Genomic DNA, 72089 nt, shown 5'->3' on the forward strand with positions numbered 1-72089 from the left:
CTTCACTGTCCCATCAAACACTCCCAGGGCAGGTACAGCACAGGGTTAGATGCAGAGTAAAGCTCCCTCTTCACTGTCCCATCAAACACTCCCAGGGCAGGTACAGCACAGGGTTAGATACAGAGTAAAACTCCCTCTACACTGTCCCATCAAACACTCCCAGGGCAGGTACAGCACGGGTTAGATACAGAGTAAAGCTCCCTCTACACTGTCCCATCAAACACTCCCAGGGCAGGTACAGCACGGGTTAGGTACAGAGTAAAGCTCCCTCTACACTGTCCCTTCAAACACTCCCAGGGCAGGTACAGCACGGGTTAGGTACAGAGTAAAGCTCCCTCTACACTGTCCCTTCAAACACTCCCAGGGCAGGTACAGCACGGGTTAGATACAGAGTAAAGCTGCCTCTACACTGTCCCATCAAACACTCCCAGGGCAGGTACAGCAGAGGGTTAGATACTGAGTAAAGCTCCCTCTACCCTGTCCCATCAAACACTCCCACGGCAGGTACAGCACGGGTTAGATGCAGAGTAAAGCTCCCTCTACACTGTCCCATCAAACACTCCCAGGGCAGGTACAGCACGCGTTAGATACAGAGTAAAGCTCCCTCTACACTGTCCCATCAAACACTCCCAGGGCAGGTACAGCACAGGGTTAGATACAGAGTAAAGCTCCCTCTACACTGTCCCATCAAACACTCCCAGGGCAGGTACAGCACGGGTTAGATACAGAGTAAAGCTCACTCTACACTGTCCCATCAAACACTCCCAGGGCAGGTACAGCACAGGGTTAGATACAGAGTAAAGCTCCCTCTACACTGTCCCATCAAACACTCCCAGGGCAGGTACAGCACAGGGTGAGATACAGAGTGAAACTTCCTCGACACTGTCCCATCAAACACTCCCAGGGCAGGTACAGCACGTGTTAGATACAGAGTAAAGCTCCCTATACACTGTCCCATCAAACACTCCCAGGGCAGGTACAGCACGGGTTAGATAGAGAGTAAAGCTCCTTAGACACTGTCCCATCAAACACTCCCAGGGCAGGTAGAGCACGGGTTAGATACAGAGTAAAGCTCCCTCGACACTGCCCCATCAAACACTCCCAGGGCAGGTACAGCACAGGTTAGATACAGAGTAATGCTCCCTCTACACTGTCCCATCAAACACTCCCAGGGCAGGTACAGCACAGGGTGAGATACAGAATAAAGCTCCCTCTACACTGTTCCATCAAACACTCCCAGGGCAGGTACAGCACGGGTTACATACAGAGTTAAGCTCCATCTACACTGTCCCATCAAACACTCCCAGGGCAGGTACAGCACGGGTTAGATACAGAGTAAAGCTCCCTCTACACTGTCCCATCAAACACTCCCAGGGCAGATACAGCACGGGTTAGATACAGAGTAAAGCTCCCTCTGCACTGTCCCATCAAACACTCCCAGGGCAGGTACAGCACGGGTTAGAGACAGAGTAAAGCTCCCTCTACACTGTCCCATCAAACACTCCCAGGGCAGGTACAGCACGGGTTAGATAGAGAGTAAAGCTCCTTAGACACTGTCCCATCAAACACTCCCAGGGCAGGTAGAGCACGGGTTAGATACAGAGTAAAGCTCCCTCTACACTGCCCCATCAAACACTCCCAAGGCAGGTACAGCATGGGTTAGATACAGAGTAATGCTCCCTCTACACTGTCCCATCAAACACTCCCAGGGCAGGTACAGCACGGGTTAGATACAGAGTAAATATCCTTCGACACTGTCCCATCAAACACTCCCAGGGCAGGTACAGCACAGGGTTAGATACAGAGTAAAGCTCCCTCTACACTGTCCCGTCAAACACTCCCAGGGCAGGTACAGCACGGGTTAGATACAGAGTAAAGCTCCCTCTACACTGTCCCATCAAACACTCCCAGGGCAGGTACAGCACAGGGTTAGATACTGAGTAAAGCTCCCTCTACACTGTCCCATCAAACACTCCCAGGGCAGGTACAGCACGGGTTAGATAGAGAGTAAAGCTCCTTAGACACTGTCCCATCAAACACTCCCAGGGCAGGTAGAGCACGGGTTAGATACAGAGTAAAGCTCCCTCTACACTGCCCCATCAAACACTCCCAAGGCAGGTACAGCATGGGTTAGATACAGAGTAATGCTCCCTCTACACTGTCCCATCAAACACTCCCAGGGCAGGTACAGCACGGGTTAGATACAGAGTAAATATCCTTCGACACTGTCCCATCAAACACTCCCAGGGCAGGTACAGCACAGGGTTAGATACAGAGTAAAGCTCCCTCTACACTGTCCCGTCAAACACTCCCAGGGCAGGTACAGCACGGGTTAGATACAGAGTAAAGCTCCCTCTACACTGTCCCATCAAACACTCCCAGGGCAGGTACAGCACAGGGTTAGATACTGAGTAAAGCTCCCTCTACACTGTCCCATCAAACACTCCCAGGGCAGGTACAGCACGGGTTAGATACAGAGTAAAGCTCCCTCTACACTGTCCCATCAAACAATCCCAGGGCAGGTACAGCATGGGTTGATACAGAGCAAAGCTCCCTCTACGCTGTCCCATCAAACACTCCCAGGGCAGGTACAGCACAGGGTGAGATACAGAGTAAAGCTCCCTCTACACTGTCCCCTCAAACACTCCCAGGGCAGGTACAGCACGGGTTAGATACAGAGTTAAGCTCCTTCGACACTGTCCCATCAAACACTCCCAGGGCAGGTACAGCACGGGTTAGATACAGAGTAAAGCTCCCTCTACACTGCCCCATCAAACACTCCCAGGGCAGGTACAGCATGGGTTAGATACAGAGTAAAGCTCCCTCTACACTGTCCCATCAAACACTCCCAGGGCAGGTACAGCACGGGTTAGATACAGAGTAAAGCTCCTTCGACACTGTCCCATCAAACACTCCCAGGACAGGTACAGCACGGGTTAGATACAGAGTAAAGCTCCCTCTACACTGTCCCATCAAACACTCCCAGGGCAGGTACAGCACAGGGTTAGATACAGAGTAAAACTCCCTTTACACTGTCCCATCAAACACTCCCAGGGCAGGTACAGCACGGGTTAGATACAGAGTAAAGCTCCCTCTACACTGTCCCATCAAACACTCCCAGGGCCGGTACAGCACGGGTTAGATATAGAGTAAAGCTCCCTCTGCACTCTCCAATCAAACACTCCCAGGGCAGGTACTGCACGGTTTGATACAGAGTAAATCTCCCTCTTCACTGTCCCATCAAACACTCCCAGGGCAGGTACAGCACAGGGTTAGATGCAGAGTAAAGCTCCCTCTTCACTGTCCCATCAAACACTCCCAGGGCAGGTACAGCACAGGGTTAGATACAGAGTAAAACTCCCTCTACACTGTCCCATCAAACACTCCCAGGGCAGGTACAGCACGGGTTAGATACAGAGTAAAGCTCCCTCTTCACTGTCCCATCAAACACTCCCAGGGCAGGTACAGCACGGGTTAGGTACAGAGTAAAGCTCCCTCTACACTGTCCCTTCAAACACTCCCAGGGCAGGTACAGCACGGGTTAGGTACAGAGTAAAGCTCCCTCTACACTGTCCCTTCAAACACTCCCAGGGCAGGTACAGCACGGGTTAGATACAGAGTAAAGCTGCCTCTACACTGTCCCATCAACACTCCCAGGGCAGGTACAGCAGAGGGTTAGATACTGAGTAAAGCTCCCTCTACCCTGTCCCATCAAACACTCCCAGGGCAGGTACAGCACGCGTTAGATACAGAGTAAAGCTCCCTCTAAACTGTCCCATCAAACACTCCCAGGGCAGGTACAGCACAGGGTTAGATACAGAGTAAAGCTCCCTCTACACTGTCCCATCAAACACTCCCAGGGCAGGTACAGCACGGGTTAGATACAGAGTAAAGCTCACTCTACACTGTCCCATCAAACACTCCCAGGGCAGGTACAGCACAGGGTTAGATACAGAGTAAAGCTCCCTCTACACTGTCCCATCAAACACTCCCAGGGCAGGTACAGCACAGGGTGAGATACAGAGTGAAACTTCCTCGACACTGTCCCATCAAACACTCCCAGGGCAGGTACAGCACGGGTTAGATACAGAGTAAAGCTCCCTATACACTGTCCCATCAAACACTCCCAGGGCAGGTACAGCACGGGTTAGATACAGAGTAAAGCTCCTTAGACACTGTCCCATCAAACACTCCCAGGGCAGGTAGAGCACGGGTTAGATACAGAGTAAAGCTCCCTCGACACTGCCCCATCAAACACTCCCAGGGCAGGTACAGCACAGGTTAGATACAGAGTAATGCTCCCTCTACACTGTCCCATCAAACACTCCCAGGGCAGGTACAGCACGGGTTAGATACAGAGTAAAGCTCCCTCTACACTGTCCCATCAAACACTCCCAGGGCAGGTGCAGCACGGGTTAGGTACAGAGTAAAGGTCCCTCTACACTGTCCCTTCAAACACTCCCAGGGCAGGTACAGCACGGGTTAGATACAGAGTAAAGCTGCCTCTACACTGTCCCATCAAACACTCCTAGGGCAGGTACAGCAGAGGGTTAGATACTGAGTAAAGCTCCCTCTACCCTGTCCCATCAAACACTCCCAGGGCAGGGACAGCACGGGTTAGATACAGAGTGCAGCTCCTTCGACACTGTCCCATCAATCACTCCCAGGACATGTACAGCACGGGTTAGATACAGAGTAAAGCTCCCTCCACACTGTCCCATCAAACACTCCCAGGGCCGGTACAGCACGGGTTAGATACAGAGTAAAGCTCCCTCTACACTGTCCCATCAAACACTCCCAGGGCAGGTACAGCACAGGGTTAGATACAGAGTAAAACTCCCTTTACACTGTCCCATCAAACACTCCCAGGGCAGGTACAGCACGGGTTAGATACAGAGTAAAGCTCCCTCTACACTGTCCCATCAAACACTCCCAGGGCCGGTACAGCACGGGTTAGATATAGAGTAAAGCTCCCTCTGCACTCTCCAATGAAACACTCCCAGGGCAGGTACTGCACGGTTTGATACAGAGTAAATCTCCCTCTTCACTGTCCCATCAAACACTCCCAGGGCAGGTACAGCACAGGGTTAGATACAGAGTAAAGCTCCCTCTACACTGTCCCATCAAACACTCCCAGGGCAGGTACAGCACAGGGTTAGATACTGAGTAAAGCTCCCTCTACACTGTCCCATCAAACACTCCCAGGGCAGGTACAGCACGGGTTAGATAGAGAGTAAAGCTCCTTAGACACTGTCCCATCAAACACTCCCAGGGCAGGTAGAGCACGGGTTAGATACAGAGTAAAGCTCCCTCTACACTGCCCCATCAAACACTCCCAAGGCAGGTACAGCATGGGTTAGATACAGAGTAATGCTCCCTCTACACTGTCCCATCAAACACTCCCAGGGCAGGTACAGCACGGGTTAGATACAGAGTAAATATCCTTCGACACTGTCCCATCAAACACTCCCAGGGCAGGTACAGCACAGGGTTAGATACAGAGTAAAGCCCCCTCTACACTGTCCCGTCAAACACTCCCAGGGCAGGTACAGCACGGGTTAGATACAGAGTAAAGCTCCCTCTACACTGTCCCATCAAACACTCCCAGGGCAGGTACAGCACAGGGTGAGATACTGAGTAAAGCTCCCTCTACACTGTCCCATCAAACACTCCCAGGGCAGGTACAGCACGGGTTAGATACAGAGTAAAGCTCCCTCTACACTGTCCCATCAAACAATCCCAGGGCAGGTACAGCATGGGTTGATACAGAGCAAAGCTCCCTCTACGCTGTCCCATCAAACACTCCCAGGGCAGGTACAGCACAGGGTGAGATACAGAGTAAAGCTCCCTCTACACTGTCCCCTCAAACACTCCCAGGGCAGGTACAGCACGGGTTAGATACAGAGTTAAGCTCCTTCGACACTGTCCCATCAAACACTCCCAGGGCAGGTACAGCACGGGTTAGATACAGAGTAAAGCTCCCTCTACACTGCCCCATCAAACACTCCCAGGGCAGGTACAGCATGGGTTAGATACAGAGTAAAGCTCCCTCTACACTGTCCCATCAAACACTCCCAGGGCAGGTACAGCACGGGTTAGATACAGAGTAAAGCTCCTTCGACACTGTCCCATCAAACACTCCCAGGACAGGTACAGCACGGGTTAGATACAGAGTAAAGCTCCCTCTACACTGTCCCATCAAACACTCCCAGGGCCGGTACAGCACGGGTTAGATACAGAGTAAAGCTCCCTCTACACTGTCCCATCAAACACTCCCAGTGCAGGTACAGCACAGGGTTAGATACAGAGTAAAACTCCCTTTACACTGTCCCATCAAACACTCCCAGGGCAGGTACAGCACGGGTTAGATACAGAGTAAAGCTCCCTCTACACTGTCCCATCAAACACTCCCAGGGCCGGTACAGCACGGGTTAGATATAGAGTAAAGCTCCCTCTGCACTCTCCAATCAAACACTCCCAGGGCAGGTACTGCACGGTTTGATACAGAGTAAATCTCCCTCTTCACTGTCCCATCAAACACTCCCAGGGCAGGTACAGCACAGGGTTAGATGCAGAGTAAAGCTCCCTCTTCACTGTCCCATCAAACACTCCCAGGGCAGGTACAGCACAGGGTTAGATACAGAGTAAAACTCCCTCTACACTGTCCCATCAAACACTCCCAGGGCAGGTACAGCACGGGTTAGATACAGAGTAAAGCTCCCTCTACACTGTCCCATCAAACACTCCCAGGGCAGGTACAGCACGGGTTAGGTACAGAGTAAAGCTCCCTCTACACTGTCCCTTCAAACACTCCCAGGGCAGGTACAGCACGGGTTAGGTACAGAGTAAAGCTCCCTCTACACTGTCCCTTCAAACACTCCCAGGGCAGGTACAGCACGGGTTAGATACAGAGTAAAGCTGCCTCTACACTGTCCCATCAAACACTCCCAGGGCAGGTACAGCAGAGGGTTAGATACTGAGTAAAGCTCCCTCTACCCTGTCCCATCAAACACTCCCACGGCAGGTACAGCACGGGTTAGATGCAGAGTAAAGCTCCCTCTACACTGTCCCATCAAACACTCCCAGGGCAGGTACAGCACGCGTTAGATACAGAGTAAAGCTCCCTCTACACTGTCCCATCAAACACTCCCAGGGCAGGTACAGCACAGGGTTAGATACAGAGTAAAGCTCCCTCTACACTGTCCCATCAAACACTCCCAGGGCAGGTACAGCACGGGTTAGATACAGAGTAAAGCTCACTCTACACTGTCCCATCAAACACTCCCAGGGCAGGTACAGCACAGGGTTAGATACAGAGTAAAGCTCCCTCTACACTGTCCCATCAAACACTCCCAGGGCAGGTACAGCACAGGGTGAGATACAGAGTGAAACTTCCTCGACACTGTCCCATCAAACACTCCCAGGGCAGGTACAGCACGTGTTAGATACAGAGTAAAGCTCCCTATACACTGTCCCATCAAACACTCCCAGGGCAGGTACAGCACGGGTTAGATCGAGAGTAAAGCTCCTTAGACACTGTCCCATCAAACACTCCCAGGGCAGGTAGAGCACGGGTTAGATACAGAGTAAAGCTCCCTCGACACTGCCCCATCAAACACTCCCAGGGCAGGTACAGCACAGGTTAGATACAGAGTAATGCTCCCTCTACACTGTCCCATCAAACACTCCCAGGGCAGGTACAGCACAGGGTGAGATACAGAATAAAGCTCCCTCTACACTGTTCCATCAAACACTCCCAGGGCAGGTACAGCACGGGTTACATACAGAGTTAAGCTCCATCTACACTGTCCCATCAAACACTCCCAGGGCAGGTACAGCACGGGTTAGATACAGAGTAAAGCTCCCTCTACACTGTCCCATCAAACACTCCCAGGGCAGATACAGCACGGGTTAGATACAGAGTAAAGCTCCCTCTGCACTGTCCCATCAAACACTCCCAGGGCAGGTACAGCACGGGTTAGAGACAGAGTAAAGCTCCCTCTACACTGTCCCATCAAACACTCCCAGGGCAGGTACAGCACGGGTTAGATAGAGAGTAAAGCTCCTTAGACACTGTCCCATCAAACACTCCCAGGGCAGGTAGAGCACGGGTTAGATACAGAGTAAAGCTCCCTCTACACTGCCCCATCAAACACTCCCAAGGCAGGTACAGCATGGGTTAGATACAGAGTAATGCTCCCTCTACACTGTCCCATCAAACACTCCCAGGGCAGGTACAGCACGGGTTAGATACAGAGTAAATATCCTTCGACACTGTCCCATCAAACACTGCCAGGGCAGGTACAGCACAGGGTTAGATACAGAGTAAAGCTCCCTCTACACTGTCCCGTCAAACACTCCCAGGGCAGGTACAGCACGGGTTAGATACAGAGTAAAGCTCCCTCTACACTGTCCCATCAAACACTCCCAGGGCAGGTACAGCACAGGGTTAGATACTGAGTAAAGCTCCCTCTACACTGTCCCATCAAACACTCCCAGGGCAGGTACAGCACGGGTTAGATAGAGAGTAAAGCTCCTTAGACACTGTCCCATCAAACACTCCCAGGGCAGGTAGAGCACGGGTTAGATACAGAGTAAAGCTCCCTCTACACTGCCCCATCAAACACTCCCAAGGCAGGTACAGCATGGGTTAGATACAGAGTAATGCTCCCTCTACACTGTCCCATCAAACACTCCCAGGGCAGGTACAGCACGGGTTAGATACAGAGTAAATATCCTTCGACACTGTCCCATCAAACACTCCCAGGGCAGGTACAGCACAGGGTTAGATACAGAGTAAAGCTCCCTCTACACTGTCCCGTCAAACACTCCCAGGGCAGGTACAGCACGGGTTAGATACAGAGTAAAGCTCCCTCTACACTGTCCCATCAAACACTCCCAGGGCAGGTACAGCACAGGGTTAGATACTGAGTAAAGCTCCCTCTACACTGTCCCATCAAACACTCCCAGGGCAGGTACAGCACGGGTTAGATACAGAGTAAAGCTCCCTCTACACTGTCCCATCAAACAATCCCAGGGCAGGTACAGCATGGGTTGATACAGAGCAAAGCTCCCTCTACGCTGTCCCATCAAACACTCCCAGGGCAGGTACAGCACAGGGTGAGATACAGAGTAAAGCTCCCTCTACACTGTCCCCTCAAACACTCCCAGGGCAGGTACAGCACGGGTTAGATACAGAGTTAAGCTCCTTCGACACTGTCCCATCAAACACTCCCAGGGCAGGTACAGCACGGGTTAGATACAGAGTAAAGCTCCCTCTACACTGCCCCATCAAACACTCCCAGGGCAGGTACAGCATGGGTTAGATACAGAGTAAAGCTCCCTCTACACTGTCCCATCAAACACTCCCAGGGCAGGTACAGCACGGGTTAGATACAGAGTAAAGCTCCTTCGACACTGTCCCATCAAACACTCCCAGGACAGGTACAGCACGGGTTAGATACAGAGTAAAGCTCCCTCTACACTGTCCCATCAAACACTCCCAGGGCAGGTACAGCACAGGGTTAGATACAGAGTAAAACTCCCTTTACACTGTCCCATCAAACACTCCCAGGGCAGGTACAGCACGGGTTAGATACAGAGTAAAGCTCCCTCTACACTGTCCCATCAAACACTCCCAGGGCCGGTACAGCACGGGTTAGATATAGAGTAAAGCTCCCTCTGCACTCTCCAATCAAACACTCCCAGGGCAGGTACTGCACGGTTTGATACAGAGTAAATCTCCCTCTTCACTGTCCCATCAAACACTCCCAGGGCAGGTACAGCACAGGGTTAGATGCAGAGTAAAGCTCCCTCTTCACTGTCCCATCAAACACTCCCAGGGCAGGTACAGCACAGGGTTAGATACAGAGTAAAACTCCCTCTACACTGTCCCATCAAACACTCCCAGGGCAGGTACAGCACGGGTTAGATACAGAGTAAAGCTCCCTCTTCACTGTCCCATCAAACACTCCCAGGGCAGGTACAGCACGGGTTAGGTACAGAGTAAAGCTCCCTCTACACTGTCCCTTCAAACACTCCCAGGGCAGGTACAGCACGGGTTAGGTACAGAGTAAAGCTCCCTCTACACTGTCCCTTCAAACACTCCCAGGGCAGGTACAGCACGGGTTAGATACAGAGTAAAGCTGCCTCTACACTGTCCCATCAACACTCCCAGGGCAGGTACAGCAGAGGGTTAGATACTGAGTAAAGCTCCCTCTACCCTGTCCCATCAAACACTCCCAGGGCAGGTACAGCACGCGTTAGATACAGAGTAAAGCTCCCTCTACACTGTCCCATCAAACACTCCCAGGGCAGGTACAGCACAGGGTTAGATACAGAGTAAAGCTCCCTCTACACTGTCCCATCAAACACTCCCAGGGCAGGTACAGCACGGGTTAGATACAGAGTAAAGCTCACTCTACACTGTCCCATCAAACACTCCCAGGGCAGGTACAGCACAGGGTTAGATACAGAGTAAAGCTCCCTCTACACTGTCCCATCAAACACTCCCAGGGCAGGTACAGCACAGGGTGAGATACAGAGTGAAACTTCCTCGACACTGTCCCATCAAACACTCCCAGGGCAGGTACAGCACGGGTTAGATACAGAGTAAAGCTCCCTATACACTGTCCCATCAAACACTCCCAGGGCAGGTACAGCACGGGTTAGATACAGAGTAAAGCTCCTTAGACACTGTCCCATCAAACACTCCCAGGGCAGGTAGAGCACGGGTTAGATACAGAGTAAAGCTCCCTCGACACTGCCCCATCAAACACTCCCAGGGCAGGTACAGCACAGGTTAGATACAGAGTAATGCTCCCTCTACACTGTCCCATCAAACACTCCCAGGGCAGGTACAGCACGGGTTAGATACAGAGTAAAGCTCCCTCTACACTGTCCCATCAAACACTCCCAGGGCAGGTGCAGCACGGGTTAGGTACAGAGTAAAGGTCCCTCTACACTGTCCCTTCAAACACTCCCAGGGCAGGTACAGCACGGGTTAGATACAGAGTAAAGCTGCCTCTACACTGTCCCATCAAACACTCCTAGGGCAGGTACAGCAGAGGGTTAGATACTGAGTAAAGCTCCCTCTACCCTGTCCCATCAAACACTCCCAGGGCAGGGACAGCACGGGTTAGATACAGAGTGCAGCTCCTTCGACACTGTCCCATCAATCACTCCCAGGACATGTACAGCACGGGTTAGATACAGAGTAAAGCTCCCTCCACACTGTCCCATCAAACACTCCCAGGGCCGGTACAGCACGGGTTAGATACAGAGTAAAGCTCCCTCTACACTGTCCCATCAAACACTCCCAGGGCAGGTACAGCACAGGGTTAGATACAGAGTAAAACTCCCTTTACACTGTCCCATCAAACACTCCCAGGGCAGGTACAGCACGGGTTAGATACAGAGTAAAGCTCCCTCTACACTGTCCCATCAAACACTCCCAGGGCCGGTACAGCACGGGTTAGATATAGAGTAAAGCTCCCTCTGCACTCTCCAATGAAACACTCCCAGGGCAGGTACTGCACGGTTTGATACAGAGTAAATCTCCCTCTTCACTGTCCCATCAAACACTCCCAGGGCAGGTACAGCACAGGGTTAGATACAGAGTAAAGCTCCCTCTTCACTGTCCCATCAAACACTCCCAGGGCAGGTACAGCACAGGGTGAGATATAGAGTAAAACTCCCTCTACACTGTCCCATCAAACACTCCCAGGGCAGGTACAGCACGGGTTAGATACAGAGTAAAGCTCCCTCTACACTGTCCCATCAAACACTCCCAGGGCAGGTACAGCACGGGTTAGATACAGAGTAAATCTCCCTCTACACTGTCCCATCAAACACTCCCAGGGCAGGTACAGCACAAGTTAGATACAGAGTAATGCTCCCTCTACACTGTCCCATCAAACACTCCCAGGGCAGGTACAGCACGGGTTAGATACAGAGTAAAGCTCCCTCTACACTGTACCATCAAACACTCCCAGGGCAGGTACAGCACGGGTTAGGTACAGAGTAAAGCTCCCTCTACACTGTCCCTTCAAACACTCCCAGGGCAGGTACAGCACGGGTTAGATACAGAGTAAAGCTGCCTCTACACTGTCCCATCAAACACTCCCAGGGCAGGTACAGCAGAGGGTTAGATACTGAGTAAAGCTCCCTCTACCCTGTCCCATCAAACACTCCCACGGCAGGTACAGCACGGGTTAGATGCAGAGTAAAGCTCCCTCTACACTGTCCCATCAAACACTCCCAGGGCAGGTACAGCACGCGTTAGATACAGAGTAAAGCTCCCTCTACACTGTCCCATCAAACACTCCCAGGGCAGGTTCAGCACAAGTTAGATACAGAGTAAAGCTCACTCTACACTGTCCCATCAAACACTCCCAGGGCAGGTACAGCACAGGGTTAGATACAGAGTAAAGCTCCCTCTACACTGTCCCATCAAACACTCCCAGGGCAGGTACAGCACAGGGTGAGATACAGAGTGAAACTTCCTCTACACTGTCCCATCAAACACTCCCAGGGCAGGTACAGCACGGGTTAGATACAGAGTAAAGCTCCCTATACACTGTCCCATCAAACACTCCCAGGGCAGGTACAGCACGGGTTAGATACAGAGTAAAGCTCCTTAGACACTGTCCCATCAAACACTCCCAGGGCAGGTAGAGCACGGGTTAGATACAGAGTAAAGCTCCCTCGACACTGCCCCATCAAACACTCCCAGGGCAGGTACAGCATGGGTTAGATACAGAGTAATGCTCCCTCTACACTGTCCCATCAAACACGCCCAGGGCAGGTGCAGCACGGGTTAGATACAGAGTAAATATCCTTCGACACTGTCGCATCAAACACTCCCAGGGCAGGTACAGCACAGGGTTAGATACAGAGTAAAGCTCCCTCTGCACTGTCCCGTCAAACACTCCCAGGGCAGGTACAGCACGGGTTAGATACAGAGTAAAGCTCCCTCTACACTGTCCCATCAAACACTCCCAGGGCAGGTACAGCACAGGGTTAGATACTGAATAAAGCTCCCTCTACACTGTCCCATCAAACACTCCCAGGGCAGGTACAGCACGGGTTAGATACAGAGTAAAGCTCCCTCTACACTGTCCCATCAAACAATCCCAGGGCAGGTCCAGCACGGGTTGATACAGAGCAAAGCTCCCTCTACGCTGTCCCATCAAACACTCCCAGGGCAGGTACAGCACAGGGTGAGATACAGAGTAAAGCTCCCTCTACACTGTTCCATCAAACACTCCCAGGGCAGGTACAGCACGGGTTAGATACAGAGTAAAGCTCCCTCTACACTGTCCCATCAAACACTCCCAGGGCAGATACAGCACGGGTTAGATACAGAGTAAAGCTCCCTCTGCACTGTCCCATCAAACACTCCCAGGGCAGGTACAGCACGGGTTAGAGACAGAGTAAAGCTCCCTCTACACTGTCCCATCAAACACTCCCAGGGCAGGTACAGCACGGGTTAGATAGAGAGTAAAGCTCCTTAGACACTGTCCCATCAAACACTCCCAGGGCAGGTAGAGCACGGGTTAGATACAGAGTAAAGCTCCCTCTACACTGCCCCATCAAACACTCCCAAGGCAGGTACAGCATGGGTTAGATACAGAGTAATGCTCCCTCTACACTGTCCCATCAAACACTCCCAGGGCAGGTACAGCACGGGTTAGATACAGAGTAAATATCCTTCGACACTGTCCCATCAAACACTCCCAGGGCAGGTACAGCACAGGGTTAGATACAGAGTAAAGCTCCCTCTACACTGTCCCGTCAAACACTCCCAGGGCAGGTACAGAACGGGTTAGATACAGAGTAAAGCTCCCTCTACACTGTCCCATCAAACACTCCCAGGGCAGGTACAGCACAGGGTTAGATACTGAGTAAAGCTCCCTCTACACTGTCCCATCAAACACTCCCAGGGCAGGTACAGCACGGGTTAGATAGAGAGTAAAGCTCCTTAGACACTGTCCCATCAAACACTCCCAGGGCAGGTAGAGCACGGGTTAGATACAGAGTAAAGCTCCCTCTACACTGCCCCATCAAACACTCCCAAGGCAGGTACAGCATGGGTTAGATACAGAGTAATGCTCCCTCTACACTGTCCCATCAAACACTCCCAGGGCAGGTACAGCACGGGTTAGATACAGAGTAAATATCCTTCGACACTGTCCCATCAAACACTCCCAGGGCAGGTACAGCACAGGGTTAGATACACAGTAAAGCTCCCTCTACACTGTCCCGTCAAACACTCCCAGGGCAGGTACAGCACGGGTTAGATACAGAGTAAAGCTCCCTCTACACTGTCCCATCAAACACTCCCAGGGCAGGTACAGCACAGGGTGAGATACTGAGTAAAGCTCCCTCTACACTGTCCCATCAAACACTCCCAGGGCAGGTACAGCACGGGTTAGATACAGAGTAAAGCTCCCTCTACACTGTCCCATCAAACAATCCCAGGGCAGGTACAGCATGGGTTGATACAGAGCAAAGCTCCCTCTACGCTGTCCCATCAAACACTCCCAGGGCAGGTACAGCACAGGGTGAGATACAGAGTAAAGCTCCCTCTACACTGTCCCCTCAAACACTCCCAGGGCAGGTACAGCACGGGTTAGATACAGAGTTAAGCTCCTTCGACACTGTCCCATCAAACACTCCCAGGGCAGGTACAGCACGGGTTAGATACAGAGTAAAGCTCCCTCTACACTGCCCCATCAAACACTCCCAGGGCAGGTACAGCATGGGTTAGATACAGAGTAAAGCTCCCTCTACACTGTCCCATCAAACACTCCCAGGGCAGGTACAGCACGGGTTAGATACAGAGTAAAGCTCCTTCGACACTGTCCCATCAAACACTCCCAGGACAGGTACAGCACGGGTTAGATACAGAGTAAAGCTCCCTCTACACTGTCCCATCAAACACTCCCAGGGCCGGTACAGCACGGGTTAGATACAGAGTAAAGCTCCCTCTACACTGTCCCATCAAACACTCCCAGGGCAGGTACAGCACAGGGTTAGATACAGAGTAAAACTCCCTTTACACTGTCCCATCAAACACTCCCAGGGCAGGTACAGCACGGGTTAGATACAGAGTAAAGCTCCCTCTACACTGTCCCATCAAACACTCCCAGGGCCGGTACAGCACGGGTTAGATATAGAGTAAAGCTCCCTCTGCACTCTCCAATCAAACACTCCCAGGGCAGGTACTGCACGGTTTGATACAGAGTAAATCTCCCTCTTCACTCTCCCATCAAACACTCCCAGGGCAGGTACAGCACAGGGTTAGATGCAGAGTAAAGCTCCCTCTTCACTGTCCCATCAAACACTCCCAGGGCAGGTACAGCACAGGGTTAGATACAGAGTAAAACTCCCTCTACACTGTCCCATCAAACACTCCCAGGGCAGGTACAGCACGGGTTAGATACAGAGTAAAGCTCCCTCTACACTGTCCCATCAAACACTCCCAGGGCAGGTACAGCACGGGTTAGGTACAGAGTAAAGCTCCCTCTACACTGTCCCTTCAAACACTCCCAGGGCAGGTACAGCACGGGTTAGGTACAGAGTAAAGCTCCCTCTACACTGTCCCTTCAAACACTCCCAGGGCAGGTACAGCACGGGTTAGATACAGAGTAAAGCTGCCTCTACACTGTCCCATCAAACACTCCCAGGGCAGGTACAGCAGAGGGTTAGATACTGAGTAAAGCTCCCTCTACCCTGTCCCATCAAACACTCCCACGGCAGGTACAGCACGGGTTAGATGCAGAGTAAAGCTCCCTCTACACTGTCCCATCAAACACTCCCAGGGCAGGTACAGCACGCGTTAGATACAGAGTAAAGCTCCCTCTACACTGTCCCATCAAACACTCCCAGGGCAGGTACAGCACAGGGTTAGATACAGAGTAAAGCTCCCTCTACACTGTCCCATCAAACACTCCCAGGGCAGGTACAGCACGGGTTAGATACAGAGTAAAGCTCACTCTACACTGTCCCATCAAACACTCCCAGGGCAGGTACAGCACAGGGTTAGATACAGAGTAAAGCTCCCTCTACACTGTCCCATCAAACACTCCCAGGGCAGGTACAGCACAGGGTGAGATACAGAGTGAAACTTCCTCGACACTGTCCCATCAAACACTCCCAGGGCAGGTACAGCACGGGTTAGATACAGAGTAAAGCTCCCTATACACTGTCCCATCAAACACTCCCAGGGCAGGTACAGCACGGGTTAGATAGAGAGTAAAGCTCCTTAGACACTGTCCCATCAAACACTCCCAGGGCAGGTAGAGCACGGGTTAGATACAGAGTAAAGCTCCCTCGACACTGCCCCATCAAACACTCCCAGGGCAGGTACAGCACAGGTTAGATACAGAGTAATGCTCCCTCTACACTGTCCCATCAAACACTCCCAGGGCAGGTACAGCACAGGGTGAGATACAGAGTAAAGCTCCCTCTACACTGTTCCATCAAACACTCCCAGGGCAGGTACAGCACGGGTTACATACAGAGTTAAGCTCCATCTACACTGTCCCATCAAACACTCCCAGGGCAGGTACAGCACGGGTTAGATACAGAGTAAAGCTCCCTCTACACTGTCCCATCAAACACTCCCAGGGCAGATACAGCACGGGTTAGATACAGAGTAAAGCTCCCTCTGCACTGTCCCATCAAACACTCCCAGGGCAGGTACAGCACGGGTTAGAGACAGAGTAAAGCTCCCTCTACACTGTCCCATCAAACACTCCCAGGGCAGGTACAGCACGGGTTAGATAGAGAGTAAAGCTCCTTAGACACTGTCCCATCAAACACTCCCAGGGCAGGTAGAGCACGGGTTAGATACAGAGTAAAGCTCCCTCTACACTGCCCCATCAAACACTCCCAAGGCAGGTACAGCATGGGTTAGATACAGAGTAATGCTCCCTCTACACTGTCCCATCAAACACTCCCAGGGCAGGTACAGCACGGGTTAGATACAGAGTAAATATCCTTCGACACTGTCCCATCAAACACTCCCAGGGCAGGTACAGCACAGGGTTAGATACAGAGTAAAGCTCCCTCTACACTGTCCCGTCAAACACTCCCAGGGCAGGTACAGCACGGGTTAGATACAGAGTAAAGCTCCCTCTACACTGTCCCATCAAACACTCCCAGGGCAGGTACAGCACAGGGTTAGATACTGAGTAAAGCTCCCTCTACACTGTCCCATCAAACACTCCCAGGGCAGGTACAGCACGGGTTAGATAGAGAGTAAAGCTCCTTAGACACTGTCCCATCAAACACTCCCAGGGCAGGTAGAGCACGGGTTAGATACAGAGTAAAGCTCCCTCTACACTGCCCCATCAAACACTCCCAAGGCAGGTACAGCATGGGTTAGATACAGAGTAATGCTCCCTCTACACTGTCCCATCAAACACTCCCAGGGCAGGTACAGCACGGGTTAGATACAGAGTAAATATCCTTCGACACTGTCCCATCAAACACTCCCAGGGCAGGTACAGCACAGGGTTAGATACAGAGTAAAGCTCCCTCTACACTGTCCCGTCAAACACTCCCAGGGCAGGTACAGCACGGGTTAGATACAGAGTAAAGCTCCCTCTACACTGTCCCATCAAACACTCCCAGGGCAGGTACAGCACAGGGTTAGATACTGAGTAAAGCTCCCTCTACACTGTCCCATCAAACACTCCCAGGGCAGGTACAGCACGGGTTAGATACAGAGTAAAGCTCCCTCTACACTGTCCCATCAAACAATCCCAGGGCAGGTACAGCATGGGTTGATACAGAGCAAAGCTCCCTCTACGCTGTCCCATCAAACACTCCCAGGGCAGGTACAGCACAGGGTGAGATACAGAGTAAAGCTCCCTCTACACTGTCCCCTCAAACACTCCCAGGGCAGGTACAGCACGGGTTAGATACAGAGTTAAGCTCCTTCGACACTGTCCCATCAAACACTCCCAGGGCAGGTACAGCACGGGTTAGATACAGAGTAAAGCTCCCTCTACACTGCCCCATCAAACACTCCCAGGGCAGGTACAGCATGGGTTAGATACAGAGTAAAGCTCCCTCTACACTGTCCCATCAAACACTCCCAGGGCAGGTACAGCACGGGTTAGATACAGAGTAAAGCTCCTTCGACACTGTCCCATCAAACACTCCCAGGACAGGTACAGCACGGGTTAGATACAGAGTAAAGCTCCCTCTACACTGTCCCATCAAACACTCCCAGGGCCGGTACAGCACGGGTTAGATACAGAGTAAAGCTCCCTCTACACTGTCCCATCAAACACTCCCAGGGCAGGTACAGCACAGGGTTAGATACAGAGTAAAACTCCCTTTACACTGTCCCATCAAACACTCCCAGGGCAGGTACAGCACGGGTTAGATACAGAGTAAAGCTCCCTCTACACTGTCCCATCAAACACTCCCAGGGCCGGTACAGCACGGGTTAGATATAGAGTAAAGCTCCCTCTGCACTCTCCAATCAAACACTCCCAGGGCAGGTACTGCACGGTTTGATACAGAGTAAATCTCCCTCTTCACTGTCCCATCAAACACTCCCAGGGCAGGTACAGCACAGGGTTAGATGCAGAGTAAAGCTCCCTCTTCACTGTCCCATCAAACACTCCCAGGGCAGGTACAGCACAGGGTTAGATACAGAGTAAAACTCCCTCTACACTGTCCCATCAAACACTCCCAGGGCAGGTACAGCACGGGTTAGATACAGAGTAAAGCTCCCTCTTCACTGTCCCATCAAACACTCCCAGGGCAGGTACAGCACGGGTTAGGTACAGAGTAAAGCTCCCTCTACACTGTCCCTTCAAACACTCCCAGGGCAGGTACAGCACGGGTTAGGTACAGAGTAAAGCTCCCTCTACACTGTCCCTTCAAACACTCCCAGGGCAGGTACAGCACGGGTTAGATACAGAGTAAAGCTGCCTCTACACTGTCCCATCAACACTCCCAGGGCAGGTACAGCAGAGGGTTAGATACTGAGTAAAGCTCCCTCTACCCTGTCCCATCAAACACTCCCAGGGCAGGTACAGCACGCGTTAGATACAGAGTAAAGCTCCCTCTACACTGTCCCATCAAACACTCCCAGGGCAGGTACAGCACAGGGTTAGATACAGAGTAAAGCTCCCTCTACACTGTCCCATCAAACACTCCCAGGGCAGGTACAGCACGGGTTAGATACAGAGTAAAGCTCACTCTACACTGTCCCATCAAACACTCCCAGGGCAGGTACAGCACAGGGTTAGATACAGAGTAAAGCTCCCTCTACACTGTCCCATCAAACACTCCCAGGGCAGGTACAGCACAGGGTGAGATACAGAGTGAAACTTCCTCGACACTGTCCCATCAAACACTCCCAGGGCAGGTACAGCACGGGTTAGATACAGAGTAAAGCTCCCTATACACTGTCCCATCAAACACTCCCAGGGCAGGTACAGCACGGGTTAGATAGAGAGTAAAGCTCCTTAGACACTGTCCCATCAAACACTCCCAGGGCAGGTAGAGCACGGGTTAGATACAGAGTAAAGCTCCCTCGACACTGCCCCATCAAACACTCCCAGGGCAGGTACAGCACAGGTTAGATACAGAGTAATGCTCCCTCTACACTGTCCCATCAAACCCTCCCAGGGCAGGTACAGCACGGGTTAGATACAGAGTAAAGCTCCCTCTACACTGTCCCATCAAACACTCCCAGGGCAGGTGCAGCACGGGTTAGGTACAGAGTAAAGGTCCCTCTACACTGTCCCTTCAAACACTCCCAGGGCAGGTACAGCACGGGTTAGATACAGAGTAAAGCTGCCTCTACACTGTCCCATCAAACACTCCTAGGGCAGGTACAGCAGAGGGTTAGATACTGAGTAAAGCTCCCTCTACCCTGTCCCATCAAACACTCCCACGGCAGGTACAGCACGGGTTAGATGCAGAGTAAAGCTCCCTCTACACTGTCCCATCAAACACTCCCAGGGCAGGTACAGCACGCGTTAGATACAGAGTAAAGCTCCCTCTACACTGTCCCATCAAACACTCCCAGGGCAGGTACAGCACAGGGTTAGATACAGAGTAAAGCTCCCTCTACACTGTCCCATCAAACACTCCCAGGGCAGGTACAGCACGGGTTAGATACAGAGTAAAGCTCACTCTACACTGTCCCATCAAACACTCCCAGGGCAGGTACAGCACAGGGTTAGATACAGAGTGAAACTTCCTCTACACTGTCCCATCAAACACTCCCAGGGCAGGTACAGCACGGGTTAGATACAGAGTAAAGCTCCCTATACACTGTCCCATCAAACACTCCCAGGGCAGGTACAGCAAGGGTTAGATAGAGAGTAAAGCTCCTTAGACACTGTCCCATCAAACACTCCCAGGGCAGGTAGAGCACGGGTTAGATACAGAGTAAAGCTCCCTCTACACTGCCCCATCAAACACTCCCAGGGCAGGGACAGCATGGGTTAGATACAGAGTAATGCTCCCTCTACACTGTCCCATCAAACACTCCCAGGGCAGGTACAGCACGGGTTAGATACAGAGTAAATATCCTTCGACACTGTCGCATCAAACACTCCCAGGGCAGGTACAGCACAGGGTTGGATACAGAGTAAAGCTCCCTCTGCACTGTCCCGTCAAACACTCCCAGGGCAGGTACAGCACGGGTTAGATACAGAGTAAAGCTCCCTCTACACTGTCCCATCAAACACTCCCAGGGCAGGTGCAGCACAGGGTTAGATACTGAGTAAACTTCCCTCTACACTGTCCCATCAAACACTCCCAGGGCAGGTACAGCACGGGTTAGATACAGAGTGAAGCTCCCTCTACACTGTCCCATCAAACAATCCCAGGGCAGGTCCAGCACAGGTTGATACAGAGTAAAGCTCACTCTACGCTGTCCCATCAAACACTCCCAGGGCAGGTACAGCACAGGGTGAGATACAGAGTAAAGCTCCCTCTACACTGTCCCATCAAACACTCCCAGGGCAGCTACAGCACAGGGTTAGATACTGAGTAAAGCTCCCTCTACACTGTCCCATCAAACACTCCCAGGGCAGGTACAGCACGGGTTAGATACAGAGTAAAGCTCCCTCTACACTGTCCCATCAAACAATCCCAGGGCAGGTACAGCATGGGTTGATACAGAGCAAAGCTCCCTCTACGCTGTCCCATCAAACACTCCCAGGGCAGGTACAGCACAGGGTGAGATACAGAGTAAAGCTCCCTCTACACTGTCCCCTCAAACACTCCCAGGGCAGGTACAGCACGGGTTAGATACAGAGTTAAGCTCCTTCGACACTGTCCCATCAAACACTCCCAGGGCAGGTACAGCACGGGTTAGATACAGAGTAAAGCTCCCTCGACACTGCCCCATCAAACACTCCCTGGGCAGGTACAGCATGGGTTAGATACAGAGTAAAGCTCCCTCTACACTGTCCCATCAAACACTCCCAGGGCAGGTACAGCACGGGTTAGATACAGAGTAAAGCTCCTTCGACACTGTCCCATCAAACACTCCCAGGACAGGTACAGCACGGGTTAGATACAGAGTAAAGCTCCCTCTACACTGTCCCATCAAACACTCCCAGGGCCGGTACAGCACGGGTTAGATATAGAGTAAAGCTCCCTCTACACTCTCCAATCAAACACTCCCAGGGCAGGTACAGCACAGGGTTAGATACAGAGTAAAACTCCCTTTACACTGTCCCATCAAACACTCCCAGGGCAGGTACAGCACGGGTTAGATACAGAGTAAAGCTCCCTCTACACTGTCCCATCAAACACTCCAGGGCAGGTACAGCACAGGGTTAGATACAGAGTAAAGCTCCCTCTTCACTGTCCCATCAAACACTCCCAGGGCAGGTACAGCACAGGGTTAGATACAGAGTAAAACTCCCTCTACACTGTCCCATCAAACACTCCCAGGGCAGGTACAGCATGGGTTAGATACAGAGTAAAGCTCCCTCTACACTGTCCCATCAAACACTCCCAGGGCAGGTACAGCACGGGTTAGATACAGAGTAAAGCTCCCTCTACACTGTCCCATCAAACACTCCCAGGGCAGGTACAGCACAGGTTAGATACAGAGTAATGCTCCCTCTACACTGTCCCATCAAACACTCCCAGGGCAGGTACAGCACGGGTTAGATACAGAGTAAAGCTCCCTCTACACTGTCCCATCAAACACTCCCAGGGCAGGTGCAGCACGGGTTAGGTACAGAGTAAAGCTCCCTCTACACTGTCCCTTCAAACACTCCCAGGGCAGGTACAGCACGGGTTAGATACAGAGTAAAGCTGCCTCTACACTGTCCCATCAAACACTCCTAGGGCAGGTACAGCAGAGGGTTAGATACTGAGTAAAGCTCCCTCTACCCTGTCCCATCAAACACTCCCACGGCAGGTACAGCACGGGTTAGATGCAGAGTAAAGCTCCCTCTACACTGTCCCATCAAACACTCCCAGGGCAGGTACAGCACGCGTTAGATACAGAGTAAAGCTCCCTCTACACTGTCCCATCAAACACTCCCAGGGCAGGTACAGCACAGGGTTAGATACAGAGTAAAGCTCCCTCTACACTGTCCCATCAAACACTCCCAGGGCAGGTACAGCACGGGTTAGATACAGAGTAAAGCTCACTCTACACTGTCCCATCAAACACTCCCAGGGCAGGTACAGCACAGGGTTAGATACAGAGTAAAGCTCCCTCTACACTGTCCCATCAAACACTCCCAGGGCAGGTACAGCACAGGGTGAGATACAGAGTGAAACTTCCTCTACACTGTCCCATCAAACACTCCCAGGGCAGGTACAGCACGGGTTAGATACAGAGTAAAGCTCCCTATACACTGTCCCATCAAACACTCCCAGGGCAGGTACAGCAAGGGTTAGATAGAGAGTAAAGCTCCTTAGACACTGTCCCATCAAACACTCCCAGGGCAGGTAGAGCACGGGTTAGATACAGAGTAAAGCTCCCTCTACACTGCCCCATCAAACACTCCCAGGGCAGGGACAGCATGGGTTAGATACAGAGTAATGCTCCCTCTACACTGTCCCATCAAACACTCCCAGGGCAGGTACAGCACGGGTTAGATACAGAGTAAATATCCTTCGACACTGTCGCATCAAACACTCCCAGGGCAGGTACAGCACAGGGTTAGATACAGAGTAAAGCTCCCTCTGCACTGTCCCGTCAAACACTCCCAGGGCAGGTACAGCACGGGTTAGATACAGAGTAAAGCTCCCTCTACACTGTCCCATCAAACACTCCCAGGGCAGGTACAGCACAGGGTTAGATACTGAGTAAAGCTCCCTCTACACTGTCCCATCAAACACTCCCAGGGCAGGTACAGCACGGGTTAGATACAGAGTAAAGCTCCCTCTACACTGTCCCATCAAACAATCCCAGGGCAGGTCCAGCACGGGTTGATACAGAGTAAAGCTCCCTCTACGCTGTCCCATCAAACACTCCCAGGGCAGGTACAGCACAGGGTGAGATACAGAGTAAAGCTCCCTCTACACTGTCCCATCAAACACTCCCAGGGCAGCTACAGCACAGGGTTAGATACTGAGTAAAGCTCCCTCTACACTGTCCCATCAAACACTCCCAGGGCAGGTACAGCACGGGTTAGATACAGAGTAAAGCTCCCTCTGCACTGTCCCATCAAACAATCCCAGGGCAGGTACAGCATGGGTTGATACAGAGCAAAGCTCCCTCTACGCTGTCCCATCAAACACTCCCAGGGCAGGTACAGCACAGGGTGAGATACAGAGTAAAGCTCCCTCTACACTGTCCCCTCAAACACTCCCAGGGCAGGTACAGCACGGGTTAGATACAGAGTTAAGCTCCTTCGACACTGTCCCATCAAACACTCCCAGGGCAGGTACAGCACGGGTTAGATACAGAGTAAAGCTCCCTCTACACTGGCCCATCAAACACTCCCTGGGCAGGTACAGCATGGGTTAGATATAGAGTAAAGCTCCCTCTACACTCTCCAATCAAACACTCCCAGCGCAGGTACCGCACGGTTTGATACAGAGTAAATCTCCCTCTTCACTGTCCCATCAAACACTCCCAGGGCAGGTACAGCACGGGTTAGATACAGAGTAAAGCTCCCTCAACACTGTCCCATCAAACACTCCCAGGGCAGGTACAGCACGGGTTAGATACAGAGTAAAGCTCCCTCTACACTGTCCCATCAAACACTCCCAGGGCAGGTACAGCATAGGGTTAGATACTGAGTAAAGCACCCTCTTCCCTGTCCCATCAAACACTCCCACGGCAGGTACAGCACGGTTTATATACAGAGTAATGGTCCCTCTACACTGTCCCATCAAACAATCCCAGGGCAGGTACAGCACAGGGTTAGATACAGAGTAAAGCTCCCTCTACACTGTCCCATCAAACACTCCCAGGGCAGGGACAGCACGGGTTAGATACAGAGTACAGCTCCTTCGACACTGTCCCATCAATCACTCCCAGGACATGTACAGCACGGGTTAGATACAGAGTAAAGCTCCCTCCACACTGTCCCATCAAACACTCCCAGGGCCGGTACAGCACGGGTTAGATACAGAGTAAAGCTCCCTCTACACTGTCCCATCAAACACTCCCAGGGCAGGTACAGCACAGGGTTAGATACAGAGTAAAACTCCCTTTACACTGTCCCATGAAACACTCCCAGGTACAGCACGGGTTAGATACAGAGTAAAGCTCCCTCTACACTGTCCCATCAAACACTCCCAGGGCAGGTACAGCACGGGTTAGATACAGAGTAAAGCTCCCTCTACACTGTCCCATCAAACACTCCCAGGGCAGGTACAGCACAGGGTTAGATACTGAGTAAAGCACCCTCTTCCCTGTCCCATCAAACACTCCCACGGCAGGTACAGCACGGGTTATATACAGAGTAATGGTCCCTCTACACTGTCCCATCAAACAATCCCAGGGCAGGTACAGCACAGGGTTAGATACAGAGTAAAGCTCCCTCTACACTGTCCCATCAAACACTCCCAGGGCAGGGACAGCACGGGTTAGATACAGAGTAAAGCTTCCTCTACACTGTCCCATCAAACACTCCCAGCGCCGGTACAGCACGGGTTAGATACAGAGTAAAGCTCCCTCTACACTGTCCCATCAAACACTCCCAGGGCAGGTACAGCACGGTTTGATACAGAGTAAATCTCCCTCTACACTGTCCCATCAAACACTCCCAGGGCAGGTACAGCACGGGTTAGATACAGAGTAAAGCTCCCTCTACACTGTCCCATCAAACACTCCCAGGGCAGGTACAGCACGGGTTAGATACAGAGTAAAGCTCCCTCTACACTGTCCCATCAAACACTCCCAGGGCAGGTACAGCACAGGGTTAGATACTGAGTAAAGCTCCCTCTACCCTGTCCCATCAAACACTCCCACGGCAGGTACAGCACGGGTTAGATACAGAGTAAAGCTTCCTCTACACTGTCCCATCAAACGCTCCCAGCGCCGGTACAGCACGGGTTAGATATAGAGTAAAGCTCCCTCTACACTGTCCCATCAAACACTCCCAGGGCAGGTACAGCACGGTTTGATACAGAGTAAATCTCCCTCTACACTGTCCCATCAAACACTCCCAGGGCAGGTACAGCACGGGTTAGATACAGAGTAAAGCTCCCTCTACACTGTCCCATCAAACACTCCCAGGGCAGGTACAGCACAGGGTTACATACAGAGTAAAGCTCCCTCTACACTGTCCCATCAAACACTCCCAGGGCAGGTACAGCACGGGTTAGATACAGAGTAAAGCTCCCTCTACACTGTCCCATCAAACACTCCCAGGGCAGGTACAGCACAGGGTTAGATACAGAGTAAAGCTCCCTCTACACTGTCCCATCAAACACTCCCAGGGCAGGGACAGCACAGGGTTAGATACAGAGTAAAGCACCCTCTTCCCTGTCCCATCAAACACTCCCACGGCAGGTACAGCACGGGTTATATACAGAGTAATGGTCCCTCTACACTGTCCCATCAAACAATCCCAGGGCAGGTACAGCACGGGTTAGATACAGAGTAAAGCTCCCTCTACACTGTCCCATCAAACAATCCCAGGGCAGGTACAGCATGGGTTGATACAGAGCAAAGCTCCCACTACGCTGTCCCATCAAACACTCCCAGGGCAGGTACAGCACAGGGTGAGATACAGAGTAAAGCTCCCTCTACACTGTCCCCTCAAACACTCCCAGGGCAGGTACAGCACAGGTTAGATACAGAGTTAAGCTCCTTCGACACTGTCCCATCAAACACTCCCAGGGCAGGTACAGCACGGGTTAGATACAGAGTAAAGCTCCCTCGACACTGCCCCATCAAACACTCCCTGGGCAGGTACAGCATGGGTTAGATACAGAGTAAAGCTCCCTCTACACTGTCCCATCAAACACTCCCAGGGCAGGTACAGCACGGGTTAGATACAGAGTAAAGCTCCTTCGACACTGTCCCATCAAACACTCCCAGGACAGGTACAGCACGGGTTAGATACAGAGTAAAGCTCCCTCTACACTGTCCCATCAAACACTCCCAGGGCCGGTACAGCACGGGTTAGATATAGAGTAAAGCTCCCTCTACACTCTCCAATCAAACACTCCCAGGGCAGGTACAGCACAGGGTTAGATACAGAGTAAAACTCCCTTTACACTGTCCCATCAAACACTCCCAGGGCAGGTACAGCACGGGTTAGATACAGAGTAAAGCTCCCTCTACACTGTCCCATCAAACACTCCCAGGGCAGGTACAGCACAGGGTTAGATACAGAGTAAAGCTCCCTCTTCACTGTCCCATCAAACACTCCCAGGGCAGGTACAGCACAGGGTTAGATACAGAGTAAAACTCCCTCTACACTGTCCCATCAAACACTCCCAGGGCAGGTACAGCATGGGTTAGATACAGAGTAAAGCTCCCTCTACACTGTCCCATCAAACACTCCCAGGGCAGGTACAGCACGGGTTAGATACAGAGTAAAGCTCCCTCTACACTGTCCCATCAAACACTCCCAGGGCAGGTACAGCACAGGTTAGATACAGAGTAATGCTCCCTCTACACTGTCCCATCAAACACTCCCAGGGCAGGTACAGCACGGGTTAGATACAGAGTAAAGCTCCCTCTACACTGTCCCATCAAACACTCCCAGGGCAGGTGCAGCACGGGTTAGGTACAGAGTAAAGCTCCCTCTACACTGTCCCTTCAAACACTCCCAGGGCAGGTACAGCACGGGTTAGATACAGAGTAAAGCTGCCTCTACACTGTCCCATCAAACACTCCTAGGGCAGGTACAGCAGAGGGTTAGATACTGAGTAAAGCTCCCTCTACCCTGTCCCATCAAACACTCCCACGGCAGGTACAGCACGGGTTAGATGCAGAGTAAAGCTCCCTCTACACTGTCCCATCAAACACTCCCAGGGCAGGTACAGCACGCGTTAGATACAGAGTAAAGCTCCCTCTACACTGTCCCATCAAACACTCCCAGGGCAGGTACAGCACAGGGTTAGATACAGAGTAAAGCTCCCTCTACACTGTCCCATCAAACACTCCCAGGGCAGGTACAGCACGGGTTAGATACAGAGTAAAGCTCACTCTACACTGTCCCATCAAACACTCCCAGGGCAGGTACAGCACAGGGTTAGATACAGAGTAAAGCTCCCTCTACACTGTCCCAACAAACACTCCCAGGGCAGGTACAGCACAGGGTGAGATACAGAGTGAAACTTCCTCTACACTGTCCCATCAAACACTCCCAGGGCAGGTACAGCACGGGTTAGATACAGAGTAAAGCTCCCTATACACTGTCCCATCAAACACTCCCAGGGCAGGTACAGCAAGGGTTAGATAGAGAGTAAAGCTCCTTAGACACTGTCCCATCAAACACTCCCAGGGCAGGTAGAGCACGGGTTAGATACAGAGTAAAGCTCCCTCTACACTGCCCCATCAAACACTCCCAGGGCAGGGACAGCATGGGTTAGATACAGAGTAATGCTCCCTCTACACTGTCCCATCAAACACTCCCAGGGCAGGTACAGCACGGGTTAGATACAGAGTAAATATCCTTCGACACTGTCGCATCAAACACTCCCAGGGCAGGTACAGCACAGGGTTAGATACAGAGTAAAGCTCCCTCTGCACTGTCCCGTCAAACACTCCCAGGGCAGGTACAGCACAGGGTTAGATACAGAGTAAAACTCCCTCTACACTGTCCCATCAAACACTCCCAGGGCAGGTACAGCATGGGTTAGATACAGAGTAAAGCTCCCTCTACACTGTCCCATCAAACACTCCCAGGGCAGGTACAGCACGGGTTAGATACAGAGTAAAGCTCCCTCTACACTGTCCCATCAAACACTCCCAGGGCAGGTACAGCACAGGTTAGATACAGAGTAATGCTCCCTCTACACTGTCCCATCAAACACTCCCAGGGCAGGTACAGCACGGGTTAGATACAGAGTAAAGCTCCCTCTACACTGTCCCATCAAACACTCCCAGGGCAGGTGCAGCACGGGTTAGGTACAGAGTAAAGCTCCCTCTACACTGTCCCTTCAAACACTCCCAGGGCAGGTACAGCACGGGTTAGATACAGAGTAAAGCTGCCTCTACACTGTCCCATCAAACACTCCTAGGGCAGGTACAGCAGAGGGTTAGATACTGAGTAAAGCTCCCTCTACCCTGTCCCATCAAACACTCCCACGGCAGGTACAGCACGGGTTAGATGCAGAGTAAAGCTCCCTCTACACTGTCCCATCAAACACTCCCAGGGCAGGTACAGCACGCGTTAGATACAGAGTAAAGCTCCCTCTACACTGTCCCATCAAACACTCCCAGGGCAGGTACAGCACAGGGTTAGATACAGAGTAAAGCTCCCTCTACACTGTCCCATCAAACACTCCCAGGGCAGGTACAGCACGGGTTAGATACAGAGTAAAGCTCACTCTACACTGTCCCATCAAACACTCCCAGGGCAGGTACAGCACAGGGTTAGATACAGAGTAAAGCTCCCTCTACACTGTCCCATCAAACACTCCCAGGGCAGGTACAGCACAGGGTGAGATACAGAGTGAAACTTCCTCTACACTGTCCCATCAAACACTCCCAGGGCAGGTACAGCACGGGTTAGATACAGAGTAAAGCTCCCTATACACTGTCCCATCAAACACTCCCAGGGCAGGTACAGCAAGGGTTAGATAGAGAGTAAAGCTCCTTAGACACTGTCCCATCAAACACTCCCAGGGCAGGTAGAGCACGGGTTAGATACAGAGTAAAGCTCCCTCTACACTGCCCCATCAAACACTCCCAGGGCAGGGACAGCATGGGTTAGATACAGAGTAATGCTCCCTCTACACTGTCCCATCAAACACTCCCAGGGCAGGTACAGCACGGGTTAGATACAGAGTAAATATCCTTCGACACTGTCGCATCAAACACTCCCAGGGCAGGTACAGCACAGGGTTAGATACAGAGTAAAGCTCCCTCTGCACTGTCCCGTCAAACACTCCCAGGGCAGGTACAGCACGGGTTAGATACAGAGTAAAGCTCCCTCTACACTGTCCCATCAAACACTCCCAGGGCAGGTACAGCACAGGGTTAGATACTGAGTAAAGCTCCCTCTACACTGTCCCATCAAACACTCCCAGGGCAGGTACAGCACGGGTTAGATACAGAGTAAAGCTCCCTCTACACTGTCCCATCAAACAATCCCAGGGCAGGTCCAGCACGGGTTGATACAGAGTAAAGCTCCCTCTACGCTGTCCCATCAAACACTCCCAGGGCAGGTACAGCACAGGGTGAGATACAGAGTAAAGCTCCCTCTACACTGTCCCATCAAACACTCCCAGGGCAGCTACAGCACAGGGTTAGATACTGAGTAAAGCTCCCTCTACACTGTCCCATCAAACAATCCCAGGGCAGGTCCAGCACGGGTTGATACAGAGCAAAGCTCCCTCTACGCTGTCCCATCAAACACTCCCAGGGCAGGTACAGCACAGGGTGAGATACAGAGTAAAGCTCCCTCTACACTGTCCCCTCAAACACTCCCAGGGCAGGTACAGCACGGGTTAGATACAGAGTTAAGCTCCTTCGACACTGTCCCATCAAACACTCCCAGGGCAGGTACAGCACGGGTTAGATACAGAGTAAAGCTCCCTCTACACTGGCCCATCAAACACTCCCTGGGCAGGTACAGCATGGGTTAGATATAGAGTAAAGCTCCCTCTACACTCTCCAATCAAACACTCCCAGCGCAGGTACCGCACGGTTTGATACAGAGTAAATCTCCCTCTTCACTGTCCCATCAAACACTCCCAGGGCAGGTACAGCACGGGTTAGATACAGAGTAAAGCTCCCTCTACACTGTCCCATCAAACACTCCCAGGGCAGGTACAGCACGGGTTAGATACAGAGTAAAGCTCCCTCTACACTGTCCCATCAAACACTCCCAGGGCAGGTACAGCATAGGGTTAGATACTGAGTAAAGCACCCTCTTCCCTGTCCCATCAAACACTCCCACGGCAGGTACAGCACGGTTTATATACAGAGTAATGGTCCCTCTACACTGTCCCATCAAACAATCCCAGGGCAGGTACAGCACAGGGTTAGATACAGAGTAAAGCTCCCTCTACACTGTCCCATCAAACACTCCCAGGGCAGGGACAGCACGGGTTAGATACAGAGTACAGCTCCTTCGACACTGTCCCATCAATCACTCCCAGGACATGTACAGCACGGGTTAGATACAGAGTAAAGCTCCCTCCACACTGTCCCATCAAACACTCCCAGGGCCGGTACAGCACGGGTTAGATACAGAGTAAAGCTCCCTCTACACTGTCCCATCAAACACTCCCAGGGCAGGTACAGCACAGGGTTAGATACAGAGTAAAACTCCCTTTACACTGTCCCATCAAACACTCCCAGGTACAGCACGGGTTAGATACAGAGTAAAGCTCCCTCTACACTGTCCCATCAAACACTCCCAGGGCAGGTACAGCACGGGTTAGATACAGAGTAAAGCTCCCTCTACACTGTCCCATCAAACACTCCCAGGGCAGGTACAGCACAGGGTTAGATACTGAGTAAAGCACCCTCTTCCCTGTCCCATCAAACACTCCCACGGCAGGTACAGCACGGGTTATATACAGAGTAATGGTCCCTCTACACTGTCCCATCAAACAATCCCAGGGCAGGTACAGCACAGGGTTAGATACAGAGTAAAGCTCCCTCTACACTGTCCCATCAAACACTCCCAGGGCAGGGACAGCACGGGTTAGATACAGAGTAAAGCTTCCTCTACACTGTCCCATCAAACACTCCCAGCGCCGGTACAGCACGGGTTAGATACAGAGTAAAGCTCCCTCTACACTGTCCCATCAAACACTCCCAGGGCAGGTACAGCACGGTTTGATACAGAGTAAATCTCCCTCTACACTGTCCCATCAAACACTCCCAGGGCAGGTACAGCACGGGTTAGATACAGAGTAAAGCTCCCTCTACACTGTCCCATCAAACACTCCCAGGGCAGGTACAGCACGGGTTAGATACAGAGTAAAGCTCCCTCTACACTGTCCCATCAAACACTCCCAGGGCAGGTACAGCACAGGGTTAGATACTGAGTAAAGCTCCCTCTACCCTGTCCCATCAAACACTCCCACGGCAGGTACAGCACGGGTTAGATACAGAGTAAAGCTTCCTCTACACTGTCCCATCAAACGCTCCCAGCGCCGGTACAGCACGGGTTAGATATAGAGTAAAGCTCCCTCTACACTGTCCCATCAAACACTCCCAGGGCAGGTACAGCACGGTTTGATACAGAGTAAATCTCCCTCTACACTGTCCCATCAAACACTCCCAGGGCAGGTACAGCACGGGTTAGATACAGAGTAAAGCTCCCTCTACACTGTCCCATCAAACACTCCCAGGGCAGGTACAGCACAGGGTTACATACAGAGTAAAGCTCCCTCTACACTGTCCCATCAAACACTCCCAGGGCAGGTACAGCACGGGTTAGATACAGAGTAAAGCTCCCTCTACACTGTCCCATCAAACACTCCCAGGGCAGGTACAGCACAGGGTTAGATACAGAGTAAAGCTCCCTCTACACTGTCCCATCAAACACTCCCAGGGCAGGGACAGCACAGGGTTAGATACAGAGTAAAACTTCCTCTACACTGTCCCATCAAACACTCCCAGGGCAGGTACAGCACGGGTTAGATACAGAGTAAAGCTCCCTCTACACTGTCCCATCAAACACTCCCAGGGCAGGTACAGCACGGGTTAGATAGAGAGTAAAGCTCCTTAGACACTGTCCCATCAAACACTCCCAGGGCAGGTAGAGCACGGGTTAGATGCAGAGTAAAGCTCCCTCTACACTGTCCCATCAAACACTCCCAAGGCAGGTACAGCATGGGTTAGATACAGAGTAAATATCCTTCGACACTGTCCCGTCAAACACTCCCAGGGCAGGTACAGCACGGGTTAGATACAGAGTAAAGCTCCCTCTACACTGTCCCATCAAACACTCCCAGGGCAGGTCCAGCACAGGGTGAGATACAGAGTAAAGCTCCCTCTACACTGTCCCATCAAACACTCCCAGGGCAGGTACAGCACAGGGTGAGATACAGAGTAAAGCTCCCTCTGCACTGTCCCATCAAACACTCCCAGGGCAGGTACAGCACGGGTTAGATACAGAGTAAAGCTCCCTCTACACTGTCCCATCAAACACTCCCAGGGCAGGTACAGCACGGGTTAGATACAGAGTAAAGCTCCCTCTACACTGTCCCATCAAACACTCCCAGGGCAGGTACAGCACGGGTTAGATACAGAGTAAAGCTCCCTCTACACTGTCCCATCAAACACTCCCAGGGCGGGTACAGTACAGGGTTAGATACTGAGTAAAGCTCCCTCTACACTGTCCCATCAAACACTCCCAGGGTAGGTACAGCACGGGTTAGATACAGAGTAAAGCTCCCTCTGTACTGTCCCATCAAGCACTCCCCGGGCAGGTGCAGCACGGGTTAGATACAGCGTAAAGTTCCCTCTACACTGTCCCATCAAACACTCCCAGGGCAGGTACAGCACAGGGTTAGATACTGAGGAAAGCACCCTCTACCCTGTCCCATCAAACACTCCCACGGCAGGTACAGCACGGGTTATATACAGAGTAATGGTCCCTCTACACTGTCCCATCAAACAATCCCAGGGCAGGTACAGCACAGGGTTAGATACAGAGTAAAGCTCCCTCTACACTGTCCCATCAAACACTCCCAGGGCAGGGACAGCACGGGTTAGATAGAGAGTAAAGCTCCTTCGACACTGTCCCATCAATCACTCCCAGGACATGTACAGCACGGGTTAGATACAGAGTGAAGCTCCCTCTACACTGTCCAATCAAACACTCCCAAGGCCGGTACAGCACGGGTTAGATATAGAGTAAAGCTCCCTCTACACTGTCCCATCAAACACTCCCAGGGCAGGTACAGCACGGTTTGATACAGAGTAAATCTCCCTCTACACTGTCCCATCAAACACTCCCAGGGCAGGTACAGCACGGGTTAGATACAGAGTAAAGCTCCCTCTACGCTGTCCCATCAAACACTCCCAGGGCAGGGACAGCACGGGTTAGATACAGAGTAAAGCTCCCTCTACACTGTCCCATCAAACACTCCCAGGGCAGGTACAGCACGGGTTAGATACAGAGTAAATCTCCCTCTACACTGTCCCATCAAACACTCCCAGGGCAGGTACAGCACGGGTTAGATACAGAGTAAATCTCCCTCTACACTGTCCCATCAAACACTCCCAGGGCAGGTACAGCACAGGGTTAGATTCTGAGTAAAGCTCCCTCTACACTGTCCCATCAAACACTCCCAGGGCAGGTACAGCTCGGGTTAGATACAGAGTAAAGCTCCCTCTACACTGTCCCATCAAACACTCCCAGGGCAGGTACAGCAAGGGTTAGATACGGAGTAAAGCTCCCTCTACACTGTCCCATCAAACACTCCCAGGGCAGGTACAGCACAGGGTTAGATACAGAGTAAAGCTGCCTCTACACTGTCCCATCAAACACTCCCAGGGCAGGTACAGCACGGGTTAGATACAGAGTTAAGCTTCCTCTACACTGTCCCATCAAGCACTCCCAGGGCAGGTACAGCACGGGTTAGATACAGAGTAAAGCTCCCTCTACACTGTCCCATCAAACACTCCCAGGGCAGGTACAGCATGGGTTAGATACAGAGTAAAGCTCCCTCTAAACTGTCCCACCAAACACTCCCAGGGCAGGTACAGCACAGGGTTAGATACAGAGTAAAGCTCCCTCTACACTGTCGTGTCAAACACTCCCAGGGCAGGTAGAGCACGGGTTAGATACAGAGTAAAGCTCCCTCTACACTGTCCCATGAAACACTCCCAGGGCAGGTACAGCACAGGGTTAGATACTGAGTAAAGCTCCCTCTACACTGTCCCATCAAACACTCCCAGGGCAGGTAAAGCACGGGTTAGATACAGAGTAAAGCTTCCTCTACACTGTCCCATCAAACACTCCCAGGGCAGGTACAGCACGGGTTGATACAGAGTAAAGCTCCCTCTACACTGTCCCATCAAACACTCCCAGGGCAGGTACAGCACGGGTTAGATACAGAGTAAAGCTCCCTCTACACTGTCCCATCAAACACTCCCAGGGCAGGTACAGCACGGGTTAGATACAGAGTAAAGCTCCCTCTACACTGTCCCATCAAACACTCCCAGGGTGGGTACAGTACAGGGTTAGATACTGAGTAAAGCTCCCTCTACACTGTCCCATCAAACACTCCCAGGGTAGGTACAGCACGGGTTAGATACAGAGTAAAGCTCCCCCTACCCTGTCCCATCAAACACTCCCAGGGCAGGTACAGCACAGGGTTAGATACTGAGTAAAGCTCCCTCCACACTGTCCCATCAAACACTCCCAGGGCAGGTACAGCACGGGTTAAATACTGAGTAAAGCTCCCTCTACACTGTCCCATCAAACACTCCCAGGGTAGGTACAGCACGGGTTAGATACAGAGTAAAGCTCCCTCTATACTGTCCCATCAAGCACTCCCAGGGCACGTACAGCACGGGTTAGATACAGCGTAAAGTTCCCTCTACACTGTCCCATCAAACACTCCCAGGGCAGGTACAGCACAGGGTTAGATACTGAGTAAAGCTCCCTCTACACTGTCCCATCAAACACTCCCAGGGCAGGTACAGCACAGGGTTAGATACAGAGTAAAGCTCCCTCTACACTGTCCCATCAAACACTCCCAGGGCAGGCACAGCACGGGTTAGATACAGAGTTAAGCTCCTTCGACACTGTCCCATCAAACACTCCCAGGGCAGGTACAGCACGGGTTAGATACAGAGTAAAGCTCCCTCTACACTGTCCCATCAAACACTCCCAGGGCAGGTACAGCACGGGTTAGATATAGAGTAAAGCTCCCTCTACACTGTCCCATCAAACACTCCCAGGGCAGGTACAGCACGGTTTGATACAGAGTAAATCTCCCTCTACACTGTCCCATCAAACACTCCCAGGGCAGGTACAGCAAGGGTTAGATACGGAGTAAAGCTCCCTCTACACTGTCCCATCAAACACTCCCAGGGCAGGTACAGCACAGGGTTAGATACAGAGTAAAGCTGCCTCTACACTGTCCCATCAAACACTCCCAGGGCAGGTACAGCACGGGTTAGATACAGAGTTAAGCTTCCTCTACACTGTCCCATCAAGCACTCCCAGGGCAGGTACAGCACGGGTTAGATACAGAGTAAAGCTCCCTCTACACTGTCCCATCAAACACTCCCAGGGCAGGTACAGCATGGGTTAGATACAGAGTAAAGCTCCCTCTAAACTGTCCCACCAAACACTCCCAGGGCAGGTACAGCACAGGGTTAGATACAGAGTAAAGCTCCCTCTACACTGTCGTGTCAAACACTCCCAGGGCAGGTAGAGCACGGGTTAGATACAGAGTAAAGCTCCCTCTACACTGTCCCATGAAACACTCCCAGGGCAGGTACAGCACAGGGTTAGATACTGAGTAAAGCTCCCTCTACACTGTCCCATCAAACACTCCCAGGGCAGGTAAAGCACGGGTTAGATACAGAGTAAAGCTTCCTCTTACACTGTCCCATCAAACACTCCCAGGGCAGGTACAGCACGGGTTGATACAGAGTAAAGCTCCCTCTACACTGTCCCATCAAACACTCCCAGGGCAGGTACAGCACGGGTTAGATACAGAGTAAAGCTCCCTCTACACTGTCCCATCAAACACTCCCAGGGCAGGTACAGCACGGGTTAGATACAGAGTAAAGCTCCCTCTACACTGTCCCATCAAACACTCCCAGGGTGGGTACAGTACAGGGTTAGATACTGAGTAAAGCTCCCTCTACACTGTCCCATCAAACACTCCCAGGGTAGGTACAGCACGGGTTAGATACAGAGTAAAGCTCCCCCTACCCTGTCCCATCAAACACTCCCAGGGCAGGTACAGCACAGGGTTAGATACTGAGTAAAGCTCCCTCCACACTGTCCCATCAAACACTCCCAGGGCAGGTACAGCACGGGTTAAATACTGAGTAAAGCTCCCTCTACACTGTCCCATCAAACACTCCCAGGGTAGGTACAGCACGGGTTAGATACAGAGTAAAGCTCCCTCTATACTGTCCCATCAAGCACTCCCAGGGCACGTACAGCACGGGTTAGATACAGCGTAAAGTTCCCTCTACACTGTCCCATCAAACACTCCCAGGGCAGGTACAGCACAGGGTTAGATACTGAGTAAAGCTCCCTCTACACTGTCCCATCAAACACTCCCAGGGCAGGTACAGCACAGGGTTAGATACAGAGTAAAGCTCCCTCTACACTGTCCCATCAAACACTCCCAGGGCAGGCACAGCACGGGTTAGATACAGAGTTAAGCTCCTTCGACACTGTCCCATCAAACACTCCCAGGGCAGGTACAGCACGGGTTAGATACAGAGTAAAGCTCCCTCTACACTGTCCCATCAAACACTCCCAGGGCAGGTACAGCACGGGTTAGATATAGAGTAAAGCTCCCTCTACACTGTCCCATCAAACACTCCCAGGGCAGGTACAGCACGGTTTGATACAGAGTAAATCTCCCTCTACACTGTCCCATCAAACACTCCCAGGGCAGGTACAGCACGGGTTAGATACTGAGTAAAGCTCCCCCTACCCTGTCCCATCAAACACTCCCACGGCAGGTACAGCACGGGTTAGATACAGAGTAAAGCTCCCTCTACACTGTCCCATCAAACACTCCCAGGGCAGGTACAGCACGGTTTGCTACAGAGTCAATCTCCCTCTACACTGTCCCATCAAACACTCCCAGGGCAGGTACAGCACGGGTTAGATACTGAGTAAAGCTCCCTCTACACTGTCCCATCAAACACTCCCAGGGCAGGTACAGCACAGGGTTAGATACTGAGTAAAGCTCCCTCTACCCTGTCCCATCAAACACTCCCAGGGCAGGTACAGCACCCGTTAGATACAGAGTAAAGCTCCCTCTACACTGTCCCATCAAACACTCCCAGGGCAGGTACAACACGGGTTAGATACAGAGTAAAGCTCCCTCTACACTGTCCCATCAAACACTCCCAGGGCAGGTACAGCACAGGGTTAGATACAGAGTAAAGCTCCCTCTCCACTGTCCCATCAAACACTCCAGGGCAGGTACAGCACGGGTTAGATACAGAGTAAAGCTCCCTCTGCACTGTCCCATCAAACACTCCCAGGCCAGGTACAGCACGGGATAGATGCAGAGTAAATCTCCCTCTACACTGTCCCATCAAACACTCCCAGGACAGGTACAGCACGGGTTAGATACAGAGTAAAGCTCCCTCTACACTGTCCCATCAAACACTCCCAGGGCAGGTACAGCACAGGTTAGATACAGAGTAAAGCTCCCTCTACACTGTCCCATCAAACACTCCCAGGGCAGGTACAGCACGGGTTAGATACAGAGTTAAGCTTCCTCTACACTGTCCCATCAAGCACTCCCAGGGCAGGTACAGCACAGGTTAGATACAGAGTAAAGCTCACTAACTGAAGGCTCTCATCCTTGGAACCATTCTTGTACATCCTTTCTGCACCCTCTCTAAGGCCTTCACATCCTTCCTAAAGTGCGGTGCCCAGAATTGGACACAATACTCCAGTGGAGGCCGAGCCAGTGTACACCGATTCGCCTCTGACCACTCCCAGAGACTCTACTTTACATCCCCCCGATATGTCCCATTCTTGTGCCCCGTGACATCATCATTAGAAATCTAAATGCATCCACAGCCCCCCCACCTGCTGGTCGGGTTACCAAGAGCTCCTGTCTATCTTCCTCCCAGTTAATCAGATTGAGACTGCTGACTTCCTTCTGCGCATGCCAGGGCACCATTCCAAACCTGATGTCTTCAATGTCTGACTCAACACTGTCAATCAAGTCCTGAGCCAGCATGTCACATGCTCGCCCCTTGGACTGTAAATCACTCGCCTTTATTACGGCTTTCCCTAGGACCTCTATGCCTCTCTGTAACCCGGTTCCCTGCACTTCTACTGCCGTAAGCGCAAACATATTCCCTGAGCTGTGAACCGCAGGCCCTTGGCACTTTCCTGCGCCACCCAGGAGGCATAGCTTGAAGGGATAATTACAGTCCTAGCCCTTTTGGGCTATTCCAGATCAGGCGTATTCCCCAGATGTTCACCCGCAACTTAAGTTAGAGATAGCCGAATTCCATAAGATGCTTAAATGGGTCTAAAGGTTCAGGCTATCTCTCCCTAAAGGAAAGGACCACCTAAAGATGTTACCATCCTCCGGATAGTACTTTTAATAAGTTGAACTAGACTGTAACCTTCCAGATATTATGAGGGTCCGGAATACCCCCCAGAATTCTGCAACTCCTTACAAAAGAATGTACAGAATTTGTGGGTTCTATACAGAATTACTCTGAGACAATTCTAGAAATATAGGCCTAGAAATTCAGTATAGCCACGTTTGGGGCGTTACAGCCGGGCGTTCGCTAAATTTAGCGCCCGGCGCAACTTAGCGCCACCTTCGCCGATATTCAGTTGCATCGCCCCAAGAGGTTGCTGCTGCGCTAAAGCAGGCGATGCACGACTATCATAAGGCGCTAAGCTGGCGTGCCGAGGCGCTACCACCAAGGGCGGGCGCAGCGCAGGTGCGGCGAGTTGCTGATTGAAGGCAGACACGCTGGCGCCGGTCAGCTCTTAAAGGGGGAGGGTGGACTTGTTTGGCTGCCACGCCCTGCACACTGCAGCCCTGAATCAAGCCCTGAACATAGCTGCTTCAACATTTCAACGTCCACGACTATGGAGAAGGCTAGGGAGCGAGCGCAGCACTTCAGCGAGGGTGCCCTGAGGCTACTGGTTGGCGCAGTGGAGCACAGGCGACTTGTCCTCTTCCCTGATAGTGGCAGGAGGCCGCTGCCCAGCGAGTATAGAAAAGCCGGGAGGGAGGTGGCAAACAGGGTGACCTCCAACAGCATGGTTGCCAGGGCTCCTGTGCAATCCAGAAAAAGTTCAACGACCTCACTCTGGTTGTCAGGGTGAGTACCGTTTCCAGTATCCTCCTCATCCCTGCATGTGCACCTCACTTTATGGCCAAAGGGACCTGAAAGCCCCAATGCCCAGCCCTCATCCAACAGCTATGGGACTCTCATGAAAATCACTTGCACATTCAGCACATTACACACTGTCGGGGCTATTCCACCATGGGAGGCAGTGCAGGCAAGATCAGGGCTTGACACTGTCAGGGCTATTCCACCATGGGAGGCAGTGCAGGCGAGATCAGGGCTTGACACTGTCAGGGCTATTCCACCATGGGAGGCAGTGCAGGCAAGATGAGGGCTTGACACTGTCAGGGCTATTACACCATGGGAGGCAGTGCAGGCAAGATCAGGGCTTGACACTGTCAGGGCTATTCCACCATGGGAGTCAGTGCAGGCAAGATGAGGGCTTGACACTGTCAGGGCTATTCCACCATGGGAGGCAGTGCAGGCAAGATCAGGGCTTGACACTGTACTTAGAGGCCGTCCTTTCTCTTGCAGGGCAAGCTGGTCCACAATCGCAGGCAGCAGCGACGGACCGGAAGAGGCCATCCTGACCTCAAAGAGCTCAGCGACCTGGAGCAGCATGTGGAGCGCATTATGGCAGGCCGGCTGATTGGCCCCGTCGCCAGTGGAGATGCTGACCCTGTTCTGCACAGCAATGGTAAGGTCATCACCTTTTTGACCTCTCTCTTTCCACTTGTGCCTCACACCAGCATCCTTTGCTACTATCGAACCAATGCAGTGCATAGCAGCACTCATGCCTCCCTCGCTGCCGCCCTCTCCTCACTCTAAAGCAACTCTTGTGCCTCCCTGCTTTCAGATGCTGAATCACCAGGTGAGGAGGCGGGCCCTCAAGCTGCCACTGTCAGTGATTCTGAATTCGAGGAGGAGGAAGAGGAAGCCCATCAGTGCCACCCTCAGCCGAGGCAGCCCATGGCCATGATGGGGACACGTCTTCCCTGGAGGGGAGCAGGGGGGGAAGGGTCTGAGGAGAGTGAAGCTCCGGGGCCCAGCGGGCTGCAGCAATGCGGGAGGGGTGGGGAAGCTCGTCGGCCTTCTCCCCGGAGGATGAGTGCGGTCTCCAGTCCTGCTACGGTGAGCGCAGAGGTGGTGTGGCTCCTTGGCGAAATGGGCGCCCAGGCTGAGCACAGGCACACTGAGCTCATGGCTGCAGTGGCAAGGATGCCTGACTCCATAAAGTCACTGGCAAGGAGTGCTCAGGAATTTGGGGCAGCACAGGCCAGGAGTCTGCAAGAATTCAGTGCAGCAAAGGCAAGGAGTCTGCAGGACTTCGCGGCAGCACAGGCGGCTTCCAGCCAAGTGCTCAGTCATGCATTCACTGGCTGGTCTGATGCAGACACAGATCAGGGCCACAAGGGCACTAACTGCTGCCACCCTTGCTGGATCGGCCAGGCATCGCCAGGACCCTCGCCGCGCCGCAGCAGCCCAGCAGTCTGTGCTTCAGCAGATTGCTGCGCATGCTGCAGTGCTGGCCCGTGCGAGTGCCAGTGTATCAGCCGACCAGGGAATGCCTGTGCTGTCAGGTTGGCAGCATTCCTGCAGCCAGCACTGTCACTCCTCCACTGCAGCTGCCACCACCCGTAGGACAAACTACTGCCACCCAAGCAGAGTTGGAGCAGTCAGCAGCCGGGCCCTCCAGGCCCAGAGCTGGTCCAGGCCGTCCCCCAAGGGCATCTGCCGTCTCACTATCTGACTCTCAGCAGCCTTCCCCAGCCTTGCCGCAGCCACTGGGGTCCCATTGAGGAGGAGCTGCAGGGCGGGAAAGGGCCACTCGCGGAAGCGAGGTGGGTCACCCTCGCCGGGGAAAAAGTAGAAGGTGTGGCCAAATGTTTTTTTTATATATGAAGGCCGAGAAGGCTTTTTTTAATATATGAAGGCCGAGAAGGTTTTTTTTATATATGAAGGCCGAGAAGGTTTGTTTTTTATGAAGGCCGAGACTGTTGTGTTTGTTTTTTATGAAGGCCGAGGCTGTTGTGTTTGTTTTTTATGAAGGCTGAGACTGTAGTGTTTGTTTTTTGTATGAAGGCCGAAGATCATGGTCATTTTTGTTTAACTGTTTTTTTCATTTTCTGAAGGTTGTGAGAGCCAGCTATGTCTCTGACTGTTTGTTTTTTGGGGGGTTTATCTGAATTAGTTTGTCATGCGGGAAGGGCACAGAGTTTGCACAGTAAAAAGTTTTATTTAATCACATTGTCCATGTTTGCAGTTTGAACTATTTGTTGCCTTGACTGGCTGAGGGCTTGCGGAGCGGCTCCATTCATGTTCTTTCATTGGCACAAGCCATTCCCTGAGAGGGGGCCTAGAACTGAGTTGCAATAAGCTGCCAACGGACAGCCCTTGCACTTTGTGCCTCCCTCCCAGCTTGGTGCTCCTCATCCTCCTCCTCCTCTGGTGGTCCTCCAATGTCTGCTGGCAGTGGCTGAGTCCTGAGGATAGCCAGATTGTGCAGCATGCAGCACACTACAACGAAATGGGAGACTCGCTCAGGCGAGTACTGTAGGGCTCCTCCGGAACGATCCAGACAGTGGAACCGTTGCTTGAGCACGCCGATTGTGTGCTCAATGATGTTCCTGGTAGCTTGATGGCTGTCATTATCGCTCTTCAGCAGGGGTGCTGGGAGCACGGAGCGGGGTCATCAGCCAGGTGCACAAAGGATAGCCTTTGTCCCCGAGAAGCCATCCTCATGGGTGAGCCTGGGCTTCGAAAATGTCTGTCACAGAAGTCTGGCGCAGGATGAAGGCATCGTGGCTGCTGCCTGGAAAGCGGGCATTGACAGCTAGTATGAGCTGCCTGTGGTCATACACCAACTGGACGTTGAATGAATGGTAGCCCTTCCGGTTGCGGTAATCCTCGGCATTCTGTAGAGGTGCCCGCAAAGCCACATGCGTGCAGTCAATGGTGCCCTGGGCCATGGGGAAGCCCGCTATTCCTCCAAATCCCATTGCACGCTCTTGCTGCTTGTCCAGGGTCATGGGGAAGGAGATGTACTGACGTCTCCTTCTGAAAAGGGCATTGGTCACCTGGCAGATGCAGCAATGTACTGCGAACTGGGAGATGTTGGCAATGTCCCCAGTAGCGGATTGGAAGGAGCCGGTGGCATAGAAGTTGAGAGCCACTGTCACCTTCACTGCCACCGACAGAGACATCCTACTCCTCAGCTGTGGCTGCAGATCTCTGCGAAGCAAGTGGCAGATCTCAGTGACCACCTCCCTTCTGAATTGCAGCCTCCGAACACAGTGCTCCTCAGACATGTTCAGATATGAGAACTGCTGGCGGTATACCCTGGGTGGGTAAGGCCTCCTGTGCTGATGCCTGTTGGCCCTTCTCCATCTGGCCATGACTGGCACTCTCTCACGGCGTCTCTGAGCCCTTTGAATGCAATGCAGTAAGCCAACGTTTCCACCCATTGCAGCCCCCATTATATGTGGCGACTCAAGGCTATGGCACTGAAAGTTAAATCCAACTGCAAAGCTCTGGCCTGAAGCCAGAAGTACCTGTGCGAGCGCTGAGTCAAACCAGACTTTTCAAGGGTGCAGGGCATCATTGACTGCACACATGTGGCCCTTAGGGCACCCCATCACAATCCAGGAGTTTTTGTCAACCGCAAGGGCTTCCACTCCCTTAACGTTCAGCTGGTGTGTGACCAAAAGAAGGAGATTTTGCATGTTTGTGCCAAGTACCCCGGCAGCTGCCATGACTCCCTCATACTGCGCCAGTCTACTGTGCCTCCGCTATTCAGGCCGCCAGACGAACTTCAGGGATGGCTACTTGGAGACAAGGGCTAGCCCCTGAGGACGTGGCTAATGATGCCGTTGAGGAGACCAACCAACGAAGCTGAGGAGCGCTACAACTCCAGCCACACTTCCACCAGATGCATTATTGAGCAAACCATCGGATTGCTGAAGATGCACTTCAGATGCCTGGATAGATCAGGTGGAGCCCTACAGTACTCAGCAGCCAGGGTCTCCAGAATCATCGTGGTTTGCTGTGTACTTCACAACATGGCACAGCATCATGGCTTGCAGATTCCTCGGGACCAAGTGGCTCCTCACAGACCCGCCTCGGGTGAGGAGGAGGAGGAAGAAGAGGAATAAAAAGAAAACGAGAAAGAGGATAGAAGAGGACAGAAGTGGACAGAAGTGGACAGAAGGGGACAGAAGGGGACAGAAGAGGACAGAAGTGGACAGAAGTGGACAGAAGAGGACAGAAGTGGACAGAAGAGGACAGAAGTGGACAGAAGAGGACAGAAGAGGACAGAAGTGGACAGAAGAGGACAGAAGTGGACAGAAGTGGACAGAAGAGGACAGAAGTGGACAGAAGAGGACAGAAGTGGACAGAAGAGGGCAGAAGAGGACAGAAGTGGACAGAAGAGGACAGAAGTGGACAGAAGTGGACAGAAGAGGACAGAAGTGGACAGAAGAGGACAGAAGTGGACAGAAGTGGACAGAAGAGGACAGAAGTGGACAGAAGTGGACAGAAGAGGACAGAAGTGGACAGAAGTGGACAGAAGTGGACAGAAGTGGAGAGAAGTGGACAGAAGAGGACAGAAGTGGACAGAAGTGGACAGAAGAGGACAGAAGTGGACAGAAGAGGACAGAAGTGGACAGAAGTGGACAGAAGAGGACAGAAGTGGACAGAAGTGGACAGAAGTGGACAGAAGAGGACAGAAGTGGACAGAAGTGGACAGAAGAGGACAGAAGTGGACAGAAGTGGACAGAAGAGGACAGAAGAGGACAGAAAGAAAGAAAAAAGAGAACAGGAGGAGGAGACAAGAAGGAAAGAAAGAAAGAAAGAAAGAAAGAAAGAAGGAAGGAAGGAAAGAAAGAAAAAGAAGAAGGAAAGAAAGAAAGAAAGAAAAAGAAGAAGGAAAGAAAGAAAGAAAAAGAAGAAGGAAAGAAAGAAAGAAGAAGAAAGAAAGAAAGAAAGAAAAAGAAGAAGGAAAGAAAGAAAAAGAAGAAGGAAAGAAAGAAAGAAAGAAAAAGAAGAAGGAAGGAAAGAAAGAAAGAAAAAGAAGGAAAGAAAGAAAGAAAAAGAAGGAAAGAAAGAAAGAAAAAGAAGAAGGAAAGAAAGAAAGAAAAAGAAGAAGGAAAGAAAGAAAGAAAAAGAAGAAGGAAAGAAAGAAAGAAAAAGAAGAAGGAAAGAAAGAAAGAAAGAAAAGGAAGAAGGAAAGAAAGAAAGCAAAAGGAGGAAAGAAAGAAAGAAAGAAAAAGAAGAAGGAAGGAAAGAAAGAAAGAAAAAGAAGAAGGAAAGAAAGAAAGAAAAAGAAGGAAGGAAAGAAAGAAAGAAAGAAAGAAAAAGAAGAAGGAAAGAAAGAAAGAAAGAAAGAAAAAGAAGAAGGAAAGAAAGAAAGAAAAAGAAGAAGGAAAGAAAGAAAGAAAAAGGAAAGAAAGAAAGAAAAAGAAGAAGGAAAGAAAGAAAGAAAAAGAAGAAGGAAAGAAAGAAAGAAAAAGAAGGAAAGAAAGAAAGAAAAAGAAGAAGGAAAGAAAGAAAGAAAAAGAAGAAGGAAAGAAAGAAAAAGAAGAAGGAAAGAAAAAAAGAAAGAAAGAAAGAAGGAAAGAAAGACAAAGAGGAAGGAAAGAAAGAAAAAGAGGAAGGAAAGAAAGAAAAAGAAGAAAGAAAGAAAGAAAAAGAAGGAAAGAAAGAAAGAAAAAGAAGAAGGAAAGAAAGAAAGAAAAAGAAGAAGGAAAGAAAGAAAGAAAAAGAAGGAAAGAAAGAAAAAGAAGGAAAGAAAGAAAAAGTAGAAGGAAAGAAAGAAAGAAAAAGAAGGAAAGAAAAAAAGAAAGAAAGAAAGAAAAAGAAGAAAGAAAAAGAGGAAGGAAAGAACGAAAAAGAAGAAAGAAAGAAAGAAAGAAAGAAAAAGAAGGAAAGAAAGAAAGAAAGAAAGAAAAAGAAGAAGGAAAGAAAGAAAGAAAGAAAAGGAAGAAGGAAAGAAAAAGAAGGAAAGAAAGAAAGAAAGAAAAAGAAGAAGGAAAGAAAGAAAGAAAGAAAGAAAGAAAGAAAGAAAGAAATAAAGAAAGAAAAAGAAGGAAAGAAAAAGAAGGAAAGAAAAAGAAGAAGGAAAGAAAGAAAGAAAAAGAAGAAGGAAAGAAAGAAAGAAAAAGGAAAGAAAGAAAGAAAGAAAAAGGAAAGAAAGAAAGAAAGAAAAAGAAGGAAAGAACGAAAGAAAGAAAAGAAGAAAGAAAGAAAGAAAAAGAAGAAGGAAAGAAAGAAAGAAAGAAAAAGAAGAAGGAAAGAAAGAAAGAAAGAAAAAGAAGAAGGAAAGAAAGAAAGAAAGAAAGAAAAAGAAGAAGGAAAGAAAGAAAAAGAAGAAGGAAAGAAAGAAAGAAAGAAAAAGGAGGAAAGAAAGAAGGAAAGAAAAAGAAAAAGAAGAAGGAAAGAAAGAAAAAGAAGGAAAGAAAGAAAGAAAGAAAAAGAAGGAAAGAAAGAAAGAAAGAAAAGGAAGAAGGAAAGAAAGAAAGAAAGAAAAAGAAGGAGGAAAGAAAGAAAGAAAGAAAAAGAAGATGGAAGGAAAGAAAGAAAGAAAAAGAAGAAAGAAAGAAAGAAAAAGAAGGAAAGAAAGAAAGAAAAAGAAGAAGGAAAGAAAGAAAGAAAAAGAAGAAGGAAAGAAAGAAAGAAAAAGAAGAAGGAAAGAAAGAAGGAAAGAAAGAAAGAAAAAGAAGAAGGAAAGAAAGAAAGAAAAAGAAGAAGGAAAGAAAGAAAAAGAAGAAGGAAAGAAAGAAAAAGAAGAAGGAAAGAAAGAAAGAAAGAAAGAAAAAGAAGAAGGTAAGAAAGAAAGAAAGAAAAAGGAGGAAAGAAAGAAAGAAAAAGAAGAAGGAAAGAAAGAAAGAAAAAGAAAAAGAAGAAGGAAAGAAAGAAAGAAAGAAAAAGAAGAAGGAAAGAAAGAGAAAGAAAAGGAAGAAGGAAAGAAAGAAAGAAAGAAAAAGGAGCAAAGAAAGAAAGAAAAAGAAGAAGGAAAGAAAGAAAGAAAGAAAAAGAAGAAGGAAAGAAAGAAAGAAAGAAAAAGAAGAAGGAAAGAAAGAAAGAAAAAGAAGAAGGAAAGAAAGAAAGAAAAAGAAGAAGGAAAGAAAGAAAGAAAGAAAAAGAAGGAAAGAAAGAAAAAGAAGAAGGAAAGAAAGAAAGAAAGAAAAAGGAGGAAAGAAAGAAAGAAAGAAAAAGAAGGAAAGAAAGAAAAAGAAGAAGGAAAGAAAGAAAGAAAAAGAAGAAGGAAAGAAAGAAAGAAAAAGAAGAAGGAAAGAAAGAAAGAAAAAGAAGAAGGAAAGAAAGAAAGAAAAAGAAGAAGGAAAGAAAGAAAGAAAAAGAAGGAAAGAAAGAAAGAAAAGGAAGAAGGAAAGAAAGAAAGAAAGCAAAAGGAGGAAAGAAAGAAAGAAAGAAAAAGAAGAAGGAAGGAAAGAAAGAAAGAAAAAGAAGAAGGAAAGAAAAAAGCAAAAGAAGAAGGAAAGAAAGAAAGAAAGAAAAAGAAGAAGGAAGGAAAGAAAGAAAGAAAGAAAAAGAAGAAGGAAAGAAAGAAAGAAAGAAAAAGAAGAAGGAAAGAAAGAAAAAGAAGAAGGAAAGAAAGAAAGAAAAAGAAGAAGGAAAGAAAGAAAGAAAAAGAAGAAGGAAAGAAAGAAAGAAAAAGAAGAAGGAAAGAAAGAAAGAAAAAGAAGAAGGAAAGAAAGAAAGAAAAAGAAGAAGGAAAGAAAGAAAGAAAAAGAAGAAGGAAAGAAAGAAAGAAAAAGAAGAAGGAAAGAAAGAAAGAAAAGGAAGAAGGAAAGAAAGAAAGAAAGCAAAAGGAGGAAAGAAAGAAAGAAAGAAAAAGAAGAAGGAAGGAAAGAAAGAAAGAAAAAGAAGAAGGAAAGAAAAAAGAAAAAGAAGAAGGAAAGAAAGAAAGAAAGAAAAAGAAGAAGGAAGGAAAGAAAGAAAGAAAGAAAAAGAAGAAGGAAAGAAAGAAAGAAAGAAAAAGAAGAAGGAAAGAAAGAAAAAGAAGAAGGAAAGAAAGAAAGAAAAAGAAGAAGGAAAGAAAGAAAGAAAAAGAAGAAGGAAAGAAAGAAAGAAAAAGAAGAAGGAAAGAAAGAAAGAAAAAGAAGAAGGAAAGAAAGAAAGAAAAAGAAGAAGGAAAGAAAGAAAGAAAAAGAAGAAGGAAAGAAAGAAAAAGAAGAAGGAAAGAAAAAAAGAAAGAAAGAAAGAAGGAAAGAAAGAAAAAGAGGAAGGAAAGAAAGAAAAAGAGGAAGGAAAGAAAGAAAAAGAAGAAAGAAAGAAAGAAAAAGAAGAAGGAAAGAAAGAAAGAAAAAGAAAGAAGAAGGAAAGAAAGAAAGAGAAGAAGGAAAGAAAGAAAGAAAGAAAAAGAAGAAGGAAAGAAAGAAAGAAAGAAAAAGAAGAAGGAAAGAAAGAAAGAAAGAAAGAAAAAGAAGAAGGAAAGAAAGAAAGAAAAAGGAGGAAAGAAAGAAAGAAAGAAAGAAAAAGAAGAAGGAAAGAAAGAAAGAAAAAAAAGAAGGAAAGAAAGAAAGAAAGAAAAAGAAGAAGGAAAGAAACAAAGAAAGGAAAAGAAGGAAAGAAAGAAAGAAAGAAAAAGAAGAAGGAAAGAAAGAAAGAAAAAGAAGAAGGACAGAAGGAAAGAAAGAAAGAAAAAGAAGAAGGAAAGAAAGAAAGAAAAAGAAGGAAAGAAAGAAAGAAAAGGAAGAAGGAAAGAAAGAAAGAAAGCAAACGGAGGAAAGAAAGAAAAAGAAGAAGGAAGGAAAGAAAGAAAGAAAAAGAAGAAGGAAAGAAAAAAGAAAAAGAAGAAGGAAAGAAAGAAAGAAAGAAAAAGAAGAAGGAAGGAAAGAAAGAAAGAAAGAAAAAGAAGAAGGAAAGAAAGAAAGAAAGAAAAAGAAGAAGGAAAGAAAGAAAAAGAAGAAGGAAAGAAAGAAAGAAAAAGAAGAAGGAAAGCAAGAAAGAAAAAGAAGAAGGAAAGAAAGAAAGAAAAAGAAGAAGGAAAGAAAGAAAGAAAAAGAAGAAGGAAAGAAAGAAAGAAAAAGAAGAAGGAAAGAAAGAAAGAAAAAGAAGAAGGAAAGAAAGAAAGAAAAAGAAGAAGGAAAGAAAGAAAGAAAAGGAAGAAGGAAAGAAAGAAAGAAAGCAAAAGGAGGAAAGAAAGAAAGAAAGAAAAAGAAGAAGGAAGGAAAGAAAGAAAGAAAAAGAAGAAGGAAAGAAAAAAGAAAAAGAAGAAGGAAAGAAAGAAAGAAAGAAAAAGAAGAAGGAAGGAAAGAAAGAAAGAAAGAAAAAGAAGAAGGAAAGAAAGAAAGAAAGAAAAAGAAGAAGGAAAGAAAGAAAAAGAAGAAGGAAAGAAAGAAAGAAAAAGAAGAAGGAAAGAAAGAAAGAAAAAGAAGAAGGAAAGAAAGAAAGAAAAAGAAGAAGGAAAGAAAGAAAGAAAAAGAAGAAGGAAAGAAAGAAAGAAAAAGAAGAAGGAAAGAAAGAAAGAAAAAGAAGAAGGAAAGAAAGAAAAAGAAGAAGGAAAGAAAAAAAGAAAGAAAGAAAGAAGGAAAGAAAGAAAAAGAGGAAGGAAAGAAAGAAAAAGAGGAAGGAAAGAAAGAAAAAGAAGAAAGAAAGAAAGAAAAAGAAGAAGGAAAGAAAGAAAGAAAAAGAAAGAAGAAGGAAAGAAAGAAAGAGAAGAAGGAAAGAAAGAAAGAAAGAAAAAGAAGAAGGAAAGAAAGAAAGAAAGAAAAAGAAGAAGGAAAGAAAGAAAGAAAGAAAGAAAAAGAAGAAGGAAAGAAAGAAAGAAAAAGGAGGAAAGAAAGAAAGAAAGAAAGAAAAAGAAGAAGGAAAGAAAGAAAGAAAAAAAAGAAGGAAAGAAAGAAAGAAAGAAAAAGAAGAAGGAAAGAAACAAAGAAAGGAAAAGAAGGAAAGAAAGAAAGAAAGAAAAAGAAGAAGGAAAGAAAGAAAGAAAAAGAAGAAGGACAGAAGGAAAGAAAGAAAGAAAAAGAAGAAGGAAAGAAAGAAAGAAAAAGAAGAAGGAAAGAAAGAAAGAAAAAGAAGAAGGACAGAAGGAAAGAAAGAAAGAAAAAGAAGAAGGAAAGAAAGAAAGAAAGAAAGAAAAGGAAGAAGGAAAGAAAGAAAGAAAGAAAGAAAGAAAGAAAAAGGAGGAAAGAAAGAAAGAAAGAAAAAGAAGAAGGAAGGAAAGCAAGAAAGAAAGAAAAAGAAGAAGGAAAGAAAGAAAGAAAAAGAAGAAGGAAAGAAAGAAAGAAAGAAAAAGAAGAAGGAAAGAAAAAGAAGGAAAGAAAGAAAGAAAGAAAAAGGAGGAAAGAAAGAAAGAAAAAGAAGGAAAGAAAGAAAGAAAAAGAAGAAGGAAAGAAAGAAAGAAAAAGAAGGAAAGAAAGAAAGAAAAAGAAGAAGGAAAGAAAGAAAGAAAGAAAAAGAAGAAGGAAAGAAAGAAAGAAAGAAAAAGAAGAAGGAAAGAAAGAAAGAAAGAAAAAGAAGAAGGAAAGAAAGAAAGAAAGAAAAAGAAGAAGGACAGAAGGAAAGAAAGAAAGAAAAAGAAGAAGGAAAGAAAGAAAGAAAAAGAAGAAGGAAAGAAAGAAAGAAAAAGAAGAAGGACAGAAGGAAAGAAAGAAAGAAAAAGAAGAAGGAAATAAAGAAAGAAAGAAAGAAAAGGAAGAAGGAAAGAAAGAAAGAAAGAAAAAGAAGGAGGAAAGAAAGAAAGAAAGAAAAAGAAGAAGGAAGGAAAGCAAGAAAGAAAGAAAAAGAAGAAGGAAAGAAAGAAAGAAAGAAAGAAAGAAAGAAAAAGAAGAAGGAAAGAAAGAAAGAAAGAAAAAGGAGGAAAGAAAGAAAGAAAAAGAAGGAAAGAAAGAAAGAAAGAAAGAAAAAGAAGAAGGAAAGAAAGAAAGAAAGAAAAAGAAGGAAGGAAAGAAAGAAAGAAAAAGAAGAAGGAAAGAAAGAAAGAAAGAAAAGGAAGAAGGAAAGAAAGAAAGAAAGAAAAAGAAGAAGGAAAGAAAGAAGGAAAGAAAGAAAGAAAGAAAAAGAAGAAGGAAAGAAAGAAAGAAAAAGAAGAAGGAAAGAAAGAAAGAAAGAAAAAGAAGAAGGAAAGAAAGAAAGAAAGAAAAAGAAGGAAAGAAAGAAAGAAAAGGAAGAAGGAAAGAAAGAAAGAAAAAGGAGGAAAGAAAGAAAGAAAGAAAAGGAAGAAGGAAAGAAAGAAAGAAAAAGAAGAAGGAAAGAAAGAAAGAAAGAAAAAGAAGGAAAGAAAGAAAGAAAGAAAAAGAAGAAGGAAAGAAAGAAAGAAAGAAAAAGAAGAAGGAAAGAAAGAAAGAAAAGGAAGAAGGAAAGAAAGAAAGAAAGAAAGAAAAAGGAGGAAAGAAAGAAAGAAAGAAAAAGAAGAAAGAAAGAACAAAAAAGAAGAAGGAAAGAAAGAAAGAAAGAAAATGAAGAAGGTAAGAAAGAAAGAAAAAATGAGAACTGGAGGAGGAAGAGGAGGAGACAGAAGAAAGGAAGAGAAAAAAAGAGTACAGATTCCGAGCCACAACTTGAATCGTTTAAGACATAAAAATGTCACAGAAATTTGATTTATTTTTGTTATTTTACAATTTACAAATATACACACAATTTGTGTCACTGAAGTATAAACAAAAAGCAGGAAAAGCTATGACTTAACAGAAATAAACATTGGTTTTGCTGTCCAGGAAGAAAGACAAGTCAGACTGACTTGGAAATGTTCACTCATATGTTGATGTAAAGATTTATAATTTACCAATTTCGCTTCTGATGTTTTTCCCTCAAACATTCTCCACAATATTAATCCCTGCTCTTATCACGAGGAGTGTTGAATTATTTTAGGTACTTCGTAATTAATAGCGGGAAGCAAACTTCATTGTACTCACAATTTTTAATCTGCTATTTCAAACATTCAAACCAAATCGAATTGTATATTATCGGAGTATTTTTCTGTGTCTTTCTCAATAAACGAAGAGTGGTTTCTTCTAAAGTAGCTTCCTGCAATTTTTAACAATCATTACATAACTCTTGTTTCCATTAACACTCAATTAACCCATGGTTGGAAAGCTCCCTCTACACTGTCCCATCAGACACTCCCGGGGCAGATACAGCACGGGTTAGATACAGAGTAAAGCTCCCTCTACACTGTCCCATCAAACACTCCCAGGGCAGGTACAGCACAGGGTTAGATACTGAGTAAAGCTCCCTCTACCCTGTCCCATCAAACACTCCCACGGCAGGTACAGCACGGGTTAGATACAGAGTAAAGCTCCCTCTACACTGTCCCATCAGACACTCCCAGGGCAGATACAGCACGGGTTAGATACAGAGTAAAGCTCCCTCTACACTGTCCCGTCAAACACTCCCAGGGCAGGAGTGGGCCCTTAATGAATGCAGCCATGTGCTTGCCTGATGTGCCTCCCATAGTTGAATAGCCCTTAATGTGTGCAGCTAACAGGAAGATGTGATTGCACTAGAGAGGGTACAGAGAAGATGTACAAGGATGTTCCCGGGTGTAGAGAATCTTAGCTATGAGGAAAGATTTGATAGGCTGGGTCTGTTTTCCTTGGAACAGAGGAGTCTGAGGGGAGACCTTACTGAGGTGTATAAAATTATGAGGGGCCTAGATAAAGTGGATAGAAAGGACCTATTTCCCTTAGCAGAGGGGTCAAAAACCAGGGGGCACAGATTTAAAGTAACTGGTGGAGGGTTTAGAAGGGATTTGAGGGGAAATTTCTTCACCCAGAGGGTGGTGGGGGTCTGGAACTCACTGCCTGAAAGGGTGGGAGAGGCAGAAACTCTCACCACATTTAAAAAGTACTTGGATGTGCGCTTGAAGTGCCGTAACCTGCAGGACTATGGACCAAGAGCTGGGACGTGGGATTAGGCTGGATTGCTCTTTGTTGGCCGGCACGGACACGATGGGACGAAATGGCCTCCTTCCGTGCTGCAACTTTCTATTGGCAAACTGTAACTAGTGGGGTACCACAGGGATCAGTGCTGGGGCCTCAACTATTTACAATCTACATTAATGACTTGGATGAAGGGACCGAGTGTGCTGTAGCCAAATTTGCTGACGATACAAAGATAGGTGGGAAAGCAAGTTGTGAGGAGGACACAAAGTCTGCAAAGGGGTATAGATAGGTTAAGTGAGTGGGCAGGAATTTGGCAAATGGAGTATAATGTGGGGAAATGTGGGGTTATCCACTTTGGGAGGAAGAATAGAAAAGCAAAATATTATTTAAATGGAGAGACTACAGAAGGATCTGGGTGTCCTCGTACATGAAACACAAAAAGTTAGCAAGTAATTAGGAAGGCAAATGGAATGTTGGCCTTTATTGCTAGGGGATGGAGTATAAAAGTAGGGAATGTGGTGTATGTAACCTGTTCCACCTTATGAGAACTTAAGCCAATTCCAATCCAATTCAAATGCTTTATTGGCATGAAAGTTTACAGGTAACCATATTGCCAAAGCTTACATAACAAAAAGTACAGTTTTCCAACATTCTGTAGGTGTCAAACAATTTTGACCTTCGTTGGGTACATACAATATTACTTTAAACAGTATTAATTTAAACAGTCTTTGTACATCATTGGGTACATTCAGTATTAATTTTAAACAGTCCTCAGGTTGTGACATGTTGTTACATATTTGGCACCAAGGTATAGTCTGTCTCCTTCTCCCAGGACTAATCTTAATTTTGACAGGTCATCCAATTCCTTGAAATCTGGGGTTGTTTGGCTGAGCTTGTCAAATAATATGTTTCTTGATGTGTTGAATTTTTCGCATTTTAGGAGGAAATGCATCTCTGTCTCAATCTCGCCGGCCAGACATTGATCGCATATTCTATTCTCTCTAGGCTGCCAGGATTTCTTGTATCTTCCTTTTTCAATTGCCAGTTGGTGGTCGCTTAGTCTGTACCTGGTGAGGGTCTGTCTCTGTTTTGTGTCTCTGATGGTCGAGAGATAGTCTGCCAGTTTATATTCTCTTTTTAGGGCCCGGTAACATTCTAATCTGCTTTGGCTTTTGGTTATTTTGTTCCAATGTTCCAGGTAGGTTTCTTTGCTTTGTTTAATGATTTGGTTCACTCGGATTGGTGTTTGGACGGCAGTGTTGGTCTGGGACTGGTCAGGGTCTGGCTGAGTAGGAGTACTTAGTTTCAGTAGCAGCTGACTCAGGGGACTCTTTTCTGGGTTTAGCTCTTGGGTCTGGAAGGCTTTAAAATGAAGGGTGTCTGGGGAGCTAGATTTGAGGTGATTTAGGAAGTTTAGTGCTCGTTTTTGGATGTTTATTATCAGTGGGTATCTGCCTAGTTCGGCTCTGCATGCATTTGTTGGTGTTTTCCTTTGGATGCGAAGGATGCTTCGGCAAAATTCTGCATGTAGGGCTTCTATTGTGTGTTTTTCCCATTTAGTGTAGCTATGGTGATTGAGCAGGCCCCATACTTCTAAGCCTGTTCCACCTTAAGAGATGTACTACTTTCTCTGGCTGCTGTATACGTAATACCGGTGGTGACCACCGGTATATAAGTACTGTGTAGTGATATTGTATTTAGTATAGTCCTGACCTCCAACTAGTAAAGACCTGTTGAACTTTATTCTTGTAGTCTGTGTCAGTAATTAACCTTAATACAACTGGAACACACAGACTTAACAGTGGCGACGAGTCCGATTCTTACCCTGTGGCAGTTTATATCCACGGCGGCTTCGTCCACAGAACGGGCGTCGAAGAGAGGCATCCACCCTCATCACCCTGCTGGAAGACACGTCGCGCGGCAGGCATCGAGAACCCGGAGTGCAGAAGACATCCTGAACTCGAAGCCTCCATCAGCGGCAGTCAGCTATCTTCTTTCTACCTCGGTGGCGGGTAAGCCGGTCAGCGACGCGAGCAGAAAGTCAGCCGCGTTGGCTGTACAGACGGGGGGAGGAAGATGGAGGAATAAGGGCGGTGAGATCGATCGCGACCGGAGATAAGGGCCGGGCCGCATTCGGGCCGAAAGGCGCAGCGCGGGGACATCGATCGCGGCTGGTGATAAGGGCCGGGCCGCTTTCGGGCCAAAAAGGCGCAGCATCTGGGGCGACTGAAGGCGCGAGAGCCGTGGTGAAGGCGAACGCAGCCGGTGCTAATAACCGGGCTGCAAGAAGGGCTGCGAGGCGCGACATCGGGGAAGCGCGAATGCCCGAGGGAGCCGCGGTGAAGCGGAGACAGCGTCGGGGGAGTTACTAACCGCTGGGAAAGGGGAGCAGCAGCGGCACGCCAAATGCCATTGCAGCCAGTGGGTGAAGACCGCCAAGCGCGGGAAAACCGCCATTTTGTAGGCGGAGGAGGAAGACAAGAGCGGGAAGCCACCATCTTGGGATAAAATAAATTGCAACGATGCCTAAACATGGGAACATTGATACCTTTGATAGCGACATTGAGGATTGGGCCATGTATGTAGAACGCATACAAAATTATTGTAAAGCAAATAAAATCCCAGATGCAGAGAAAGCACTAACTTTATTGAACTTAATGGGTGCAAAGACATATGGGCAATTGAAACACCTTTTATCACCAGATGAACCGGCGGATAAGACGTTCGAGGAGATTGTTACTGTCCTGAAAAATCATCTAAACCCCACGCCGCTGATGCTAGCGGAACGATTTAAATTTTACAGCAGAAGGCAGCTGAAGGATGAAAGCAATGCTGAATATTTAATGGAATTGCGTAAGCTAGCAAAGTATTGTCAGTTTGGAACGGGACTGACAGAGGCGCTAAGAGATAAATTTGTGTGTGGATTATTAAAAGAAGATACACAAAAGCGACTGCTCGAGGAGAATGAGCTGACGCTTGAGAAAGCGGTCACTGTGGCAGCAGCACACGAAGCCGCAGCGAGAGGCACGGCAGTAATGCAGCTACGGTCACTGGAACTCAGTACAAATAAATTGGGTTTGAGTACTGTAAAATGTTATCGTTGTGGCAAGACAACACACGATCAGAACCAGTGTTGGTTTAAAAACCAAGAATGCAGAACGTGTGGCAGGCTTGGCCACATAGCTAAAGTATGCCGGTCAGGAAAGAAGACCAGCAACAAAAAGTCACCGCAAGGAAAATACATAAAGGTGCACAAAGTGACAAAGACCAGTTCGAACGAACAGAAGTCAGATTCAGACGCTAGCAGTAATGAACTGGGTAGCTTAAGAGTACACAACGTTGGTAAGGATGCAGATCTCCAGACAATTTGGGTCACTCTTCAGATAGCAGGAGTCCAAGTAAAGATGGAATTGGACACTGGATCGGCATTGACGGTCATGAATAAGAAAGATTACAAAAGGTTATTCCAACATATTCCCCTACGGGATACGGAGATTATATTGAAAACATACACGGGGCAAAGAGTGTACCCCATCGGAAAGATAGAGGTAAAAGTGGTCCACAAGGGCGAAGAAAGCCAAGTAATGGACTTATATGTGCTACCTGAAGGAGGTCCACCACTACTGGGACGGGAGTGGATTAGGAAAATGAATATGGACTGGCACTCCTTAAAAGCACTAACGGTAGATTCCGGGGAAACAGATGTCAAACCTAAACGATTGTCCAAAATATTGGATGATGCTAAAGAGGTGTTCCAGCAAGGACTGGGAACACTGAAAGGAATTACGGCAAACATCAAGATTGATGAACATGCACAACCAAAATTTTTCAAAGCCAGACCGGTACCCTATGCAATACGACCTACTGTAGAAGCGGAACTGGAAGCGCTAGAACGTTCAGGTGTACTGTCTAAGGTAGATTGGAGTGAGTGGGCTACGCCCATTGTTCCCGTTATGAAACGTCCTTCGAGCAACAAGCCAGGAGAACCAGGGAAGGTTTGCATCTGTGGAGATTTCAAGATCACCGTTAATCCGGTGCTTCACACGGTGCAGTATCCGCTTCCGCGGATTGAGGATATTTTTGCTTCGTTGTCTGGCGGGAAACACTTCACCAAGATAGACCTGGCGCAGGCGTACTTGCAGATGGAGGTTGAAGAGTCACGCCAGTACCTCACGATCAACACGCATAGAGGTTTGTACCGGTATAATAGGCTGGTTTTTGGAGTGGCATCGGCTCCGGCAATTTGGCAGAGGGCCATGGAGCAGGTATTACAGGGAATTCCAGGCACACAATGTTACCTGGACGATATTCTGATTACAGGTGATGGTGGTGAAGAACACCTCGCAAACTTGGAACTGGTGCTCAACAGACTGAAAGAGTATGGACTTAGAGTTAATCAGCAGAAATGTGAGTTCTTTCAGAAGCGGATCTCATACTGTGGTCATGTCATTGACCGGGAGGGGCTTCATAAGTCTCCTGACAAGATAAAGGCAGTTGTAAAGGCTCCCGCTCCGGATAATGTCTCTCAGTTGAGGTCGTTTCTGGGATTGATTAACTATTACCATAAGTTTCTACCGAATCTATCCACGGTACTGCACCCGCTGAACGCTCTTTTACAGAAGGGGGTACCATGGGAATGGAGCGAAAACTGTAAGAAGGCATTTCGCAAAAGCAAAGAATTGATCACCTTAGAGGAAGTGTTGGCTCACTTCAACCCGACACTGCCTATTCGGTTGGCTTGTGATGCTTCTCCATATGGTATTGGGGCAGTACTCTCACACAAGTTGCCAAATGGCACGGAAAGGCCAGTCGCGTTTGCATCCAGATCATTGACCTCCGCTGAGCGCAACTATGCGCAGATCGATAGGGAGGCTCTCAGCCTTGTATGGGGAGTGAAGAAGTTTAATCATTACCTGCAGGGCCAAAAATTCACACTTCTGACAGACCATCAGCCGTTGGTATCCATTTTTAACCCTAAGAAGGGTGTTTCGGTGATGACAACACAGCGACTCCAGAGATGGTCCCTTTTCCTAGGAGCACATCAATATCAAATAGAATTCAAAGGTACAAAGCAGCATGACAATGCTGATGGGCTGTCGCGCCTGCCACTACCTGAAGCAGAAGAGACGACGAAAGTTGACCCTGTTGAGTTATTTCATTCGACCATCATCTGTTTACCAGTCACCAATGCAAGTATTGAAAGAGAAACCAGGAACGACCCGACACTGTCCCGAGTTTACGAGGTGACAGTGAAAGGATGGCCAACACATGGTGATCCTCTGTTACCGGCATTCTCGGCAAGGCGAGACCAGCTGTCCGTCTGCCATGGTACTTTGATGTACGGGACAAGAGTGATTATTCCTCCCAAGTTACGGGAAAGAGTTCTAAAGGAACTGCATGAAGGTCATCTGGGGGGAGTTAAGATGAAAAGTCTTGCTAGGGCTTATGTATGGTGGCCGGGCATTGACCAACAGATAGAGGAGTTGACAAAAAGCTGCGCTGGGTGCCAAAAAGTGCAAAATGCACCTCCGATCACACCGCTACACCCATGGGAATGGCCTTCAGCCCCATGGCAACGCGTACATATTGACTTTGCTGGTCCATTCATGGACTCCATGTTCCTAATTGCGGTGGACGCACATTCCAAATGGCCAGAAGTGATCAAGATGAATACCACTACTTCAGAAAAGACAATTGCGGTGTTAAGAACAATATTCGCAAGGAACGGATTGCTAGAACAGATATGTTCGGACAACGGACCACAGTTCGTGTCGGAAGAATTCCAAAAATTCTTAAAGAAGAATGGGGTGAAACATTATACCTCTGCCCCATATCATCCGGCGACAAACGGGTTGGCCGAGAGATTTGTCCAAACATTCAAAAAGGCAATAAAGGCCATGAACGATGATCAGATTCCGTTACAACACAAGGTGGACAATTTCCTAATGGCATATCGAAACGCCGCTCATGCGGTGACTAACCAAAGTCCTGCCATGATGTTTTATAACAGGAGGTTGCGGTCCAGGTTGGACTTGTTAAAACCAAATGTGCGGAGGGAAGTGGAAAACAAACAGTTCCGGCATATTAATAACAAGTCCACTCGAAGTTTCGACGTAGGACAACCAGTGTTGGCAAGGGGCTATGGAAACGAAAAATGGCAGTCCGGAACAATTCGGGCCAGACAAGGACCTCTGATGTACACAGTAGATATTGGTAACAATGTGATAAGGCGTCATGCGGATCAACTGGTAGAATCAAGAGCAAGGGTCGAACCCATGGTTGCGACAGAGACAACTGTGGAAGACGTTAATGAACCTGAAGCATCTACCTCGGCAGGGACTGTACCTGATGATGACGTCCAATACATAGGGAACCAACAAGCAGAGTCACCTCAGCAACAAGAATCAGAGACCACTGAAAGGCGTTATCCAAACCAAATTAGAAGGCCTCCTGAGAGACTGAACCTTTGAACTGTTTATACCTGAAGTTATATATGTATATTTGTTATTATGTTATGTTAAATGGGGATATGGCTGTTAAGCTAAAAAGGGAGGATTGTGGTGTATGTAACCTGTTCCACCTTAAGAGAACTTAAGCCTGTTCCACCTTAAGAGATGTACTACTTTCTCTGGCTGCTGTATACGTAATACTGGTGGTGACCACCGGTATATAAGTACTGTGTAGTGATATTGTATTTAGTATAGTCCTGACCTCCAACTAGTAAAGACCTGTTGAACTTTATTCTTGTAGTCTGTGTCAGTAATTAACCTTAATACAACTGGAACACACAGACTTAACAGGGAAGTCTCGCTACAACTGTACAGGGTGTTGGCGAGACCACACCAGGAGTACTGCATACAGTTTTGGTCACCTTATTTAAGGAGGGGTATACTTGCATTGGAGGCTGTTCAGAGAAGGTTCCCTAGGCTGATTCCCAAGTTGAAAGGGTTGTCTTATGAGGAAAGGTCGAGCAGGTTGGGCCGATACTCATAGGAGTTTAGAAGAATGAGAGGTGATCTTATTGAAACATACAAGATTCTGAGGGGGCTCGACACGGTAGATGCTGAGAGTTATTTTCCCCTCATGGGTCAATCTAGAACTAGGGGGCATAGTTTCAGGATAAGGGGTCGCCCATTTAAGATGAAGATGAGGAGGAATTTCTTCTCTCAGAGGATCGTGAATCTTTGGAATTTTCTACCCCGGAGAGCTGTGGAGGCTGAGTCAGTGAATATATTCAGAGAAACATAGAAGATAGGAGCAGGAGTAGGCCATTCGGCCCCTCGAGCCCGCTCCGCCATTTAATGAGATCATGGCTGATCATCCAAATTCAGTACCCTGTCCCTGCCTTCTCCCCATATTCCTTGATCCCTTTAGCCTTAAGAAATATATCGAACTCCTTCTTGAATATATTTAATGAATTGGCCTCAACTGCCTTTTGTGGTAGAGAATTCCACAAGTTCACCACTCTCTGGGTGAAGAAATTCCTCCTCATCTCTGTCCTAATTGGCTTACCCCTTATCCTTAGACTGTGACCCCTGGTTCTGGACTCCCCCGCCATCGGGAACATCCTTCCTGCACCTAGTCTGTCCAGTCCTGTTAGAATTGTATAAGTTTCAAAGAGATCCCCTCTCATTCTTCTAAACTCCAGCGAATATAAGCCCAATCGAACCAATCTCTCCTCATGCGTCATTCCTGCCATCCCAGGTATCAGTCTGGTGAATCTTCGCTGCACTCCCTCCATGGCAAGAACATCCTTCCTCAGATAAGACGACTAAAATTGCACACAATACTCAAGGTGTGGTCTCACCAAGGCCCTGTACAACTGCAGTAAGGCATTCCTGCTCCTGCACTCGAATCCTCTCGCTATGAAGACCAACATACCATTTGCCTTCTTAACTGCCTTTCAAGGCTGAGATAGACAGAAACTTGAGCTACAGGGGAGTCAAGGGTTATGGGGAACAGTGGTGGCCATTTTAAGAGATATCCATCCACGGCAGCTATTTTAAGAATTATCCATCTGCCTGGCCATTTTTAGAGATATCTATCTGTGGCGGCCAGTTTAAATGACATCTACTCGCGGCAGCGATTTCACAGCACCGGTTAGATAGGGAGTAAAGCTCCCTCTACACTGTCCAATTCAACACTCCCAGGGCAGGTCCAGCACGGGTTAGATACAGAGTAAAGCTCCCTCTACACTGTCCCATCAAACACTCCCAGGGCAGGTACAGCACGGGTTAGATACAGAGTAAAGCTCCCTCTACACTGTCCAATTCAACACTCCCAGGGCAGGTCCAGCACGGGTTAGATACAGAGTAAAGCTCCCTCTACACTTTCCCGTCAAACACTCCCATGGCAGGTACAGCACGGGTTAGATACAGAGTAAAGCTCCCTCTACACTGTCCCATCAAACACTCCCAGGGCAGGTACAGCACGGGTTAGATACAGAGTAAAGCTCCCTCTACACTGTCCAATTCAACACTCCCAGGGCAGGTCCAGCACGGGTTAGATACAGAGTAAAGCTCCCTCTACACTTTCCCGTCAAACACTCCCATGGCAGGTACAGCACGGGTTAGATACAGAGTAAAGCTCCCTCTACACTGTCCCATCAAACACTCCCATGGCAGGTACAGCACAGGGTTAGATACAGAGTAAAGCTCCCTCTACACTGTCCCATTAAACACTCCCAGGGCAGGTCCAGCACGGGTTAGATACAGAGTAAAGCTCCCTCTACACTGTCCCATCAAACAGTCACAGGGCAGGTACAGCATGGGTTAGATACAGAGTAAAAACTCCCTCTACACTGTCCCATCACACACTCCCAGGGCAGGTACAGCATGGGTTAGATGCAGAGTAAATTTCTCTCTACACTGTCCCATCAATCACTCTTAGGGTAGCTGCAGCAGCAGTTAGATACAGAGTAAAGCTCCCTCTACACCGCCCCATGAAACACTCACAGGTCAGATACATCACTGTTTAGATACAGATTAAAGATATTTCCACACAGTCGAATCACACACTCCCAGCATAGTAACAGCACGGATTGTGTTTAAAGTTCCCTCACATTATTTATGAAATAATGTTCACAGTTATAGTGAGGGGGTCTGTCGGACTCTGGTTTGTACACCTGCTGCTGTGGAACAGAAACTCCCTTCAGTGAGTCCAGTGAGCCGAAAGGAATTGCTGTTGTTTCCCCACTGAACTCATTGTAAATCTGCTTTATCAAAACGTGCCTGGATCTCCTGGTATATTTCAATACTGAACCTCAGTGATTGTAGATTAAATAATAAAGTGTTACCGTGATTTGATTTAAATGGAGAGGAGGGGCTCACATGTGGACGAATGTTGGTCTGCAGATATCTGGGTTCACCTTAGAAAAATGCAGCAAATAAAAGACAATTAAAGTCTGTTCTGGGTATTCTTACTGAGATTTGAATGAATTTTAAGCCGTGAGACTCACTGTCTGTATACACAGGAGTGAAGGATTACATCAAACAAAGATAATGGCCCTGAAATCATGGTCTCCGTAACCACGACTTAGGCCTTGGTAGAGGCCCCGCAAGTTCCATGTTTCTGTCTGCGCTGTGTATGCACTGAATCCCCGGACTTGCTACAGAATCGATAGAGTAAAGCTCTCTTTAAACCAGCCCATCAAAAACACACAGGGTAGGAACAACACGGGTTAGATACAGAGTAAAGCTCCCACATCACTGCATCACCGCTCCAGCTCACTGCGCAGCCTATGAATTTCAGTGCACGGGACCTTACAGATTGCCGCGCACCCACGCACCTTACAGGGAACATTGCTCAGCAGGTCAGGCAGCATCTGTGGAGAGAGAAACAGAGTTACTGTTTCAGGTCGATGACCTTTTATCAGAACAGGAAAATGTTACAGATGGAACAGTTTTTAAGCAAATATAGAGGCAGGGAAAGGGGGGAATGGGAGGAAAAAACAAAAGGGAAGGTCTATGCTGTACCTGCCCTGGGTGTGTTTGGTGGGATTGGGTAGCGGGAGCTTTACTCGTGCTGTACTTGACTTGGGAGAATTTGATGGCACAGTGTAGAGAGAGATTTACCCTGTACCAACATTTGCTGCAAAATGAGAGATTACAAAATGCTGAGGTACAGAGGGATCTGGGTGTCCTCGTACATGAAACACAAAAAGTTAGCATGCAGGAACAGCAAGTAATTAGGAAGGCAAATGGAGTGTTGGCCTTTATTGCAAAGGGAATGGAGTATAAAAGTAGGGAAGTCCTGTTACAACTGTACGGGGCATTGGTGAGAACACAACTGGAATACTGCGTACAGTTTTGGTCTCCTTATTTAAGAGAAGGTTCACGAGGTTGATTCCGGAGATGAAGGGGTTGTCTTATGAAGAAAGGTTGAGCCTATACTCATTGGAGTTTAGAAGAATGAGAGGGGATCAACATCAGTAGAGATACATACAGTAATGCAGGGCGCTGGGGGAGAGGGGTTACTGAGTGACTGTGTGAGGGAGCTGGATTAACATCAGTAGAGACACAGTCAGTAACACAGGGCGCTGGGGGAGAGGGTTACTGAGTGGCAGTGTGAGGGAGCTGCATTAACATCAGTAGAGATACAGTCAGTAACACAGGGTGCTGGGGAAGAGGGTTACTGAGTGGCAGTGTGAGGGAGCTGGATTAACATCAGTAGAGATACAGTCAGTAACACAGGGCGCTGGGGAAGAGGGTTACTGAGTGGCAGTGTGAGGGAGCTGGATTAACATCAGTAGAGATACAGTCAGTAACACAGGGCGCTGGGGAAGAGGGTTACTGAGTGGCAGTGTGAGGGAGCTGGATTAACATCAGTAGAGATACAGTCAGTAACACAGGGCGCCGGGGGAGAGGGTTACTGAGTGACAGTGTGAGGGAGCTGGATTAACATCAGTAGAGATACAGTCAGTAACACAGGGCACTGGGGAAGAGGGTTACTGAGTGGCAGTGTGAGGGAGCTGGATTAACATCAGTAGAGATACAGTCAGTAACACAGGGCGCTGGGGAAGAGGGTTAATGAGTGGCAGTGTGAGGGAGCTGGATTAACATCAGTAGAGATACAGTCAGTAACACAGGGCGCTGGGGAAGAGGGTTACTGAGTGACAGTGTGAGGGAGCTGGATTAACATCAGTAGAGATACAGTCAGTAACACAGGGCGCTGGGGGAGAGGGGTTACTGAGTGACTGTGTGAGGGAGCTGGATTAACATCAGTAGAGATACAGTCAGTAACACAGGGTGCTGGGGAAGAGGGTTACTGAGTGACAGTGTGAGGGAGCTGGATTAACATCAGTAGAGATACAGTCAGTAACACAGGGCGCTGGGGGAGAGGGTTACTGAGTGACTGTGTGAGGGAGCTGGATTAACATCAGTAGAGATACAGTCAGTAACACAGGGCGCTGGGGGAGAGGGTTACTGAGTGACAGTGTGAGGGAGCTGGATTAACATCAGTAGAGATACAGTCAGTAACACAGGGCGCTGGGGGAGAGGGGTTACTGAGTGACTGTGTGAGGGAGCTGGATTAACATCAGTAGAGATATAGTCAGTAACACAGGGCGCTGGGGAAGAGGGTTACTGAGTGGCAGTGTGAGGGAGCTGGATTAACGTCAGTAGAGATACAGTCAGTAACACAGGGCGCTGGGGGAGAGGGTTACTGAGTGGCAGTGTGAGGGAGCTGGATTAACATCAGTAGAGATACAGTCAGTAACACAGGACGCTGGGGAGAGGGTTACTGAGTGACAGTGTGAGGGAGCTGAATTAACATCAGTAGAGATACATACAGTAATGCAGGGCGCTGGGGGAGAGGGGTTACTGAGTGACTGTGTGAGGGAGCTGGATTAACATCAGTAGAGATACATACAGTAATGCAGGGCGCTGGGGGAGAGGGGTTACTGAGTGACTGTGTGAGGGAGCTGGATTAACATCAGTAGAGATACAGTCAGTAACACAGGGCGCTGGGGGAGATGGGTTACTGAGTGACAGTGTGAGGGAGCTGGATTAACATCAGTAGAGATACAGTCAGTAACACAGGGCGCTGGGGAGAGGGTTACTGAGTGACAGTGTGAGGGAGCTGGATTAACATCAATAGAGATACAGTCAGTAACACAGGGCGCTGGGGAGAGGGTTACTGAGTGACAGTGTGAGGGAGCTGGATTAACATCAGTTGAGATACATACAGTAATGCAGGGCGCTGGGGGAGAGGGGTTACTGAGTGACTGTGTGAGAGAGCTGGATTAACATCAGTAGAGATACAGTCAGTAACACAGGGCGCTGGGGAAGAGGGTTACTGAGTGGCAGTGTGAGGGAGCTGGATTAACATCAGTAGAGATACAGTCAGTAACACAGGGTGCTGGGGAGAGGGTTACTGAGTGACAGTGTGAGGGAGCTGGATTAACATCAGTAGAGATACATACAGTAATGCAGGGCGCTGGGGGAGAGGGGTTACTGAGTGACTGTGTGAGGGAGCTGGATTAACATCAGTAGAGATACAGTCAGTAACACAGGGCGCTGGGGGAGAGGGGTTACTGAGTGACAGTGTGAGGGAGCTGGATTAACATCAGTAGAGATACATACAGTAATGCAGGGCGCTGGGGGAGAGGGGTTACTGAGTGACTGTGTGAGGGAGCTGGATTAACATCAGTAGAGATACAGTCAGTAACACAGGGCGCTGGGGGAGAGGGTTACTGAGTGACAGTGTGAGGGAGCTGGATTAACATCAGTAGAGATACAGTCAGTAACACAGGGCGCTGGGGGAGAGGGTTACTGAGTGGCAGTGTGAGGGAGCTGGATTAACATCAGTAGAGATACAGTCAGTAACACAGGGTGCTGGGGAGAGGGTTACTGAGTGACAGTGTGAGGGAGCTGGATTAACATCAGTAGAGATACAGTCAGTAACACAGGGCGCTGGGGGAGAGGGTTACTGAGTGACAGTGTGAGGGAGCTGGATTAACATCAGTAGAGATACAGTCAGTAACACAGGGCGCTGGGGGAGAGGGTTACTGAGTGGCAGTGTGAGGGAGCTGGATTAACATCAGTAGAGATACATACAGTAATGCAGGGCGCTGGGGGAGAGGGGTTACTGAGTGACTGTGTGAGGGAGCTGGATTAACATCAGTAGAGATACAGTCAGTAACACAGGGCGCTGGGGGAGAGGGTTACTGAGTGGCAGTGTGAGGGAGCTGGATTAACATCAGTAGAGATACAGTCAGTAACACAGGGCGCTGGGGGAGAGGGTTACTGAGTGGCAGTGTGAGGGAGCTGGATTAACATCAGTAGAGATACAGTCAGTAAAACAGGGTGCTGGGGAGAGGGTTACTGAGTGGCAGTGTGAGGGAGCTGGATTAACATCAGTAGAGATACAGTCAGTAACACAGGGCGCTGGGGGAGAGGGGTAACTGAGTGACTGTGTGAGGGAGCTGGATTAACATCAGTAGAGATACAGTCAGTAACACAGGGCGCTGGGGAAGAGGGTTACTGAGTGGCAGTGTGAGGGAGCTGGATTAACATCAGTAGAGATACAGTCAGTAACACAGGGCGCTGGGGGAGAGGGGTTACTGAGTGACAGTGTGAGGGAGCTGGATTAACATCAGTAGAGATACAGTCAGTAACACAGGGCGCTGGGGGAGAGGGGTTACTGAGTGACAGTGTGAGGGAGCTGGATTAACATCAGTAGAGATACAGTCAGTAACACAGGGTGCTGGGGAGAGGGTTACTGAGTGACAGTGTGGGGGAGCTGGATTAACATCAGTAGAGATACAGTCAGTAACACAGGGCGCTGGGGGAGAGGGTTACTGAGTGACAGTGTGAGGGAGCTGGATTAACATCAGTAGAGATACAGTCAGTAACACAGGGCGCTGGGGGAGAGGGTTACTGAGTGGCAGTGTGAGGGAGCTGGATTAACATCAGTAGAGATACAGTCAGTAACACAGGGTGCTGGGGAGAGGGTTACTGAGTGACAGTGTGAGGGAGCTGGATTAACATCAGTAGAGATACAGTCAGTAACACAGGGCGCTGGGGAGAGGGTTACTGAGTGGCAGTGTGAGGGAGCTGGATTAACATCAGTAGAGATACAGTCAGTAACACAGGGTGCTGGGGAGAGGGTTACTGAGTGACAGTGTGAGGGAGCTGGATTAACATCAGTAGAGATACAGTCAGTAACACAGGGTGCTGGGGAGAGGGTTACTGAGTGGCAGTGTGAGGGAGCTGGATTAACATCAGTAGAGATACAGTCAGTAACACAGGGTGCTGGGGAGAGGGTTACTGAGTGACAGTGTGAGGGAGCTGGATTAACATCAGTAGAGATACAGTCAGTAACACAGGGTGCTGGGGAGAGGGTTACTCAGTGGCAGTGTGAGGGAGCTGGATTAACATCAGTAGAGATACAGTCAGTAACACAGGGCGCTGGGGGAGAGGGTTACTGAGTGGCAGTGTGAGGGAGCTGGATTAACATCAGTAGAGATACAGTCAGTAACACAGGTCGCTGGGGAGAGGGTTACTGAGTGACAGTGTGAGGGAGCTGGATTAACATCAGTAGAGATACAGTCAGTAACACAGGGTGCTGGGGAGAGGGTTACTGAGTGACAGTGTGAGGGAGGTTACTGGGATTTTACTTGTATCCTCTATATTGAAGACCGATGCAAAATACCTGTTCAATTCAGCTGCCATCTCCTTATTTGCCATTATTAATTCCTCAGACTCAGTTTTTATAGGACCAGTGCTCACTCTGTTGACTCTTTTCTTTTTGAAATATTTATAGAAACTCTTACTATCTGTTTTTATATATCTAGCTACCTTTCTCTCATACTCTAATTTTTCTCTCCTTATTAATCATTTCATTCAGTCATTCTCTGCTGTTTTTTATATTCTGTCCAATCTTCTGACCTGCCACGCATCTTTGTGCAATTATATGCTTTTTCTTTAAGTTTGATACTATCTTTAACTTTTTTACTTAACCACGGATGGTGGGTCCTCCCCTTGGAATTTTTCTTTTTTGTTGCAATGTATATATTCTGTGTATTCTGAAATATCCCCTTAAATATCTGCCACTGCATCTCTATTGATCTATCCCTTAATATAATATAATAGAATATAAATGGAAAGTTTTTAAGAACAAGCTAAAAAATGTGGAAAACAAATATGAACCCAAAGTCAAAAAGAAGAAAATGTGGTCAGAAAAAGCCAAGGTGGCTGACTGGCTCATGGAAAAAAGGATTGTAGACAACTGTGGAAGCAATGGGAAAAGCTTTTTCACTTGTGAAGAGTGGGAGAACTATCAAAGTCTGTATTGGGCCATTGAAGAGTGTTCAATGACAGGTTACAAAGGACTCATTGGGCATGGCGGAAATATTAAATGAGTACTTTGCATCGGTCTTCACCCTTGAAGATGATGCTCAACTATTAGAATTTAACAATTTTACTAACAAAACCAGTATTAACATAGATGAACAGATTGTTTTAGAAAGAATTAAGAACTTGGAAATAGATGGAGCAGCCGGGCTGGATGATATCCACTCGAGAGTCCTCAGGGAGATGGGGCATGTGCTGTGCCAGCCCTAGCCTGTATTTCTAATAGCTCACTGCACTCTGGAATGGCTCCTATAGACTGGAAGGAGGCTAATGTAGTCTCCATCTTTAAAAAAAGGTGACTAGACAGACCCGGGTAACTATAGGCCCATTAGTTTAACATCAGTAATAGGGAAGATGCTTGAAGGAATCATTGGGGATGCAATATATGAATACTTGGATAGAGAGGGCCATATTAGAGACACCCAACATGGCTTCATAAAAAGCCGGTCATGTCTTACAGATCTAATTGTATTTTTTGAAGAAGTTACAAAGTTGGTGATGAGGGAAGTCCAGTGGACATTGTCTACTTAGATTACCAAAAAGCTTTTGATAAGGTACCGCATAAGAGGCTTCTCTATAAGATCAAAGTGGTAATATATTGAGCTGGATTCAGAATTGGCTGACAGGACGTAGGCAAAAAGTAGTTCTAGATGGATTTGGATCTGTTTGGGGACCGGTCACCAGTGCTGTCCCGCAGGGATCAGTGTTGGGACCGTTCCTCTTTACTACTTTTATTAATGATCTGGATGTAGGTGTTTTGGGCACAATCTGCAAATTTGCAGATGATACCAAGATCTGTGCGAGTGTTAGAACTGTAGATGATGCTCGTCTGCTTCAGGCAGATCTTAATGTGCTGGGTGATTGGGCTCAAGACTGGAAAATGATATATAACTTAGATACGCGCAATGTTATGCATGTGGGCAGGGCAAATGCTCAACATTCATACACCCTTCAGGGAAAGGCATTAAAAGATGGCGGAGATAGAAAGAGACTTGGGCATTCTAGTGCATACATCCTTAAAGATCATGAGCAAAGTTTAGCGATAGCTAGAGCAAATAGGGTTTGGGGTTGTATCTATAGGAAAATTGAGTACAAGACTAGGCATACTGTTTTGTCCTTGTACAAGATCTTAGTCAGGCCACACTTGGAATACTGTGTCCAGTTTTGGTCTCCTCACATGGTGGGTGATATTGAGGCTTTGGAAAGGGTGCAGGGGAGGAGGAGGCACTAAACTGATTCCCAGTCTAAAGCATCTTATTGGGAAGAATAGAAAAGCAAAATATTATTTAAATGGAGAGAGACGATAGAATGCTGTGGTACAGAAGGATCTGGGTGTCCTCGTACATGAAACACAAAGTTAGCATGCAGGTACAGCAAGTAATTAGGAAGGCAAATGGAATGTTGGCCTTTATTGCTAGGGGCATGGAGTATAAAAGTAGGGAAGTCTTGCTACAACTGTACAGGGCGTTGGCGAGACCACACCTGGAGTACTGCGTACAGTTTTGGTCACCTTATTTAAGGAGCGATGTACTTGCATGGATGGCTGTTCAGAGAAGGTGCACTAGGTTGATTCCTGAGCTGAAAGAGTTGTCTTATGAGGAAAGGTTGAGCAGGTTGGGCCTATACTCAGAAGAATGAGAGGTGATCTTATTGAGACATATAAGATTCTGAGGGGGCTAGACAGTATAGATGCTCAGAGGATTAATCTGCATCTAACCCGTGCTGTACTTGCCCAGCTGATGTTTTATGGGTAGCATTGAGAGAGCATTAACCTGTACCTCACAATGCTGGACCGACCCAGTGAGTATTTGATGTGAAATTACAGAGCGAGGTGCTGAAACCCTCATCCATGCCTTTGTTACTCCTAACTCGCACCAAGTCCCTTGCTGACCTACATTGACTCTCGGCCTGGCAACACTTCAATTTTAATATTCTCACCCTCGTTTTCAAGTTCTTCCATAGCCTTGCCCCTCCCTATCGCTGTAACCTCCTCCATCCCTACAGCCCTTTGAGATCTCTGCGCTCCTCCAGTGCTGGCCTCTTGCGCATCCCCGATTTTAATCGCTCTGTATTTTTATCTTTAGTTCTCAATCTTTCTCGGTACCTCTCTCCACCTCTCCTTAATTCTCTTTCTGCTCCTTTATCTCTCGTTCTTCGTTTTTTGATCTCTGTCTTTGTATTTCTCTCTATCTGCTTTCTGTTCCTCAGTTTCTCTCACTGGTTAGTTACAAGGACAGGTTGGAGATGCTGTATTTGTTTTCATTAGAGCAAAGGAGGTTGAGGGGTGATTTGATAGAGGTGTACAAGATGATGACGGGTTTGGATAGGCTAGACGGGGAACGGCTGTTCCCACTAGTTCATGGTACAAGGACTAGAGGACACAGATTTAAGGTTTTGGACAAGAGATACAGGCCCTTGCCTCAGCTCATCCGCTGCTGAAACCTTCATCCATGAATTTGTTCCCTCTAGACTTGACTATTCCAAAGCACTCCTGGCTGGCCTCCCACATTCCACCCTACGTAAACTTGAGGTCATCCCAATCTCGGCTGCCCATGTCCTAACCTGCACCAAGTCGCATTCGCCCATCACCCCGGTGCTCGCTGACCTACAATAGTTCCCGGTTAAGCAGCGCCTCGATATCAAAATTCTCATCCTTGTTTTCAAATCCCTCCATGGCCTCGTCCCCTTCCCTATCTCTGTAATCTCCTTCAGATTCACCCCCGCCACCCCCGAGATACCTGCGCTCCTCTAATTCTGCCCTCTTGAGCATCGCTGATTATAATCGCTCAACTTTTGATGGCCGTGCCTTCTCTTGCCTAGGCCCTAAACTCTGGAATTCCCTCCCTAAACCTCTCCGCCTCTCTACCTCGCTCTCCTTTTTTAAGACGCTCCTTAAAACATACCTCTTTGACCAATCTTTTGGACACCAGCCCTAATTTATCCTTATTTGGATCGGTGTCAAATTTGTCATAGATACATAGAAGATAGGAGCAGGAGCAGGCCATTCGGCCCCTCGAGCCGGCTCCGCCATTCAATGCGATCATGGCTGATCATCCAAATTCAGTACCCGGTCCCTGCTTTCTCCCCATACACCTTGATCCCTTTAGCCTTAAGAAATATATCCAACTCCTTCTTGAATATATTTAATGAATTGGCCTCTACTGCCTTCTGCGGTAGAGAATTCCACAGGTTCACCACGCTCTGGGTGAAGAAATTCCTCCTCATTTCTGTCCTAAATGGCTTACCCCTTACCCTTAGACTGTGACCCCTGGTTCTGGACTCCCCAGCCATCGGGAACATCCTTCCCGCATCTAGTCTGTCCAGTCCTGTCAGAATTTTATAAGTTTCAATGAGATCCCCTCTCATTCTTCTAAACTCCAGCGAGCATAAGCCCAATCGACCCAATCTCTCCTCATACGTCATTCCTGCCATCCCAGGTATCAGCCTGGTGAATCTTCGCTGAACTCCTTCCATGGCAAGAACATCCTTCCTCAGATAAGGCGACCAAAACTGCACACAATACTCAAGATGTGGTCTCACCAAGGGCCTGTACAACTGCAGCAAGACATCCTTGTTCCTGTACTCAAACCCTCTCGCTACGAAGGCCAACATACCATTTGCCTTCTTAACCGCCTGCTGCACCTGCATGCTTACCTTCAGCGACTGGTGCACAAGGACACCCAGGTCTCGTTGCATTTCCCTTCTCCCAATCTATTGCCGTTCAGATAATAATCCGCCTTCCTGTTTTTGCCTCCAAAGTGGATAACCTCACATTTATCCACGTTATATTGCATCTGCCATGCTTCTGCCCAATCACCCAACCTGTCCAAATCATCCTGGAGTTTCTCGGCATCCTCCTCACAGCACACACGCCCACCCAGCTTTGTGTCGTCTGCAAATTTGGAGATATTACATCTAGTTCCCTTGTCTAGATCATTAATATATATTGTGAATAGCTGGGGTCCAAGGACCGATCCCTGCGGTACCCCACTAGTCACTGCCTGCCACTCGGAAAAAGACCCATTTATTCCAACTCTTTGCTTTCTGTCTGCCAACCAGTTCTCTATCCAAGTCAATACCTTGCCCCCAAACCCATGTGCCTTAACTTTATACGCTAATCTCTTATGCGGGACCTTATCGAAAGCCTTCTGAAAGTCCAAATACACCACATCCACTGATTCTCCCTTATCTATTTTACCAGTTACATCCTCAAAAAATTCCAGTAGATTAGTCAAGCATGATTTACCTTTTGTAAATCCATGTTGACTTTGTCCGATCCTGTCACTGTTTTCCAAGTGCTCTGCTATTACA

The sequence above is a fragment of the Somniosus microcephalus genome, unplaced genomic scaffold (genome assembly GCF_052327205.1).
Source record: "Somniosus microcephalus isolate GS21.2 unplaced genomic scaffold, FLI_Smic_1.0 unresolved_chr1, whole genome shotgun sequence".
Lineage (NCBI taxonomy): Eukaryota > Metazoa > Chordata > Chondrichthyes > Squaliformes > Somniosidae > Somniosus > Somniosus microcephalus.